This window comes from Arachis stenosperma, chromosome 9 (assembly GCF_014773155.1).
Source record: "Arachis stenosperma cultivar V10309 chromosome 9, arast.V10309.gnm1.PFL2, whole genome shotgun sequence".
NCBI classification, from domain to species: domain Eukaryota; kingdom Viridiplantae; phylum Streptophyta; class Magnoliopsida; order Fabales; family Fabaceae; genus Arachis; species Arachis stenosperma.
Window position 1 is genome coordinate 1,736,070 of NC_080385.1, and position 72,089 is coordinate 1,808,158.

Here is a 72,089-nt window from a genome sequence, read left to right on the forward strand (position 1 = left end):
ACGAAAGCATAGAAAACAATACTATCGGATTAAGATAAAATAAATAAATAAAGCTTACTATATGCATTCATAAAAAGAATTTGCTATTCCTCGCTAAAATCTAGCTCCAAAATCTTATAATTAGAATATAAATATTTTTTATTTTAATTAATCTCATATCGATTATTATTACTAGTATTCAATAAATAAAATGACAAATTAATAATCGTGTTAGTGTTTATTTATCTACAAGTATGATATAATATATGATAATGATATTTGCTAACAATTCCTTTATGTTATTATTATCTTTATTTAAAAATGATCGTCATTTTTAACTTTTTCAATATATTAAAAAATTAATATATTTATTATTATTATTTGGTTACCTACGGTATTTTTCAGTTCAACAGAATAAAAATTAATTTGTTGTGGATTTAATCTTTTGTTTAAGCAGGCGAGTGAACTAAATACTCGACTAACCAAGTTGGTAATTATTATTATTATTTATTATTATTATTATTATTAGGTGTGCCTAAAGCCTCAACAAAATAGCCACAAAGGAAACCAGTTTCTTTCGACCGTGGTACAATGCACTCTTTAGCCAACATTTGAGCCCAGTAAGTTACGAACATTGGTAGCTGTTGGTTTAGGTTTCGTCACCATCTTGGAAAAAGCTAATTATTTGTTCGAATCCCGCTCTGCAGCAGTTTTTTTAGCGACAAACTTGTTTAAAGAAAAAAAAAAAAAACTTTTTTATTGTGCTTACCTAAAAAAAATCAATTAAAGGGTCATTTTCTTTTCGTATATAAATCTATACTTGCAACCTTTTAGTGCTTTTATTGAATCTTTTTGGTGGCGGGTGGATGGGGGTGTTAATTGACTATTCATTGAGGGTAGTGATGACTGACGAGTTGATGAACCATGGTTAGTGCTTTTATTGAATCTTTTTGGTGGGGGGAGGGGGGTTAATTGACTATTGATTGAGGGTAATAATGACTGACGAGCTGATGAACCATGAAGTCTTGAACTTGAACCATGGTTTGGTCATTATCATGGAATTGCAACTTTGCCCTTATTGTTAATTTCAACACCTGTTGAGCATAACTGCTGCCTTTGGTTGATATAATCTATTGTGCTAACACAACTACAATTTTGGAACTAATGTGTGCAACATGGATTAATTTTGTCTTTTCTGTGCAATAATTCAAACTCAAAATATGAAGAAATTATTACATTTTTGGCTTAAGAAAACATTTCTGAAGATATGATGCAACTATGCACCATTGATAATTTAATATGCAAATGTAGAAGGGTAAATATGTCAAAGATCATAAGTTTTTGTTAGTGAAAAATCACAACTTCACAAGTATTCTTTTATCCAAAGTAATAGTTTGAGTTAGATAGGATCGATCGTACTTCAAAGTTCTAGATTTATAGAACCTAAATTTTAACATAGGACTTCTAGATTCTAAATTCTAAACTTCAAAATTCAAATTACAAACTATAGACATTAACAGGAAACACGCCATTATGCAACAGATCATATTCGGACGTTTTATGTTTCCCATCTACCACTTCCTTCAACTTATACGGCTTTCGGCTTATCTTCCCATACCCACCATTCGCCCAATCTGTCCCCCAAGAATTCTTCACGATATAATATTCTTCTAACCTGCCTCCATCTGTCTTGGTAACACGCCCGACTATCAAAACCGTATGTGTCATCCCTATATCATCAATATCAGATGGATCATCTGGACCAACATATATGTCATCCTGCATGGTAACAAAATAAAAATCAGCCATCTAAAATAATAGAAATGTTTTGTACAATGAAAAATAATACTCACAGAGCCTAAATCTGTGAATTCAGATGTTACGATCACATCAGCAACTATGGGCTGATTTTCCACCTCTTCCCACATATCTTTCGGAAAAACTGGTTTAAGAGTTTCAAACTTAAACATTGGCTGTATATATAAATATAAATAGTAAGTATAAGATTATATAATATCTGAAAAAAAAATAATGAAACAGGTCAAAAATATCAAATTAATACCTCTCTGCCAATTGAGTTAGGTTGTCTACTACCTACAAATGGGCACTTCTCTTCAATCATGCACCCCTTCTCAAGTACCCACTTTAAAACCATATAGCTTGAAGCTCCATAGCAGTCTTTATGATCCAATCCAGTAACTCCTAGGTGCTCCAGATATCTTGGATTATCTCTCAGGTGTTCGACTTCATCGTTAGTCAGATAGTTATTTACTAAATCTTGTGGTGAAATAATAATGTTTTCACCACCAGATTTATGTAGTGCATTATAACACATCTCTAAAACACCTGCAACTGCCATAGCCCAGCAACAACCTAGTTTTAAAAAAAAAAATATTTAGATTAATGTTACTTCACTGTCTTCGCAAATGATCTAATAAATATACACTTTTTATTTATATTAAAATAGGTAAAAAATCACAGAAGTTGAAAAATAATTTAATTATTTTGACTAGTTAATTAATTCTAATTAACAAATTTTTATATACTCTAATAATATTGACTAGTTAATTAATGCTAATTATTTTGACTGGTTAATTAATTTTTATTACTATTATATTGATCTCCCTTAACTTTGAATCTATATTTTATACTCAATTCTAAAAATGTAAAAAGATGTGTCTAATGAACTAATATGTTGCAGGTAATTTAGGGTGATTAACCACAATAACAAAAATATTAATTCTGTTTTTACCAAGAAGTTGAAAACTTCTAATTATAATTTTTATTCCTATTGTAAAACTAAAATTAAAGAAATAGTAGTTCTCTATCCGTTTTCACATCAGAATTAAGTATAAGATTTTACCACATTCACGCTGATGTCTGGGTTTTGTTCCAAAAATCTCCCAGCCAATGTCCTGTCACAAAGTAAAAGTGTTGAAAAAATAAAGTAAAAATTCTATAGAATAAATTTTTAAATTTTTTAATATAGGATAAAATTATAACTTCAAAAACATTAAATAATATTTATTAATTACTAACAATAAGATACATCATAAAATCATTACCTTAAGTATTTTTGATCGTTTTGGAGCCATAATCCTGAAATAGCAATGATAGAAACTAATAGTTTAGTAGGTCGATAGATGATATGTACAAGGAAAATTGAAAGCAAAGTTGCGAAACCAGAATCAGTCGAGTGACCGGTTCAACGATTCAATGGTCCAACCGGAGTCAAATTATGGTTAAATTGGTTTAATTAAATATACGATAAAACTATTAAAAATTCAATATATAATTTTAAATATTTAAATTCAAACATAAAAATTTATATTTTATAACTAAAAAAAATCAAGATACACATAAATGATAAAGACATAATATTCTACCACCAACATTTATTCTAGTTTCATAAAAATTATAAAACAAAAAATAACAACAGAAAAAAAAATCATTGACCAAAATCAGCAACTCAGAATGAAAAAAATGAAAAGTCAGCATAAACAACTCAGAATAAAAAAAATTCCAACCATAGTTATCAAAATCGAATCAGTAATCAATCCGGTCGTAGGATCACTAGTACAACCGGTGGGTCACTGGTTCACACGGCTGACTCGCTATAAATAAAAATATAAAATTATAAAAATAAAAGCAATGCAAAGCTTCTTGGTATAATATATGTATTTAAGTTTATGTACATTTTGCATAAATAAACAGTGAGCTTATCTCATACAACATTTTGAGTATATTTGTCATTTTAAAATGAAACGTTCAAATGTTTTTAAAGCAGCACAACCCATCAAATGTAGGCAAAATTGGCCTTGCTACGGATATCAACAGAGGACTTGAAACCATAGTTGTAAAAATCGAACTGGACCGGTCGATTCGACTGAAAAACCGATAAACCAAATCTTAAGTCGGTTTGATTTATTCTTTGGACCGTTTAAAGAAAAAAACTGATGTAAACTGATAAGAACCGAAAAAACCGATCAAAATCGGTGAAAACCGGTACAAACCGATCTAATCGAACCGGTCTGTTGTGAAAATTGTCAAAATGCTAAAGCTAAGGTTCGAACCTAGAACCCTAAGAATACAACCTCTTTCCCTTGCCATTGAGCCACCATACTTCTTACAACTGCATATGTCGAATAATAATTATATAATATACATTCAATTACATACTATTATAAATATCTAATTTAATTTAATTTTTTTATTTTTTATTTTTCGAATTAATTATATTTTAATTATGTGTCATTATTAATATAAATATAAAGTTCACTAAAAATTTATTAATTTGCTTGATCTATTTAAATGCTAGTATTGTGATTAAGATTATTTGTTTTGATGCTAGTGTTAAAATCTACTGATATTATAGTTAAATGACAGGCTTTATGAATGAATTGTTACTCTTATTGTGTCAAATTAAGATACTATTGTAATAGTATTGATAAATTCTATGTTTTTCTATTAGTTATTTTTAGAATTTGAGACTTGATTTTTAATAAAATGTTAGTGTAGATATGTATTTCAAATTTTAATTTTAAGTTTTTTATTATTTTATATTTTTTATTTACGTGAGACCAATTTTATCGGTTTAACCAATAATTTATCAGTTGAATCAATAAACCAATAAACCAGTAACTTGACCGATTCGATCACCGGTTCGATTCTGATAACTATGCTTGAAACAATTCATTTAAACATCCTTCTAATTTTAAGTTTGAGACTGCCTATTAGATCCAAGTGAGTTGCAAGCTCAAAATGCAATTTTCCCATGTTGCTTAATTCCAAATTTTACACTAGAACAATATTTAACAATGGAAGTGCAAGATGTAATCACAGAACTCCCACAGAATTCAGAGTTTTGTTTATATTCAGGGCTAAAAAAGCTTTCATCTGCAATAGAATCCACCAAGGATTCTGCATAGTATATTTCCTCATGCAGTGTGCATTGTAAAGAATTATTAACTAACAGAAAACCTCATCCAAAGCTTCTTAAGATCAAATAATTCATTTTAGAAATGATAATCAGTAACAAATTTCAGCAACAAATTCAAAGTGCAATGAATTACAGCAACAAAATTGAAACAGAAAGAACAGGAGAATTTGTTCGAACTCACCAAATCGAGTAACAGATTGCGCAAAGAAACCTGACAGCAAGGCTTGAAGCAAGAAGACAACAATGAAGACCAGCCCACCGGGACCTGCTGCCGGCGATGACGAGTGCAGGGAAGGCGGGAAGGCGCGTGTCTGAGTGCAAGACGGTGACGAGACAGAGAGCAACAATGACGACCAGGGCGAGACCGAGACCGAGACCGTGAGAGAGACCGGAGACCAGACAGCTTGAATGCGAGAGGCCGAAAGCCACAATGAGAGAGATGAGAGAGCTCGAAGCTTCAGTAGTTTAGGACTTCAGTCTCAGTGAGAGAGTGACGCGGGGAAGCATAGTTGTCAAAATCGAACGGGTCCTACATAAATAAAAAACATAAAATAATTAATAGAACCTACATGAACAGACAAACAATAACACCATGAACAATATATATGCATATTTCTAAAATAATAGCACCAATCAATAATCAACATTTTCACAAGGTCACAAAACAACAACTACATAACACAGATCAACCCTAAACAGCATCAATCAACCCTAAACAGTAACAATCATGAAAATCAGCACTGATCATGGAAAAAAACAGAATCAGAACGTAATAAGCTGAAACAGTTTGCAATTAGTAACAGCCTCATAACAAACAAGGGAACAAATTAAGCTTTCAAACCCTAAAATCATTTATTCTCCAATCCCAAATGGTTCTGATTATGATGATTCCATTCTAATATAGCAATCAGAAGCATGCCTCAAGCCCCACTAAAAAACATTTAAAAAAAACAGAAAAATTGAAAAATAAAAGATAATTAACATTTAACATAGTCAAAACCCTAAACTCAGTATTATAATCCAATGTCCCAATTTTCCAGTAAGAATTCAAACCCCAAAGCCTAAATCCAATTTCACAGCAACAAAATCTATCTCTAAATGCAATTTCACATTAATAGAATTCAAACCGTAACAATTTCATCAATTAAAAATCAAGACATATATTAAAATCAGTGAGCGACGGCAGACCAGAGGCAGACAAGAGGCGGAGGCGGCGGAGCTTTGAGCAGGAAGCAGTGAGCGACGCAGTGAGAGGAAGAAGGTGAACGGTAGCGGCTCTCCTCTGATGGAGATGAAGGACGGCTCTTCTCTGGACGGCAACGAAGGCGGCTCTCCTATGAACGGCGACGACGAAGACAACTCTCCTCTGGACGGCGACGACGAAGACAACTCTCCTCTGGACGGCGACGAAAACTGCGACGGTTCTCCTCAGGCGCGCGGCGTGAAGACAGCTCTCCTGTCCTCTGGACGGCGACGAAGTGGTGACGGTTCTCTTCTACTCAGGCGCGCGGCCTGAAGACGGCTCTCCTCTCCTCTGAACGCAGAGCCATGGCTGGTGATGACAGATGTGAAGAAGTGGTGATGGCAGAGGCATGGCTGGAGCAGATTCGTCTTCGCGGAGTAGAGGCGACAATGCGGGTGCAGGCGGCGCCAACGCTGAGAAGCAAGCACGGAGCGACACCAGCGACTCAGTGAGAGGAAGAAGGTGAGCGGCGGCAAGGGAGGAAGGAAGAGGAAGAAAGACGGAGAGGGTGACCGGAGACGCGATTTAGGTTTTCTGATGAGAGTGTGAGGGAGTGAGGCAGAGCCGCAGAGGCGTGAGAATTACGTTTTCTGTTTCCCTCCTTTTTTTTTTTTTTCAAATCAACAAAACCGGCCGGATTATTTAAACCGCAGGTTGACCGATTTTTGACAAAACCGGCCGGTCCAAACTGGTTCTCACCAGTCCTTTTTCTTATACAATTAGATACCCCAATTGGGCTGGCCATGTGATCGGTTTATTGATATTTTGATCGAACCGACTGATCTGGTCCAGTTCTGACAATTATAATGGGAAGGTGAGACTAGGCTAGGTTTTCAGTTTTTACCAAATTTTAAAAAGAGAACGACACTGTTTTTCAAATTTAAAAAGAAAAAAAATATTAAGCATGACCCGTCCGGATTATATAAATCGACCGGGTCACCAGAACAGGATGAGTTAAACTTTTGTCTGAATCTGATGCTTAACGGTCCAGAAAGTAACTCGGTTCAATAAAATAATTGGGTTTTCGATCAAACCGGATAGATCGAGTCAGGGTTGATAACTATGATTCCATCATAAACAACTAAAAATTAGAAATTCAAAATAATGGCATAAACAACTTAGAATAAAAAAAATCTAGCATAAACAATACAATAAAGCACTCGACCATAAGTCATAACACCATCAACAACTCACAATCAGAAAAATCAGCATAAACAATTTAAAATCAGAATCATAGCATAAAGAACTCAGAACAAACAAAAAATCCAGCATAAACAATGCAGTGAAGTACTGCATCATAGCACCATCAACAACTCATAATCAGAAAAATCAGTAACCTATAATTTAAAAATCAGAATAAATAAAATTAAGATCGAGCAAATTTTTGCGACAGCAATGCACCAAGTTCAACGCAGATCTTTGTGCGACGACGTTGAGAAGAGGAACAATGAGAATCGAAAAGAGGAGAAGAGATCGGTAGTACCTACAGTCTGTCTCCGCTGGTGGCGACAATACCTTCTACTGAAAGAGAAGAGTTCGGCAATAAAATAGTGGTTGGGTTTTTCCATGAAAGGAGTTAGAATTGGATGAGAAAAACTGAAGTTTTAGTAGGAAAGATAAAAGGGGCGGGGTCAGGAATTTTAGGCCTTTAGGTTTTTTTTTTTAAATGAAACCACGTCGGTTTTACCGAATTGAAATAAACTTAACACAAAAGATTTTCATGATATTTTTTGTCTTCTTACACGACATGTAATACTTTTTTTTTTCCCTCTTGTTTTAGCAGAAGTCTATTTTATACTCGTTAATTGTGAAACTCTCACATTCAATATGCTTATTAATATGTACAAAAACTAACTAAAATTAACATCAACCACAAAAAACTGAAGTAAACAAGAAGTATGAATGAAATCTAACATCCCGCAAATATAAAAAAAAAAAAATAAGAGTCTTGGTAAAGTAGCCGTAAAAAAAAATCAAAATTGAAAAGATGTAAAAAACAAAACATTAAATAAAAAAAATAGCAGGATAAAATCTATCTATCTATTTACTTATCTACTTATATCTACTTATCTACTTATTCTACTTATAATATACTAAAGCTGAATTTTCTCCTAACTAATAGAAGTGAGGTGTCGATTCCTCATAAATCCATTTTTTGCCAAAATGAATGCATCATTTTCTCTTTTAAGTTTATTTTATAAAAATATCTTTCTTATAATTATATTATAATTAGCATTTAAGTAATAATGCATAATTACACTAATTTAGGAAAATATATTTATTATAGTTATATAAAATCAATATTTAATGCATTATTAAACTACTTATCAATTATCAATCGAAAATATTTTTAATTATTTTAATTATATTGATAATAATAATAATAATAATAATAATAATAAATTTATTTAATTCATTCAAAAATATTGAAGGATTCCAATTCTATATGCTACGATTTTATTTTATTACTAATGTATATATACTCTTATATTATATATTCTATAATTCTTATATTCTCAAATAATATTCTCAAATTTTCTTTAGTTTAATTTATTATTTTTAGTCATAAGAATTTATTATTTTTAGTAATTATTTTTAGACATCAATTCAATTTTTTAATTTAATAATTTAATAATATATTTTAATTATATATAATTAGAATGTACTTTCTATCCCTTTTTCCTTTTTATTTGCTTCGAGTGTAATGTTTGTAATTTTTTTATTTTTATTTTTTCTATCTTAATCTTGCTAAATATTTTTATAATTTTGTTTTATATCAATTATTTTTTTATGTATTTTGATTAATAGAATTATTTTTTTAAAGACGTTTTAAATTTGTTATAATATTTTTATAAAAGTTGATTAATAGGTTCTTCTTCAAAAAAAATTTCTTGAAATTTGTTAAATGAGATCGTATTTTAATGTTTCTCCTTTATATGTTATATTCATTGATTATATTAATCTTCTATTACAATACATTTTTTATTTATTTCACACATTATTTGTTTTACCTTCGTTTACTTCTTTTAATTGTTCTCTTTATTTTATTTTATTTTTACTCCTCATATATAAATTTATTATAATTCATCACATGCATATTTTTTTTGAATTTAAGTAACTTTTTTAGGTTATATTTTATCATTGATGCTCTATGTTGTTTAGTGTGTTTGTTTTTAATTTTTTAGTTATCTGTAAATATATTTATAAAAATATGATTTCTTTTTGTCCCGTATTTACTACCGCATTTAGTAGATAAATAATAAAATTTTCGTTTATTATTACATTGATTGAGTTTGAAGATTTTATTTCTACTTTTATACATTTGTTTATATTATATGATTTGTATTTGTGTTAGTGACATCATGACAGTTCATATATTTTAATATTTGTGTAACAAATCTTATAAATTATTTTTACAAGTTATAATTTATTTTTGTTTTATCTAGATATTCAATTTTTAATAATATTTTTATTTAATTATAAATATATTATTTCTTATTTTTATTTAAAAAATTATAAAATAGTAAATATAATTTTTTTAATTTTATCCTTAATATTTGGTTTTAGTTTTATTCTTGATTTTCAATATGTTTCAGTTATACTATTAAATAAATAACATTAAGTATAAATAATTAATTATACTGATTATTTGATTTGACCAAAATAAATATTAGATTATTTAATAAATAATGAATAAAAAATGAAATAAATAAATTTAATTTAATTTTTTACCTATTATTATATATATATATATATATATATATATATATATATATATATAAAATTAGAATATAGTTTATACCTTTTTTTTCTATTTTTTTGCACTTCTGTTATAATCTTTGTAATTTTTTTATTTTACCAAAATTTTCTATGATTTTGTTTTATATTTTTTTATGTATTTTGATTAATAGTTTTTAAGGGTATTACTATTTTATGAAAATGATATAGCTTGAACTTTGGTTATCTAGGAATTTACTAAGTAACTAGAGTAGTTTTACGTCACGAGCCAACAAATACTAGCAATTAGAATGATAAAAAAGAGTAGCCAATCTGTGACTAAATGGGATTGCGTTAGTAAAATTTTTACAGGTGAAGATCTGTCCACGTGAAATAGACTGGAATAGGGACATAGGTACCCTCTTCAAGGGACCCAATTTAAACTTTTTTTTCTTTCTAGACTCATCCTTAGCCTTGATTTTGTATCTACTCTTCCTCTAACTCACTTTCTCTGCCTCTTAAGTTCGTCATTATGTCGCTCCGTCTCACTCTAAAATATTATATTGTGTTATTATGTTGGGAGTAAACTACCAACCCGGTCCCTGTCTATTTTCAAGAATGACAACGCGACCTCTCAAAATAAAATCGATCCACTTCGGTCCCTGTCCCCAAATTCCGTCACACAACGCGGTCCCTGTGTGTTATTCTCCGACGAGACTTGACGGAAAACGCTGAGCTGTCCCGTTTGAAGTGTGACATGTCACATGAGCTGGATTACGTGTCCATTCAGTGGCTAGGTGGACAATCTTAACTGGACAGGGGCTAAATTGTCCAACTCCTTCACCCTATAAACGACGTCGTTCGCGCATAAATTAACATTTCAATTGCTTCTAAAACGTTGTGTTTCCATCAAATCTCATCCTCCATCCTTCACATTTACAAGAAAACTCAACAGGAAGCATAAGCAGTAGTAAGGGACCAGCATCGAGTTCCATTGATGGGAGTGGAAGAGAAGTTCTTAAAGAGGAAGGCAGAAGTGCTCTTAGCGTATCTGCAGGAAGTGTTGGTACGCCGAAAAAAGAAGAAGAAGTTCATTGCTCCACGATGCCGTTGTGGGGCGCATGCAATACTGTTTCTCTCCTCAACAGAGCAAAATCTTAACAGGTTATTTTATGGATGTCCACATTTCAAGGTAATCTGAAATTTAATTTAAGTTTTTTTTTATTTTATTTTAACTCCATATGACATCTTCTTTGCTGTGGGTATATTCTACATAGTTCAACACCGCATTACAATTTTTTTGTATGGTTGGATGATTATGTTGCATTATTTGAAGAGTTACCCAAAAATTCTCCTTTTATGGAGGGTTGGAAGCTAGATCAAAGTTAAATACCCAATGCTGCTGTTGTTGATGCTGAAAAACTTAGGAAACTAAAGGGTAGAGTGACTGGGTTAGAGTTGGAAGCCAAAAATTGTAATACCAATAGTGGTACTAGCTGCGTTAATGTTAAAGCTATGATTATTGCTTTTGTATTTAGAATTATGATATCCAAATTTGTTTAAAGCATTTGGTTAGCAGGAAACCATATGTGATACTATGTTTAAAGTGTATGTTGTTTCAAAAAGTATATGTTGTTTAATTTTTAATTTGTGTTACTAACTTCAGAAGTATGTATGTTGTTTCAGATGAGATAACGATTTGATTCAATGAAAATGGTCTGTTACTAATTTGATGCATTCTAGCAGCATGTAGTTACACAAATTAATCAACGAAAAATATTAGATAAAGAAACCAAAAAGATACTTTATATAAAACATGTACACAAAATAACAAATCATGTCCTTGTTAAGCATAAGAAAGGGACAACATATAACGTTTTAACAACAAAAAGAAGGCCAACATGTAGCCTTAAACCCAAAACATCTTCTAATTCAGTCTAGTAGAGTTTCAAACTAACTTAAACATGCATACATACACGTTCAAATAAAGCAAAGTTTTTCTTAAATTTGTAAACACCAACATCAAAATAATAACAAAAAGAGTTCAATTTGATATCATCTATGTCAACAGCAACACAACAGACATCAAGTCTGCCTTGGAGGTCTAAACCCAGGTCTAAATTGAGACACATAAACCCTTCACAATTTTTAGATGTGACTCTTAAACCCCTAACAATTTATAAAGTGATCCAATTCGAACCCTAATTACCTGACCTTTGTTCTGGTTTGGGTCAAAGGGTACAATCTGTAACTCCTTTCTCTTAGCAGCTCTTCTCTCCTTCTTTATCAATGGTTGCTAGTTTGAATCTTTTGGGTCATTTTTACAAGTCTTGTAGTAATGGGTTCTTTACAGGTTCCTTACCGCTGGTCATGCTTTCTGCTGGGTTTTCTTGTAAATGTGAAGGCTGGAGGATGGGGTTTTATGGAAACACAACATTTCAGAAGCAACTGAAACGTTAATTCCCACGCGAACAACGTCGTTTATAGGGTGAAAGAGTTGGACAATTTAGCTCCTGTCCATTTGAGATTGTCCACTTAACCACTGAATAGACACGTCATCTAGCTCACGTGACAGGTCACACTTCAAACGGGACAGCTCAGCATTTTTCGTCAAGTCTCACCGGAGAATAACGCACAGGGATCGCGTTGTGTGACGGAATTTGGGGACAAGGACTGAAGTTGATCGATTTTATTTTGAGAGATCGCGTTGTCATTCTTGAAAATGGACAGGGGCCGGGTTGGTAGTTCACTCTTATGTTGGAAGATGTTTTTATATTTTTTTAAATGTTATTTTTTATAATGAATATATTATGAATTGTGTTGAATTATACTGAATTGATTATTTTATTATATTATATTATAGTTTTTTTGTTATTTTTAAAAAAAAATTCAAAGAGTATCCATAAATAATCGTGGGTGATGCATTCGCTAAGGGGATAATTAAATAGGGGGACTTGTGACGAAGATGGAGAGCGAACGGGAGATTTTTTTTAAACGGAAGCGAAGGATGAGAAAAGGGGTCCGCCGCCGTGCCCACTGCCCACAGAGTATCTATTATTATATATAACTAACAACGAAAATTCAATTTGAGCTAATTTGAGATAGGACACTTGAACTTTATCTGCATCGAGTTTTAAGACAATGAACCTAATTCGGATTTAGGATCCTAACAATAGACCTAAGTTGATCTTTCTCACTTGACTTAATATTTTGAGTCATTATTGTAATAAATACTATACTATTAAATATGATTATATTTAGTATATATAAAAATTAGGTATACTTACAATAGATTTTATAATCAAACTAAAAAAATTATAATTTTTTTAATTTTAAATATTATTTACTATCTTATTAAAAAAGTGAATAATAATAATCACTCACATAATTAAAATACATAATCTTAATATATACATGACACTACATATATAAAAAATTATTATATGTGATAAATTATTTCTTTATTTTTCTAAAGATAATTTATATGTAAATTAACTAATTTTTATAACATACGATCTATTGCGTAATTTTTCTCCTCTTAATATGGATAAATTGATGAGCTTAATATATAAAATATGATTTATATTATTTAACATTCGAAATAAATAACTTAAGCCATTATCTAAGACAATAAATATAATAGTACAAATACCTACATATTTATTAGTATTAAAAAATATACAAATAATATAAACATGATTTTTTTGGTAGAAAAACAATAGTAAAGGTTATTAATTAAGTTAATTACATAATAAAAAATTATGAATAATTTTTTAAATAATAATAAAAAAATAAGATCACTATTTTCATATACTACAAAGTTTATAAAAAAATTTAGACAATAAATCAATTCTCAATAAATTATACATTAGCTCTGTTAAAAAAAATGATATATTAGATATTATTATATGTGTATTAATATATATATATATATATATATATATTATCGATTATTAAGTTATAATTAATTTGTAACTCAATTTTTGGTAACTAAAATTTAAATGATTGAAATTATTAGATGTTGAATATTTTGTAGCTAACTAATTTTGTTTTTGTTATTAAAATTTTAAAAAAGTGAGTTGTTAATCAATTCTTAATTTAAATTTAAATTTAAAATTGTGTATAAAAATATTTTGAATTTTTTTTACTAACCAGAATTAATTTTGAAATAAAAAATTGTTTTGTATATCATATTATAAAATAGTGTAGTCATTTTTTTTAATAGAAATTATTGTCAAATAAAATGATATAAAAATGGAAAAGAAATATATTCTAATATAGGAATAATAATTCATTTTTCAGTAGAATAAATTATATATTGAATAACAAAAGTTATTATAGTTTTTTTTTACACAAATTAATATACTCAACTACGGTGTTTTGGTAATATTACCAAAAAATATTAATCAATCTAATAGCTTTTGTAATGACATAAGTTTATAAGTTTAGAAGTTTGAAAATTATGTCATAAAATATAAAATTTTAACCGGTAACAACGTTGATCATATTGTTTGACTTTCTGGATGAATATGATATCAATAAATAAAACTGTCGCCGTTAAATTTCAACAAAGGCAAATCACAATAAGTATTGCTATCATCAATGAGAATTGTTCTACTTTCAAGACAGATACTATTTTCTTTCACTGTATTTTCCAACTCGACAGGTCGAGAACTAATCCTCCATGGATTGAAGCTCCATTTATCAAGGGTCTGCCGCTAGCTAATGAGTTGTTACTTAACACAAGGCGGGATTCGAAACTCTAATACTTACTTAGGTAGACGAATGAGATGACCACTCAATCAATCCAAATTGGAAAAATATAGGGTACCAACATATTATCTGCCAACTTATTGCCAATAATAATTAATTATTATATTTTAAACACATATATAAAGAGACACATCCAGAAAATATATCTATAAAGACATTTCTATTAAACACAGCCATGAAAAATACATTTTTATTAGACACATCCACGAAGACACATCCATTAAACATAGTTATATATAAGAGTTGGCAGATGTTGGCAGAAATGCTGTTGGTAACGTAGCGAAACCGATCCAAATTAGTTAAGACAAATATTAATTATTTTTAATATTTTTAACATTAAAACTAATTAAACTTTGATTTTAATTATAATTTAATAAAATATTTATAATAATAATAATTATATATTTTTTGTTTAATCTCTTTTAATAAAAAATTTATATATTTTTATTAATTATCCCGTACAGTGTACGGGAACATATACTAGTACTAGTAATATACTAAAACTGAATTTTCTCCCAACTAATGGAAGTGAGGTGTCGATTCCTCATAAATCTATTTTTCCGCCAAAATGAATGCACCATTTTCTCTTCTAAGTTTATTTTATAAAAATATTTTTATTATAATTATACTATAATTAGCATTTAAGTAATAATGCATAATTATACTAATTTAGGAAAATATCTTTATTATAGTTATATAAAATCAATAATTTAATGTATTATTAAACTACTTATCAATTATCAATCGAAAATATTTTTAATTATTTTAATAATAATAATAATAGTAATAATAATAGTAATAATAATAATAATAATATAAATAATATAATATGATAATTATATGATAATAGCACCAGTTATTAATAATCAATTTATATTTATCTAAATAAATTTATTTTAAAAAAATATATTTATTATAATTATATAACAATTAATATTTAATGAATAATGCATAATTATACTAATTTACTTTTCTAAAAAAATAAAGAACTTTTATTTAATTTAAAACCTATTTGGATGCATCTTTTTAAAAAAGTACTTCTATTTAAAAAAAATAAATTATTTGCTTTTTCTAAAAGCTAACAATACTTTGTTTAAAAAAAAAAAACTGAAGTAAAAGACGTTTTTAATACTTGAAAACTTTTTTTAAAAAGTCTATCAAAATATAAACTAATTTTTGTCTATTAAAAAATATTTTTTTTAAAAGATAGTAAAATAAGTACTTTTTTCAAAAGTCAATCCAAACTGACCCTTAAACAACTATAACTAATTTTTTAATACAATGACACTCTTACCATAAAAAATGCAATTTTGATATTTCCAGCAACATGAGCAATATTGTTCAGTCGATGCAAACGATTTTTTTCAACCATGATCCATTAAATCTCCTCTCAATTAAAAATTTTCTCAAATCCGTTACTGGCTATGGCAATTTTATAACGCTGCGACATCAAATCTAATAATTTCAGCTTCAATATTTTTTCATAAATCGTGGTAGGGTTTAGTGATTTTTGTCTTGCTAATTTACTTCTAAACTTCGGTAGGTGTAACAGATTAGATTTGAGTGGATTTGCTCTTAACCTGCAGCTAGTGCAGCAGATTATACTTAAGTGAGTTTGTTTCTAATCTGCTACAGAATATAACAAATTACGTGCTAATCATAAAATGTAGTAGACTATCGTGATTTACATAGAATTAATTTATGACACGAATATAACTTATTTTAAAAAATTGTATTTATATAAATTTTTCCTCTAAATATTTTGTTTATGTAAATTGCCTTTAACATGAATATTGCATTTTAAATTTTACACAATATTTGATTCAATATACCGTTTTATTTTTTATTTATACATTATGAAAATGTAAAAACTCGACGTGAAGTTAATAACTGAAAGTTGTTAGATAAAAATTTAATCAAATTATTTAAATTATTTACTGTTCTCAGCGGTCAATTTAACCAGAATTTTTCCCAAACGAAAAATTGGCTTAGTCCCAAAACAAAATCGTAATTCTCGAATCCAAATGTCAAACAAACGTTTGGGTCGTTCTATGTGAAAAATAATTTATAAAAGAGCCCAACGTATAAGCCCAATAGACAAGACTTACCTCCGTCAATCTAAGGTGACACCACAATGTTGAAGGCACGCTAAAACAATAATAACCCTAATCCTAACCCCAATTCAACAGAATCAGAATCCGATCAAAACCAGCATCATCGACCTCTTTGTTCATCCGTTCCGGTGAGTCAGTAAGTACTCCGCTGTCTCTTCTCCGATCCACATAATTTGTGATTTTGTGCGTCGTTGAATTCAAATTCCGCGTGTTTCTCTTCTGTTTCTGTGTTATTTATCGATTGATTCTGAAATCAGATTGACCGTTAGAGAGAGAGATGGCTAGTGCTGGAGATAAAAGAGGTAGGGATGATGTGGATGATAAACTGAATAACACTACCTTATTTTTCTTTTGTTCTGTTTTATTCTTTTTATATAATATAATAATCTAACCTTTTAGGGTTTTGAATTTTTCTACCTTGTTTACAGGGATTTGATGTTCCCGAGTTTGGATGTGCATTAGCTGGCGGAATTAGACCCATTAAGTTGAATAAAAAATTTGACGAACTCGTGAGCAATTTTGCTAAGCAAGCCTTGCAAGTCTACAATAACCAAAATGTATTGTCTATGATGGTTTTTGCTTTATCGATATTAGTTTATGTCTATAATCTCATTCACTAATGATTATTTTAATTATTATTTTTGTTGTTACCATGTAGAATGCGAAGTTTGAGTTTGATCATCTTGTCAAGGCTAATTGCCAAGCTGTTGCCGGCATTATGTATTACATTACTTTTACTGCACGCTCTGGGGATAATGGGCTTCAAACCTTTTGCGGCAAAGTATGGCAAAAAGTAATGAAAAAGGGAACAGAAGTTAAGTTTTGTGTGATGGCAACTGTTAATCAGGTACCATCATGATTTATCTGATCTTTTATGGGGTATCTTGGCATATTGTTTGTTTTAGTTATGATTTTGTTGTTTGTATGGGGAGGAAATGGATCCTCTCCATTTTTTTGAACACTTGAGAGAATAAAGTGTGATCTTTCACCTTTAATTCTACGAGTGAGACCAAAATTAAATAGGAGAGAGAGAGATGAATGATGAGATTTAACACTGGACACTATCTAGTTTTTTTCCCACTGGAGAGGATCCACTCCCGTATGGGATGCATTTGTACTTCTATAATGTTTTGCTTTGTGATTACTTTATCATAAGATTTGCATACATTGTGACATAGATAATTATTTGTGATTGTTAAATTCCTTGCATGAGTAATCATAGTTACTGCCTATTATAAAATTATCAATACTTAAGTGATATTGCTTCTATTTTTTACCTTGTCAAGATATCTCATTTGATTTTAGCATGATCTTCTTGTATATATTGATAATTGTTGACAAATAAAAATTAAATCATGTCATGGCTTCCAGTATTTCATAGTTTTGATTAAATATTTAAACATTTTCCCCTACTTTTCATGTGATTAGTCTATTTTTCATTTTTTCTGCATTGATTATTTGCATTGGAGTTAATGTTAGCATGCTGAGATTCTATTTTAATTTATTTATACAGGAAGCTGGTACAGATCAGGTGTCAGTCGCGGAGACGAGTCTAGGACCCTGTTCTAGTTGTGTTTGATGGGTCCTTCCTTCAGGAAGGAAAACTCTCTAATACTTATGAAAGAGTCTAACTCCCTGTTCTAGTTGTGTTTATGGTTTGCTCCTTCAAGAAGGAAAAAACTCTGATGCTATTATATAATTTTCATACTCATGAAATAGAGTCTAGGTCATGTTCTAGTTGTGTTTTATGGTTTGCTCTTTCAAGAATGAAAACAATCTAAAGATGCCATTATATAATGTTAATACTTATGAAACAGATTATAGGTCCCTTATCTTGTGTTTAAACTTTGGCTATGTTGATCTTTACTATATTGTCCCATTAAAAAAACCAGGTTGGACCCTTTATAAACCTGTTTAGAGCTCTAATTGTACATAGGTTTTCAAATCCACGACAGTTTTAGCTGATAAATTTTATTGTGATCGGCAGAACTGCTTAGCAGCCTCCACACTCGTTTGCATTCAACTATACATTATTCCTTTGCATATGAAGTTTTCTTCACTTTGAATTCTGCTCCATCTATTTCCATAGGTGCTTGGGCTTATGGATTCCTTTTCTGGTTCAAGCTCTTTGGTTTCTCCTTCTCATTCTAAGCCTTGTATTCGTTCTTCATATCCCTGTTGGTGATTGTCTTGCATTGGTTTATTTTTTTTTCTATTTAAATCCATTATTAGTGAGATTTTTTTTTAAAAACACTATTCATGTTGTGATTTCATCAACGGCATAGAATGAAGAAGAGTAAATAAACTTGATGGTGAACTAGTGATGTTCTTTGTAATTGATGAAGGAATATATACAAGTGAAGTGAGTGAGATAATGCTATAGAATATAAATTTTAACTACACTATGTGTATACCAAGATTAGCTATCAATATAAAATACACATTAAAAATAAATTAAATAGCATATATATTTATACATAAATACATAGTAGTTAATTTTAGTGTAACAAATAATGTTTTTGTTTTAACTAACTAATTGACTAACCAGGTGATTAAATAATTTTCTCAGAACTAAAATACAAAATAAATTATTTTATTGATGAGAAATAACGATTTTGTTATTTCTAAATCTTAAATTTTAAATTAATATGGTATAGACGAAGATAGACAAATCCATCACTATTATTATCCTCTTTCGTCTTAAACCAATTATTTATTTTCGAAAAAATGAGATTTATACGTGCTAATATATCCAGTGCCATGTGATGTTTCATATATTCCGAATGAAAAAAAGTTAAAATAAAAAAAATTAGTAAACTAATAAAATAATATTTTAATCACTAATAAATTTATAATTTTTATTATGTGTGAGTTCTATTATCCTGATTCAAATATTATCAAAGTATTATTTTATTATATTATCAAGTTTTTATTTTAAAAAGTTTAATCCAAAATAAATTTTGAACTCACATGAGATAAACAACCTTCTAAAGGTTAAATTATATTATCAATTTGACATAATTAATATTTATCAGCAGCTTACCCTATGGATTAGATGTATCTCAATTTACTTTTAGTAAATAAACTATGAATAAGAATAATTAGTATCAATCCTGCTTTAATTTACAAAATATTGCTTTAACCATGTGAGTCTCATTGTAAATAAAGCTATGTTTTTACTTTCTTCACCTAAAAGCTAAAAAGGGGAAACTACTACAGAGAAAATTGTAGTGTACTAGTTTTAGATCTACGTTGACTTAAACACATTTACCATCTTAGCTTATCATGGACCACCTTGGTGAATGATTCTATTGGTCTACATTTAAATTTAAATAAATTGGATTTAAATAGTAATTCATACATATTTAGCTATTCTAAAACTTAGGACTAAAAAATTAACAATAAGTGTAGCTAGAACTAATGAGAATATTCAAAGGGGTTTGGTTATATATCTTCTATCATAAAGTTGCTAAGTCACGTGCTAATGATATCGAATTATTGTTCCCGTGTTCCTTAATCTTCCTCATCTTATACATGTTCCAAAAAAATTCAAATTTTTTTGAAATGTTTCAATTCAATTGCTTTGTCTTTTACTATTTTAACACACTTCCATGCACCTAGCTACCATAACTAACTCTCTCTTGTGCCTTTGGTGCTATAGTGTGTGTATTAACTATTAAGACATTTGAATATTTGGGATGTTTCAACTTTCAAGTTATTAGTTATCTCACCCCTTCACCTAACATTTCACATTGTGAATTGACAATACAAGAAGCTAAGGGGAAATATCTTGAAAAAAAAAAAAAAAAACTAATATCAATAGTTGAACTAAAAATATATATATTTGGAAGTTCACCATATTCACCAAATTGCAAATTCTATCACCAAGAACTATATATAGTATATTAATTCTAACTCAATTTGCATATATGGAAGGTTTTGCAGTTTTAGAAGAAGTGTCAATAAAATACTAAAATAATAACAAAAAATTTGTATTGCTAATAAAATTAATTCAAAAAAACAAACAATGAATAAATCTAAAAAAATATCATATAAAATAATAAAAAAATATATTTTTATAAGTGATGAATGCTTTTTATATTTGACAAACAATTTATGTGTTTATCCAAATTTTTATGAAAATATTAGTATAACTATTTTGAAGGTATATATTAAAAATCGAAATGAAATTCGATATCTAAATTTTTTATTTTTTAAAAATTTTTTGTTGCTGTTTACAAAAATATTCAAAAAAAATCACTTGACATAAAATCAACAAATTTTTAAAATAAAAATATCTTAAAACAAGTATCGATATAAATTGGGTTTAGGGTGTATTCTACTCTATCCGCATTCCATATATAATATATATTTTATAAAAATTAGGTACATAGTAAAAGAGGTGAGAGTTGAACTTCTCTCATATAATGATTTATAATAAGTGAGCAACTACTAAATTAGTTAGTTAATATAGTAATTTAAAGTATTAGTTTTTTTAATTTTTATTTTATTAATATGTATGAAATTTGGAATGATTAAACTTTGTATTTGCTTTGAAAAAAATTAATATTTCTGTGGGTAGGGTAGGGTTTAGAATTTTAGGGTATAAGTAAACTCGCGGATAAAATATGATAGAGTTTTAAGGTCAAATTCTACCTTACTTTACGTCTTTACCAATTGCCAACCCTAATCATGACTTTAGTTTTGTAAAATAAATTGATTCGTAATAAATAATATAAGAGACTAATAAAATAAAAATTCATTTATAATTTTGAGAATCAATAAATTCAGTTTTTTCAATTGAACCTTTATTTTATAAAACATACATAGGAATCACTTTGAAAATTACTTGAAACATAAAATAAAAAGCTGCATGCATATATATTCAAAACAACTAGTATGTAGTACTAGATCTTACCCTAATCTTACTGCAAATCCAACCATAGATTAAATTACTTGTCTGTTACATTCTGAATGAACTGTCTTAGTCAAACAAATGGTCAACAACTGCCACTGTGTCCCCTTTTTATTATATTATTATTTCAATAAAAAATTATTTTTCTTTTTCTTTTTCTATTAAGTTCTCTTTCATTCTCCACCATTGTTTTGGACAAGATTTTTAAACATCCACATCCCGCTCAGTCTCTTCCCATTCCAAAAGCTGCTTCTTTCAAAGAAAAAAGAGAAGAAAGAAAAGAACTTTGGAGCTTTCTCTCTCTGAGCTCCTACCTCTATCTCTCTTCAATGGAGGTGGTGGTAATGGAGCTTTCAAGATATAGATAGACCCAGGTCCTTATACTTCATCATTTGCATTATCTCTCAACTCAAGCTGAAAAAAATGATTAAAAAAAGTTTTTTTTTTTTTCTGGGTTATTAATTTTGTAAGGGTAAAGCCTTTGGATTTGAAGTAAAATGAAGAATCTTGAAGTGAGTTTGTGGTTAATGTTGGCTAATTTTGATTTTTGCTACATAGGTTTGTTAGAAAATGGTCAAAATGCTACAAAAGTCAAGAAATGAATAGAAAGTTGGGTTTTTTTTAGATAATTTTTTCACTATCTGAAGATGTAAGAACAATGTGGCTTAAGTAAGAGTGTGTAAGAGTATGCATTTGAATATGGTTGAGATGAAATATTTAAAGATAACATTTTAGCATTTTATTTCTTACTGCTTCTTAATGTTTAACCTTTTTTATTTTTGTCTTTTATTTTATTTTATTTTATTTTTTTCATGTAGCTGTTACATTGCACAAGAGCTTGAATTTTTCATTGGATGAGAATTGTTTTATTTCTTTGTTCTTTAACTTCTTTTACATGTATAATTTTTTAATTAGGCATCTTTTTTATTTTTCTTTCAAAGAAATTTATGTGATTGATAAGACATTCTCAATGGAACTTACCCTACAAAAACATTTTATTATTTTTTGTTTGTTTAAAAGAATTTTCATTGTCCATAAAATCTTAATCATTCTTTTCCAAGTATATGAATATTTTGCTGCAATTAGGCCTTATCTTGATCTGCTTTCTATTGTAATAAAAGAGTCTCACTGTGTCTTTGTCTCTTTCTATAATTTATGCTTAATGTTTGTTGTTTAGGGATAAATTGAATTATGTTGTGATTCAAACAGTTATGATATGCTTGGTTTTGATCTAACTTTCTGAATTTCAAAACATAGAGAAAGAAAAGCTTAAGTTGGTGCAGATGCTTGATAGTTCTTAGTGAATTTGTGTTGCTTTGAACTTGTTTTGTTGATCCACTTCAAACCTCCTACCACTTCAAAATTATATTGTTTTCTTACTTAGAATTTCATGCATTCTAGTTGCAGGATTATTCTTACATCAAGATTTAGTGTCTGCACTGTTTTCTGTTGTGGAACAGAATCTTTGCAGACATGAAAGAAAATAGTGTCACTTTGAAAGCTGGAGAGCTCCCTTGTCGATTGACTCGTGCTCGAGCTGCTGCATTTCGTGCATCAGGACAGCTTCCACCACTGAAGGAACCAGCAAAGCAGCAGAATCAGAAGCAGCCGCAGCTGCGAGCCAATCCAAAAAGAGCAGTTTCTGATAATGCTTGTCTTCAGCGCAAGAAGAGAGCTGTTCTTCAGGATGTTACTAATGTTTTCTGTGAGAATACTTACAGGAGCTGTTTCAATTCAACTAAAATTCAGGTTCTTAACAAAAGTATTTTCTTGTTGGTTGATTGATACTGCATTCATGGAAGGTTTCTCACTATCATTGTCCTTGCTGAAGAGTGATGTTTGTGACTACTGCCAGGGTAAGAAGTGCAAGCTGGCAAAGGCTAGTCGAATCAATGTTTCCAAAGTGGCGCCTTCTGCTGCTGCGCAGCAACATGTTCGAGTTCACTGCAAAACAAAGAGTTTTCCGGAGCCAGGTCTTAAATCAGAAGATGCATCTTGTTCAATTAATTCAGAAAATAATGCACTCATTAGGCTAAGTGTGAAAGAGAGTGGCAAGGATGATAAAACTCATGTATCAGGAATCTCTCCTCTGCCTTTGATTTTGCAGAAGAAAGGTCTTTGCTGTCTTTTTTTTATCACATCCCAAGTCTGCAATGTTTATATGTTACCCTGCATATTAAGTAGGGTGTATGCAATTCTTAAAATTTAAATACTCTAACTTTTGTGATTTTAGTTACCATATTGAATATTGTCTTTTTCAAAAATAGATCATGATGTATATAAAGTGATATTTGTTTTATTAACAATAAAGTGATAGAAAGTGGGTTGGCAAATGTGATTTGAAAATCATATACATAAAACATCTTTGTTGATGTTGTTATGATATATCTCTTCACAAGTACTAAGTTCTATGTAGTGCAAATTCTCATTGGTGTTAACATAGCTGACATATATTTGAAACAATTGAACTTTTATTTCTATCCTGGTTAATGATTTTTGTGTGCCTTAACAAAGTGAATAACTTTCACTATTGACATTTTTTCATGTCTTTTTCTCTGCTGTATACTTTTACTGACATGCAGTACTTTGAATTTTGCAGCCAAGAAGTGTAGCCCTTTTCCAATTGCATTAAGGGATCCAGAGATTGCTAACATAGATGATGATAATGAAGATCCTCAGTTGTGCAGCCTCTATGCTGCTGATATCTATAACACCTTGCGAGTTTATGAGGTTTGTGTTATAAATTTCATGCCACCATATACAGCACTCTTCTGCTTTGTGAAAATTACTAAATTACCTTGGTGTTCTCATTTGTCTGTACATTGCATACCAAATTTTCTGAAGAAATACTTGTAATGTAATCACAAAAAGGTAGTGAATTGTGTATCGAAACGAACCTTGTACCATCTTTGTACCAGCTTACTAGGAAACTATGCATCTTATTGCCTCTATCACCCTAAGAAACCTTGCTCTTAATAAGCAGAAGATAGTTATAAACTTTATAATTGACATGATGAGTCTTATAACATTGTGAGGTTCCTGAATTCTAATAGTTTCATACAACTGGAATAATTAGCATAACTATTCTGTCATATCATATGCTTTTCTTATATATTTTGTTGTCTTGAATTTGTTTGTGTAATATATTTTTCTTTTCCAGCTCGCAAGAAGGCCGAATCCTAACTTTATGGACACAAAGCAGCACGACATTACTCAAAGCATGCGCGGGATACTGGTCGATTGGCTTGTAGAGGTTTGCATAATTTAATTTTTCTCAAATAATACAATGATGGAATGTAAAGTGTAGCTAAAATACTAGTGTTACAGATATCATAATGCCCCAAAAAGAATGTGAAAATATCATAGAGATTCCATGAGTACAATGGAGATTTTAATTTACTTTGGAGACATTACTTAACAAATTTATGAGAAAAAGAAAAAGAAATGGAAATTTTTTCTTTGTATTACATATGCCAAATTGTGTTCTTACTCCTTCCAATGTTACTTTTTCAGGTTTCTGAGGAATACAGATTGGGACTAGACACTCTTTATCTCACAGTGTATCTCATAGATTGGTTTCTCTCCAGAAATTACATAGAAAGACAGAGACTTCAGCTACTTGGGATCACATGCATGTTAATCGCCTCGTGAGTTCTCGAATTCAATGAAGACTTTTCATGAATTTGCATTAATATTCTTCAAATGAGCCCTTTTATCAGGATATTGAAATTGAGATTTTCATTTAAGTTGATGCTGCTGTGATTCCAAATTTAGCCATTGGTGAAACATGCTTCTTATACTAATTGACATCAATTATAACAAGTATTCTTAGTACTCTTGATTTTTTCTATGTATGATTACTAATCTTGAAGAACTTTTATCAGTCATTTTAATGTATTTGATGTCAATTTATCTTCTGTTTTCTGTGATTGAAGGAAGTATGAAGAAATTAATGCCCCACGAATCGAAGATTTTTGCTACATCACAGACAACACATACACGAAAGCAGAGGTATGTTCAATGCAAAACTCTTTTACACTGATAGTGCAAAATAATTAAACTAATTAGAAATCAATGACTGCAGTTTCTTTTACATATGTATACACATGATTATGCATAGGCTTTGGAACCATTTGCAATGTATAGTTATTGTAAACTGCAGGTACTGAAAATGGAGAGCCAAGTGTTGAAATCTTCTGGATATCAGCTTTTTGCTCCCACTACAATAAGTTTCCTCAGGTAATAATTTTCATATCCCTATGATAAAGGGAATTTCAAAATGTGATTTTGAAGATCCTTAATGCAATTTTCTTGCTACATTCTTGGTTTTTTTAGGAGGTTTCTTCAAGCTGCTCAAGCATCATCCAAGGTGAAAAGAATCTTAATTACTGTATCAGTATCTTGATCTTTTATAAACTTGTTTATGTTTTCATATCATATAGTATCATATTTGATTCTCAATCCATACTGTGAAAAGTAGGCTTTAACTCATCTTCCGAAAATTTTCGCAGAGTCCGAGCCTTGAATTGGAGTACTTGGCCAACTATCTAGCTGAACTAACATTGATGGAATATAGTTTCTTGAATTTCCTTCCATCTACCATTGCTGCATCAGCTGTGTTCCTTGCCAAATGGACATTGGATCAGTCAAAACATCCATGGGTTAGTACTGTCTCTAATTCATGTCTTCTTTACTTGCATGTGAAGCAAATTAAAAAAGCAAAAAACCATTGTTTATGAAACAGAATCCAACTCTTCAGCACTATGCTTGTTACAAAGCATCAGATTTGAAAACCACAGTTCTTGCATTACAAGATCTGCAGTTGAATATCAATGGATGCCCTCTAACTGCGATTCGCTCGAAGTACAGTCAAGACAAGGTACAACTTTTGTGCATTATTTGGTTCATATTTTTAGTTTCAGTGTTTTCTATTTTCATAACTTCGCGAAGAAGCAACTAAAAACGACATTTGATTTTCTGTTTTCAGTTTAAATGTGTAGGGTCCTTGTCTCCACCAAAACTACCTGAAACTATGTTCTGAAGAATGAAGATTTATCAATGATTGACAATGACAATTAAATGCAAAAAGGGACTCCTAAGTTATATGTACACTACTCATCACAGAAAATCTTGTTTCTAATCTAATCTTTCCATTCATTTTTTTTATCCTATTCTTTTCTGAATATCTTTGTAAATACATTATTTCATCATTTTGGCTAGGGTTCATGCTGAGTTGTTTGAGATAGAACCACAAAGCCAAGATTAGGCACCTTCTTGCCTTGGATAATTTCTTAACAAAATGCAACATCTTATGTGACATTTCTCAAACTCAAATGTGATGAATATTATTATTGTTCAGTGGGGATGTAACAAAATGACAAGATCTTAGGCCTTTGGAACATCTTTTGAACTCAAAAGTTGCATGGTTTTAATTATTTAGTGGGGTGTAACAAAATGACATTATCTTTATGCCTTGGATATTTTTGAATTCTAGTATTGTGTATCAAAATGACACTATCTTATGCTTTGGACAATTGGGTTCTTATAGCATGTTCTGCTTTTATAGTTTTACTTTGCTATCAATTATTTTAGATTTTATATGTAGCATAGCTCTCTTAATGTATGTTTATTTTAAAATAATAATAATAATAATAATAATAATAATAATAAAACATTTGTTTATTCTGCTTGACTGTGATGTTGTGTTTAGTTTCTTGGTATGAGATTATTTGGAAAATTTATCTAAAGATTTTTTCTTTTCTTAGTTGATCATTTTTAAACCATCATTTTTGAAAAGTAAAATTATTTTACATTTAATTATAATTATAATACTAAAATATTTTATTTCACCTCCAAACACTTTCCTTATGAAAAAATAGAAAATCGTAACATCTCAATTTTTTTATATAAATTTCCTAAAAACAATTTCTTAATCATACTAAAATTCTTAAAAACTATTTTTTATCACAAAAAATCCACCTTCCACTTTTAGACAAGATAATTGCTAAAGTCCAATATTATTAGTATTAAAAATAAAAAAATATTACTATCATTAACTCAAATTACAAGACTAATATTAAAAAACTAATTGTCACATAATATTTTTTATTCTATTTATTGTTATTATTATTATTATTATTTAATCGAAATCACGAAATTTACCTTTCATAGCAATAACTAATTTGCTTCTCAACTCTGAACTCTTTCCGAAGAAGTAAACAATTGAAAAAGATTCCATTTTCATGGGTGAAAATCGAACCTTCAATCACACCGTCACAGAACAAGGTGAGCATTTTCACTGCCATAATAAAATTTCTCATGAATTTTGTCTAAATCAACTTAAAAGATTTCTTTTTTCTCTTTTTTGGGGTTTGAATTTTTATGGTTCTCCTGACCCAATCATCATCATCGTGATCATGATCATGTGCTTATGAATGAACAAGAGTTCCTCATTGGGTCAACGACAAAACCTGATTTTCAACTCTGCGGCTAACACTCCTTCATTTCTCTCTCTTAGAGAGAAGAAGAAGAAGAAGAGTCACAGAGAAACATGGCTTCTTCTCTGAATGTGTTATCTCAACCATGCCACCCAACAATTTTGCCATCTTTCACTTGTTGTTCTTCTTCTTCTAACACTAACAACATCAACATTCCTTCTTCTAACAATTTCAAATTGCATTTCTCTTCTTCTAAGCTCTCTCACTTCCTAACCCACTCTTCAAAGTCAGGTACTTTTTCCTTTTTCCCCTATCCACTTCCTTCAATTTTCACTCATTTCTACTTGTTTAACTATCTTATCATATTGATTAAAAAAAGTTCTCTTTATTTTGTTTAATTGAAACAGTGGTGTTGGTGTATCTTTACTCTGTTACTTTGAGATTTTTTCTTATAAATTTGGAGATTGAAGACTGTGACTCTAACTAATAGCTTAAACTTTTAGGATAAGTGTTTATATGATAAGGTATCGGAGTTTCTATAATCTAAAGGTCTATGCAAAATTCATAGCCTGTTAGAAAAAATTGGGATTGCATGTTGGATTATTAGGTCTTGTGTTATGCTAGAGTTTCAACCATAATCTAAATTCTTTCATTCAGAAATAGGATAAGAAATTATGAAAAGAACAGTGGCTATTTGTGTTGTGTTTATGATGACTGTGACTGTTTGATACAATCACTTGCAACATTAAAGACAGCTAGAAGTATTTGATTTTTGTAATAGAGACCTCAATGTATGATTGGTTGACAACTTGACATTACACTATAACTCTGTCGAAATTCATATCCTCTTTGGCATAAGTGTTAAATCTTTTGTTGCGAAAAATTAGCTACCATTTATGATTCCAATTGCTTCCTGTAGGCAGTGGAAATTCATGGCTGCAACATGGTTTTAATTCAACAAATACTGCTGGCATCAATGAATACAGGCAAGGTCCTTTATATTCCGTATTCCCTACAAAACCGGCTCAAGTTTCCTCTGTGCAGGACCTTTTTGAGTTTATATGCTCAGGGCCTTTGCTAGAAAAAATAGGTGTGACTGCAGAGATGGTTGCAGAGTCCATAGATAAGTGGTTGTTATACGGTCGGCTGCTATCTCAATTGTTTCAGTTGAACGAGTTGTACTTAACGGTGCCTCAAAAAGCTAGGATCTATCACTATTATATACCGGTCTTCCTCTGGTGCGAAGATCAGATTAAGCAACATCGGTCGACATTCAAAAATGAAGAAGATATACCTCCTTTAGTGGTGTGTATTGCACACTTCTCTCTTTCCTTATAATGTTTCATTTTCTTTTATGCAGCTTACTATTAATTTCCTTCATCTATACCGAATATTAGTGATGATCAATTAATCATAAATATTTCTGCACTATTGCTCAGATTGGATTTAGTGCTCCCCAAGGTTGTGGAAAGACGACCCTTGTCTTTGCTCTTGATTATCTTTTTCAGAAGACTGGCAGGTTTGCTTTAAATTTCGAAGCAACCTTGTATATTTATTATCCTTTGTTGTACTAATTACTGTCTGAAAGTGAAGTGTGCTAACATATGACTGATACATCATATGGTGAAATTCTCAGGAAGTCGGCAACAATATCTATAGATGACTTTTATTTGACGGCTGAAGGTCAGGTATAAGAAAGCCGTAATCACCTCTTGCCTTTTCCATTAGTGCCACCATCTTGATCTTTTTTTGTTTTGTTTTGCTGACAAATTATGTATTTTGGTTGCAGGGTAAACTAAGAGAAGCTAATCCAGGAAATGCCCTTCTTGAGGTAGTTATCCACATGATTTGTCGAAGAGTAGCGAGTGATTAGTATTGTGTGAAGATATTTTTTGATTGCTTAGAAGTTTTGTTTGCCTTGTTGCTTCCCAGTTCCGGGGAAATGCAGGAAGCCACGATCTTCCTTTGTCTGTTGAAACCTTAACTGCTCTGTCCAAATTGACAAGAGAAGGTTTGGACAAAATTTAGTTGTTTATTTTTTTTTTATTTTTTCTTCAAGTATTTTATTCATAATTCATTGTCATTTGAAGTTTTCAGGTATGAAGATAAAGCCACCTCGATATGACAAAGTAAGGGCTTAGCTTAGACATATTTTCATTATTTTGATACATTTTCGCTTCATTGTTGCTGATGTTTATTTCTCTGCCTCTGCAGTCTGCATTCAATGGAAGAGGCGACCGTGCTGATCCTTCAACTTGGCCAGAGGTCGAAGGACCCCTTACGGTAACATATTATCTATTGTAATTCTTAATCCCTTTCTTTTTTTTTTCCTTTTTTCCTGACAGATTAATTTCACGTTGTAACCGATGAAGTAAAAAGGCAAACAGACCAAATCTTACTGATGTCAATTAACATGAATTCTTTATAAGGCTCTAAGGTTGGTGATATCCAGCTTTGGAAAAAAAGAAAAATGGTTTTCTGGCTGAACTAAACTTAAGAGTATAATGAAATTTTTGGGGTTAGCCTTGCCATGAAACAAATACAGATGTCGAGTTTTTAATACTTCAATTATTGTGCATGAATGACTGTCTAGGTTGTGTTATTTGAGGGTTGGATGCTCGGCTTCAAGCCTCTTCCTACGGAAGTTGTGAAGGCTGTTGATCCTCAGGTCAGAACTAGAAATTCATATTTAGTTTGCTTATAGAGCTGTTGATATTGAATATCCGAAGATGCGATTTATGTAGGTTATGTTCTAAATAAAATCATTCGTGCTTGTTTTTTCAGCTAGAAACTGTGAATAAAAACCTTGAAGGTTATTATGATGCATGGGACAAATTCATAAAATCATGGATAGTCATCAAGATTAAGGATCCAAGTTGTGTCTACCAATGGCGTTTGCAGGTAGCTCTGTTTTTTGACACCCCTTTACTAAATTGTACAATGTTTATATTCGGAACCTAGTCGTAACACATACGTCTCTGTCGCATGTTTTCCAAATTCGCAGGCTGAGATTGCGATGAGAGAGGCTGGAAAACCTGGAATGTCTGATGATGAGGTCCGTTTATTATTACTCCCTCCATCAATTTATTGACAAATTGATGCTTAAATATAATATCAGAGGAATAAACTACTATCTGATTTAAAATTTGAGGAAACAAATCTATGTTTGAAACCTTTAGAATACTAACTCCACATCCTTATTTATGTTTGGATGATTAATTCAATTTTTTTACTTGCTTGACTAATGAACAATGATGTCTTTTCATGACCTTAACACAAGATTGTTTTCTTCATGGTTTGCACTGTGCAGGTGAGAGATTTCGTTTCTCGCTACCTGCCGGCGTACAACGCTTACCTTCCGACACTTTACTTGGAGGGTCCAAACGGGTCGGATCCGAAGCATCTACTAACTATTGAGATAGATGAAGGAAGAAACCCCATCTTGGCTACTTAGGTTCACTTATATGAGAATATATTGCTGGCTTTTAAGATTTTGGAGAGAACTCAGAGTGGAAATAAGCCAACCTAGATGCATCATTTTTCCTTGAAATGTACAGTTTTTTTTTTCCTCCTTTTTTTATTGTTTTTTCTCCCCTTCTATAAATACATCACAGCTATTACATTCTAGTGTTCTTGTGTGAAGAATGAATAAAGGAAGGAATTGTGTCCACAATGTGGCCATTTGCTTTTGGCAATGAGCCTTCAAGATAATTAGTCATTTATTTTACTAGTTTGATATTTACATTTTTTTTTTGGTCAAGAGAGTTGAGTTTTTTACTTGTCTATAATATCCTTTTTTTAAAGGATCAATATATATTCCTGGTTCTCCTTTAGTTCTTAGGAACCATACACACCTATTTGTGCTTTTTTCTTAAGGAATCCTACTTCCTATTCACTACTTGGCATTCGTTAAAATTGGAACTTGGATACAGCATATTAAAAGACACATGATTTACCACTAGAGTTAAACTCTCAGTAGCCTAGCAGGTAGGGTGTTATCGATTCGGTTTGGTTTGGTTTTGGACCAAAAATCAACCGAACCGATATGTTCGGTTTCTATAAATACACAACAGTTTGGTTTGTTGCTTTTACAACAACTGAACCGAACCGAACTGAACCAACAGCGGTTTGATTCGGTCGGTTTTTTCAGTTTTTAATTTTTAATGAGCAAAATATGAATCACAATAATTAGAGGTTTAAAATAGTCAATAAACTAAAATAATAAGAATAAAACATTGAAATGGTTAGGGGTTGGAGATTTTTGTTGTTAGGTTAAAGATTAAAATGGTTAAAACATTGAAATGGATGCATATGTTCGGTTCGGTTTGGTTCGGTTTCTGTCGAGCCAACCGAACCGATCAGTTTTATAAATAAATAAAAACTAATTTTTTCGGTTTTCAAATTGGTTGTTGTAATTTTCAATTCGGTTTGCGGTAATTTTTTGTCCAGTTCGGTAACTTACACCCTTACTAGCAGGCTAAGGAGTAATTCATCACGGATCGGAGCTCTATTTAAAGGTATGTCATTGGCCAATCGGTTATTGTATGCATAAAACAAGATTCAAATTTTCGATATTTGTTTAATCAAACTATTGAATTAACCATTAGGCCGATCCAACTTGGTTAAAAGCCTCGGCATCTATTTGTGCTTTACTTTGTAGAATTACAAAATCATAACGGATCTTCTTTGTTGGGCCTTTCCTCCTAAAAGTTTCATATCTGATAAGTGTTATATTATGACCCAGCCCAAAAAATAGTTTTCTATTATGATAACGAGGAAAAACAAACTCTGCTATGACAAAAAAAATTCTGCACTATAAGACATTCGTTTTGACCCAAAAAAAAATGAAATAGTTCAAAACAAGAAAAGAATTTGCAGCCGAGGCTTGGGCTAGTGGCACGATCTGTTGCCTCGCAAGTAGCTGCACGGATGTAATACATGAGTAATCCATCTGACCAAAAAAAAAAAAAAAAAAAAAAAAGAAAAGAATTTGAAATAGTTAGTTCGGGATTTTAGTTATCTATTTTCTTTTTCATGAATTATGAATAGTTTTACCATTCAAAGATGAGTAAAGAGAATTATTAATTCATCTGACATATATTATGTTATGATATTTTTCCTCTTTTAATTTGAGGACATTTCATATAACATTTATAGTTTATCCTTTTTCTTAATAAATTATTATATTAACATATCATAGTGTATACCAAATTACCAACTACGTATATTTCCTGCAAACCACATATTTATTAACAGTAACGTCATATGTATGTGTAAGGGTGGTAAGTGGAGAAGTCAATCCCGCCTTGTTAGAAGTCTGTTTTTTAGCAGATTGGTCCATTCTGTCTTATCTAGTGAGACAGTCCTATAATCTTTTCTTCTTTTCTTTAATTACGGATTGGCAGACTAAGTCCGCCAAAATTCCTCTTTTTTTATTTTAGGGTTAACTACTAAATTATATATATAATTTCACAATCATATTAATAAATTTATATTTTTTAAAAGCATAAAAAAATTATATTATATTCACAAACATTAAAATCTTTGTAATTATAAATATTGTCTTCAAAGCAAAATAAACATAATCTAAAACATAATTATAAATATTGTCTTCAAAATAACATAAACATAATCCAAAACACTCATTTTTCATCTTCATACTTTTGTAAGTTGGGTTGGAGGAAGTTAAATTTTGACAAAAAAATTGTAAAAATACCTCCCTTACCAAAAAAAATTAATCTCGACGAAAAAACCCGCCCCGTCTTATCAAAACTCGCAGTTTAAGCAATCGAGTTAGACAGACTTTTGCTCTTTGGCGATCCTAATTTTTTAATTTAGTCCTTTTTTTGTGAGTTACACGGGCCAATACGATGGATTTAGGCCCATTTACACCCGTATGTATGTGCATCTAAGAAGTTATTTCAAAAATTGTGATATAAATTTCTAATCTAATGAAGTAATTAGATTATTAGTTAGTTTCTTACTATTATATTATATATGTTTTATAAAACTTTTAATTTCTTTTCCCAATAAACACACTCATATCATATAATAAAAAAAAATTGCTTCAATCATTAGAATACTCTTATCTCTAAATTTCCTGCTTGGCAAGATTCAATTTTTCTTACTCTTACAATCATTTTCTTACTAGCTCCCAAATACCAAAAAGTATTGCCAACTATATTAATTCATATATGAATTCTATGGATTACATAATATAATTTGAACTTTTAGCAATGAATTGATTGATAGAAACAAGTTTAACAACCAAAACAAAATGGAAGGTGCATTGTCAAGGAAATCCAAATCCTTAACAAAAACTCAAAAGCAAAAAGGAAGAATAACAAGATAACAAATGAATGATGCCACCACCATCACACTCACTCTTGGACAAAACATAAGGTTATCGTCATCTCTTCTTATTTCCTAAAGTAGTGGCAAACCATGGCAACATGGACCCCTATTTCTCATATATATTAATTAATTTAAAAAGATAATAATAATTTCACTAAATGACACACATACATAACCGAGCACCTTTAACTTTTTTCGTGGGCCAAACTTTTATTTATAGAAATTGTCAAGTAACATGTGTATATTTAGGAGGAAATATAAGATTTATATCTAAAAAAATTGATAAATATCTTGTATATTAATCTATAAATTAAAACTTTATGTAATATTTGATTACAAAAAATTTTAAAAATTAAAAAAACAAATTGAAACATTTTTAATTTTTAAAATGATATAAATTTACTGTAATATCGTAGGATCTTTTTCTTTGAATAGGAGAAGAAGAAACTTAATATACTATAGAAACTTAAGAGTAAAATTTCTTTAATTTTTGGTTCCTAGCCTTTTTTAATTTAGATAATTTATATATTAACGATAGAAAAATGATAATCTATTTTTTATCTTTTTTTAGATGCATGAGTCTTTCTATGAGAATTTCGATAAAAAATAATAGAAAATATTTATATATGATGTTAATTTGTATGATATAGTCTTTGTCTTTTCTGTATTGATGATAATTATTTGATTGTGACCGTTTATTCTATACAGTCATCAAAATAATACGATAAAAAACATTGTTTTGATGATTATATAAAAATTAAACCGTCTCAATCGAATGATTATCATTCGCGTAAGACTGATGAAGATTAAATCACATAAATTATAGTACATGTAATATTTTTCGTTATTCTTCACCAAAACTTCTTACAAAAAAATTCCTGCGTCTAATAAAAAAGAAGGATATAAGAACTCATGCATCTAATGAAAAAGAAAAATAAGAAGCGAATTGTCATTTTCCAATCTTAAAGTACATGATTTCTAAATTAAAAAATGATAAGAGCCAGAAAGAGATTTTACTCTAAAACTAAAATAGTGGTTCAATTGATGGGCATGCTAAATTTCATTATCACATATACATGGGTGGTCTTGACAAAAACGAGATAGGCTTTATGGTAGTGTCCTATGTTGACATGATTTATGGTGAGAAGAGAAGTTCGATTTTATCATGACTTGGCTATATTTAGCTTTAAATATATAAATAACATTTTTGGTAATTTATCATCATCATATATCTTTTATTTGAAGCCTATAGCCATATATATATATAGCTATGGCCCCGCCCTATGTATTGAATAATTGTATTTTCTTTTCATTTCTTCCCTTTCTTCATTTGAGAGAACACAACTTTTTCATCAATTTCAAATCTTTTCTTCTTTTTGTCACCTTAGAGAAGAGATTGATTTTCCTTCTTTCAACAAGGTTGGGGAAGTTTCCACAATGACATTATATATATTGAATCAAATATCATAACTTGTGATATGATATGATTGTTGGTGCATTGTAATGGGAACATTGCAAAAGCAAACCGAGTACTTGTTTCGTCTGAATATAGAAATAGAATAGTTTCAATAGAATAGTTTTAGATATACCGAAAATACCGGTGTTTCACTTGTTTTAACTGTTGATCTGAATTATAAAAAATATATATAATATATATTAATTAAAATCAACGGTTAAAATAATTGAAATACTGATATTATCGGTATACCTAATAATTTTTCTATAAAATATCTCAATTCAACTCAATTTCATATTATTATTATTAGGTGAATTTTAGTATTTTACCAAACTCTTTTTTAAATAAAGGATAAGTTATCTTCTATGACATATTTAATAACTATTGGATAAAATAAATTATGTCATATCATAGTTAATATTAATTCTTAATTTAACTTGAGTTTTGACAACTAAATTAAACTAATTAAATATAATAAAAAAATTTTGTACATTATAAAAGTTACAAAAGAGATTTTATTTTATAATTTTTTATTTTTTTTAAACCATAGATCTAACAATACAAAAAAAAACTAAAAATACTGAAAATAACAAATGAAAAAAAAAATCAAAAGGCCAAATCACAAATTTAAAATAGTAAAAAAATAAATAAAGTGTTAATTGAGTAAGAGTAAATTTTATAGTTGTTAATGGAGTTGATATAAGAATCTTATAATTTTGTAGGTATGAACTTCAAGTGATTTTACATAATAATTAGTTTGGTTATCAAAATTTAAGTTAAATTAAGAATCAATATTAATCATCTTGATGATATAATTTATTTCATCTAATAACTACTAAATTTATCACAGAGAATAATTTACTCTTTATTTAAGAGAAAGTTAAATAAAATTTATTTTTTTATTATTATTATTGTTGTTGTAAAAAGATACAGGCTATGGTGAGTCATGAGTGATTATTATTATGGTGGTTATAATAATTATATAACTTTGACAACGCTTAAAAATATATATTACTAAAATTAAAATAATAATTTTAATATTTGAAAATATTTTTTATTTAAAAATAAGAATAATTATTACAAAAATATAAAAAGTATAACCTTAATTTTAACATTTTAAATGTTACTAAACTTGCATATATAACTACCGTAATAATATTCATCATCATAGTCTTCATTTTATAAAGTCAATTTATTACTTGTATATAAAGAAAAAGGTTAGATAAACACGTTATTTTTATAATTAAATCTAATAATTAAGTCTAATCAAATATTTTTTTATTCTTTTTATGTGTATTTTTATTAATTGGCTTTTGTTATACTAATAAACTATTGAATCAATTAAATTTAATTTAATTTTTAAAATAACTTGTTCATATAATATTATTGATATATAAAAAGGAATTGGTGACTTTGGATTCAGTAACCATTTTGGTCTCACAAAAATTTTCTATAAATAATTCAAGAATAGTTATTATAAAATGTTGAATACAATCCCTTTAAATTATACTCCTTATTATTATTATTTAACCACTAAATTATAATTATTTTTATGTTTAATATATTATGTGGAAATTAAAAAAACCACCATTACCTGTGGGGACGGTGGTTATTATTACATGAGAAATAAAAGATTGTTGGTTTAATTTATTAAACCTACCATTCTCAGAATGTGACCCAATAATAATAATCATGTCCATACATACAGTTCAATATTTTTCTATACTAACAATAATTTAAGTGGACCTTACCTCATATAATGAATTGAACCATTGAATGTATATGATTAATGTGAATACATTAAGTTGCTTTCGTAATGAACCAATTTGGGTTGGTCGAGTGGTCAGCTCACTCGTCTGTTTAAATAAGTATTGGGAGTTCAAATTCTGCCTTATGCATGCGATAGATCCTTAAATAAAATTCAGATCTATGACGAATTAGTCTTTGATTTTTCAAATTAAAAGATACCGTGAGAACAAAAAAAATTACTTTTGTAATGTTTTATTTTAATCCACATTTAGCTCAATGAACATGTGTTTTTGAATATGTAATATCATCATTTTTAAATATGTATAATTAAAGGAGTAGTGTTAATAATACATGTTAAACAAATTTGAATTAGTGTGTCACACAAACAAGCAATTAGTAGTTTACACTTATTTTCAATTTAATTAAGTAGGAATTGAATAACACTATGGGTTAATTAGTTAGTAATTATTAGAAGTATGGGTAATTAAGTATTAATGGGAACATAGACAAGATTCTGTATCTAGAATTAAGAATTTAGGATAGAGCTTGGTTTGTGTGCTCTTATCATGTGCACCTCAGTTGTCAGAAACAAAAAATACAGAGTTCATGAATCAGAATTATTCTTTCATAATGTATTACATGTTATGATGTCTATTGTTACTGTGGTTATGGAAGTTATGCATCTTTAGTCACATCTAAAAAGTGTTGTTATTAAGGTAATAATTATTTATTATTTAAAAATATTTTTTTAGCTTAAAAAATTTATTAAATAATAAAAAATTATCAAAATTATTACATAGTCAATGTAATCATTGTAATGATGAAAAACAATTTTATTTTATGTTATGTGTACCAAAAGTTAATTACCATATTAAACACATATATTTATAAATAAATAGATAATATTTAATTTATGATTAATTTTTAGTATGTATATAATATTTTTGTTCGTAAAAATGATGATAATTTTCACTAACTTTAAAGGAATGTGGCTCTAGTAGTTTGTCATACACTATTAAATCACTACAGATGTTTGATTAATTATAATGTAAATTTGTCTTTAATTATAATTATTGTAAATCTAATTTATTAAAATGTATTATTCATTTTTGTGTTTGTTCTTTTTCACCTTGTATGTTTTTCGTTTTATAATGATCAAAGCAGTTTCATAATCATAATCAACGCGAATTTAAATTTATAATAAAATATTTATAATTGTTGATAATAATCAATTTTGAGGCATACATGTAGTACTATAAATCTTAAAGTGTTAAGTTAATAAATTTCTCATCTTATAAATTCCTCACTCTTCAAGTGAGAGAACATAAAATGAGAAGATACCACATCAAACTCAAAACCTTAAAGTGTCAAGTTAATGGGTCTTTCATCTTATAAACTCCTCACTCTTTCTTGTTTTTTTTAATGTGGGACTAACTTCATACTTGCAACACTAGCATACTGTATATATATATTTTTTTATTTTAAAAAATTTTTTTTTAGCACTTTCTTTTTTACTTTTTAAATGATGATATGTACCCTCTTAATAATAATTACACATATGCATATATAGATATGGAGAAAATAAACCACTTAATTCTGCTCTACATCATATGGTCTAGACTTTTTGAATTTTCTTATAATTAATTGATGAGTTTGGAAAACTCCAAATTAATTATTGTGATGAACAAATATTGTTAAAATATATAATTACAAAATTATTAATAATGTTAGTTGATTATATGCTAATTGATAATTTTGTATTGCAGGAATTAAATTGGGCCGAAATAAAAAGGAAAATGGTGCCAGCCCAATTTACATTCAGCCTTGGTTTTGATAATAAATTGAAAACGGCTGTTTTAATGTTGCTTGGGCCCAAATGATTTTGATTGCTCTAAGCCCAAGTGGATCACATGCTTTCCATTTGTTTTATGCATGCTCCAAATCTTATCAGGAAAGCAAATGTTATTAATGGGCCAAGATCAAATATTGTTGCAATCAAGCCCATATTTTACAAGAGTTCTTCATGCATGATCCGAAACCAAAGAAGGAAGAAAGCAAAATTGCCTTCAACGGATCCAAAGATTCAAACATTAGATGGATTCCAAAATTCATTTAATTACAATATATTGCATGGGAACTATGAGAGAGAATATGAGTGACTTTGATTTGATGGACATCATTGAGCTACACGTTACTCAGTAAAGGGAAGTGAACACTTATTTTGCTTCATCAATCTTGCTTTAGTCAATGTTCAATTTCTCTCTCTTCTCTCTCATCTCTTTCTTCTTCTCTCTTCGGTTAATACACAGAAAGTATTGGTAGCCATGGAAGCAAATGTAAGCTACCGAAAGGAAGGGAGAACAAGCTACAAGACCATCATGATGATGGCACGAAAAAGAAAATCAAAAGTATGTTGTGGCTGAGATTGTCACCAAATATGGTAAGATTTGGTGAGGTAATCTCGGATCCTCCATACCCAAAAAAGGAAGATGAAGATTCGGCCAGCAGAAAGATCTTGGAGGCGTGACTTGTCTTCGTTTCTGATCAACCACCACAGGGAGTAGCTAGAGTGGCGAAGTGATGGTTGAAGGCAGAAGTTGAAGCAGAAGAAGTCATCATCATCATGAAGCATCAAGGGCCAGAAATCCATCTTGGAGAGGAAGCCAAGGATGGAGCGCTCGGATTGATGAAGAGTGGTGACCAAGGAAGGACTAGAGGTATTTCCATGTTGGTTTTTGCATGTGTCACCTCTTCTCTCTGTATGGCCGAACCGGTTTTTGTTGAAGGAAAAGAAGCTGAGCTTGGGTCTGGTTTTCAAACTGTGAAGGCGTCACTTCTCTATAAAAGAGGTGAACAGTCATGGTTTGAATCAAGGAAAAGAGTAAGATTTGAGAGTGCAAGGCACAGAGTTCTCAGAGCTTCCTAAGCTAGTAGTTCTCTTCTCCTTCAATGTTTTCTGTTTAGTATTTTTCTGTTTAATTTTGTCATGTCTTGAGTCTCATGGAAAAAGGCAAACAGTGAGGTTTGTAAGAAAAAGCCATAGAGCGGAAAAAGGCAGAGAGTGCAAAATTAAAAGAAAAAGCCCTAGATGTCTTAGAGTTCCTTTGTACATCTGTGTTGTGTTTCATGATTCTGTGGGAATCCCCTTGTAAGTTGGGTTAGCACTTTACAAGTTGTAATCTGGATGATTATAGTGAAATTCCATCATTGTTGTGATGGAGACTGGATGTAGGCTGCACTGCACTTAGCAGCTGAACCAGGATATATCTGGGCGTCATCTTCTCTCTCTCTCCTACTTCAATTCTGTTTTTATTATTCAAGATGCAGCATCAAAAATATCTCATGCCAAGTGACGAGACAAAATGAAAATGTCTCGTGACTAGGGACGAGATAAAACAGAAAAGTCTCATCTAAAGTCCAGCAAGTATCAGCAAGCGAAAAAGGGGGCTAAGATTCAACCCCCCTTCTCTTAGCCACTGAAACCATCAATTGGTATCAGAGCTTGGTCTCAAAGAGATCAAGCTTTGCAGCTTGGAGTAAAGATCCTAATGGCGGAAAACAGTGGCACAAATGTGGTGTCTTATAATCTGACAGAAGGCCAATCAAGCAACAGACCTCCTCTTTTCAATGGGAAAAATTATACCTATTGGAAGGAGAGGATGAAGATATTTGTACAAGCTGTAGATTACAGACTTTGGAAGATCATCTTGGAGGGTCCGAAATTTCCGACTACCACAAATGCTCAAGGGGTTACCTCCCTTAAACCGGAAGCAAGCTGGACCGAGGAAGATAGGAAGAAGGTGGAGTTAAATGCCAAAGCAACCAATCTGCTCAATTGTGCTATCAGCTTTGAGGAGTACCGACGAGTATCACGATGCACAACGGCAAAGGAAATCTGGGACAAGTTGCAAATCACCCATGAAGGAACCACCATTGTAAAAAAGACTCGGACAGACATGTTAAACAGGGAATATGAAATGTTTACAATGAAGGAAGGAGAGTCCATCAATGAACTGTTCGAACGGTTCAATGCCATCACTATTGGCTTAGATGCTCTTGGAATCACACATTCAGAATCTGTGCTAGTGAGAAGAGTGCTGAGGTGTCTCACAAAAGAATGGGAAACAAAAGCCCTAATTATTTCTGATAGTAGCAACCTAGATTCCATGACACTTGATGATTTGAGAGGAAATTTACTTGCTTTTGAAAATTCCTATTTGAAAAAAGATTCAAAAAAGAAAGGAATTGCATTTTCTTCTGTGACTAACCCTCTGGATGATGAGTCCAGTGATAACTCTTCTGAAAATGAGTTTGTGTTGTTTGCAAAAAAATTCTGGAAAATGGCAAAGCTTAAAAGCAAAGGCGGCAGCTCCAGGAGGACGAAGAAAGATCTTAGCAAAGTAACCTGTTTCAACTGCAAGGAATTAGGACACTTCAAATCTGACTGTCCCAAGTTAAAGAAGGAAGAAAAGCCAAGAAAAGGAAAGAAGAAAGGACTAATGGCTTCATGGGAAGAGTTGAAAAATGACTCAGATGATGATGATGAGAAATCAGAAACCAAGTCCCAACAGTGTCTTATGGCAGATCATGTAGATCAGGTAGTCTTTCATAACCCTAACACTGAAGATCTTCATCTTATGATAGACCACCTTTCTGAAAAAATAAGATGCTTTCTATTGGAAAATCAAGAACTTGAACAACAAGTCACCATTCTTCAAGCTGAAAACAGTTTTCTAAAAGAAAAAGTAAGAGAGGCCGAAACTGTTTGTGATCTCGTTGAAGAGAATAAGCAGTTAAGAGCCCAAATTAAAAGTTGTGAAAGTGATCATTCAGTTCTTGCATATGTGAATTGTTTTAAACAAAATGAAGAGTTGCTTAAAGAGGTTAACAGACTTAAAGAAGACTTAGCCAAGTTCACCCAAAGTTCTGAAAATTTAAATCAAATCTTGGCTAGTCAGAAACCTCTTTATGATAAAGCTGGTTTGGGTTCTTATAAATCTGAAAAATCACATTTTGAAAACATTGCTTCATCTTCAAATAATGCAAAGTATCAAGACCCAACCTGTTTTAACAAAACAGCAACTCCAAGATTTTGTAGACTATGCAATCGAAATGGACACTTTCCCATTCAATGTTTCTTTGGTGAAAGAATGATTGGTGACAAGGTTTATAAAGTTGTTTTTTATTACAATGGCTTAGGACATAGAAGATGGAATCTCAACCAAAAGGCCATTAGAAATGTTGCATATTGATCTCTTTGGTCCTACTAGAACCCAAAGTTTAGGAGGTAAACACTATGGTCTTGTGGTGGTAGATGATTACTCTAGATTTGGTTGGGTACTTTTTCTTGCTCATAAGAATGATGCATTCTATGCCTTCTCCACCCTTTGTAAGAAAATTCAAAATGAAAAAGATTTGAAAATTGCCCATTTGAGAAGTGATCACGGAAGAGAATTTGAAAATCAAGATTTTGAAAAATTCTGTGATGACTTAGGGATTTCTCATAACTTTTCATGCCCTCGAACCCCCCAACAAAATGGGGTGGTTGAAAGAAGGAATCGAAGCCTTCAAGAAATGACTAGGGCCATGCTATGTGAGAATGAAATTCCCAAATTTTTATGGGCTGAAGCTGTGAACACAGCATGTTATATTTTGAATAGAACAATCATTAGAAAAGGGTTAAAGAAAACTCCTTATGAGCTATGGAAAGGAACCCCTCCAAATCTTAAGTATTTTCATGTTTTTGGATGCAAATGCTTTGTACTTAACAATAAAGAAAACCTTGGAAAATTTGATCCAAAATCATATGAAGGAATGTTTGTTGGATATTCCACCACAAGCAAGGCTTATAGAGTTTATCTCAAAGAGCATAGGACCATAGAGGAATCCATACATGTTACCTTTTGTGATTCTAACTTAATTCCCAGTATTGTAAAGGGTAGTGATTCAGATTGTGAAGAGGATGGAACAAGTAAAGAAAATCCCAAAACTGTGGAGAATGAAGAATCTGTCAGCCCTGTTTTATCTCGTCAGATTGAAGGAGAAACTTCCATTTTGTCTCCTGAGCAGACACGAGAAACTGGAACAGTGAGACCATCAGACGTTCATCAAAGTTCAACTTCTGTCCGAAAGCCCAGAGAATGGAAGTCCATGAGGGGCTATCCTCATGATTTCATCATTGGTGATCCCTCTCAAGGTGTAACCACAAGATCCTCCACCAAAAGGCAAACCGAATCAAGCAACTTTGCTCTCTTGTCACAATTGGAGCCCAACAATGTCAAACAAGCTCTTGAAGATCCATCATGGGTCAAAGCCATGGAAGAGGAGCTTGCTCAATTTGACAAGAATAAGGTTTGGACTTTAGTACCTCATCCGGATGGTAAGAAGGTAACGGGTACTAAGTGGGTTTTCAAAAATAAACTTGGTGAGGATGGACAAGTTGTTCGTAACAAGGCTAGATTAGTGGCCCAAGGTTACGATCAAGAAGAGGGAATAGATTTTGATGAGTCTTTTGCTCCGGTAGCTAGAATGGAAGCAATTAGGTTGCTTCTTGCCTATGCTGCCCATAAAGGTTTTAAAATGTTTCAAATGGATGTTAAATGTGCTTTCCTTAATGGCTTTATTGATAGAGAAGTGTATGTGGCTCAACCCCCCGGTTTTGAACATAAAGATTTTCCTAATCATGTTTTTAAACTTTCAAAGGCTCTTTATGGCCTTAGACAAGCTCCTAGAGCTTGGTATGAAAGGCTTAGTGCCTTCTTATTAGAAAATCATTTTCAAAGGGGAACCACCGACACTACTTTGTTCATTAAAGTTTCTAATGATGACATTCTTCTTGTTCAAGTTTATGTGGATGATATTGTGTTTGGATCAGCCAATGAGACCTTGTGTGAAGAGTTTGGAAAACTCATGACTAGTGAGTTTGAAATGAGTTTAATGGGAGAGCTAACCTTCTTTCTTGGCCTCCAAATTAAACAAACTCCTAGTGGTACATTCATTCACCAAGGCAAGTATGCTAAAGAATTGATAAAGAAATTTGGCTTAGAAAATTCCAAATCAATGGGAACACCAATGCATCCTAATACTAAACTTGATAAAGATGATGATGGCCTAGATGTGGATGAAACACGGTATAGAGGAATGATTGGTTCACTAATGTATCTTACATCCTCTAGACCGGATATTGTTCAAAGTGTGGGTGTATGTTCAAGATTTCAATCTCACCCAAAAGAATCCCATTTAACGGCTGTTAAACGCATCATTAGATACATTAAGGGAACATGTGATTATGGTTTATGGTATCCAAAATCTGATGATTTTTGTGCAGTAGGGTTTTGTGATGCAGATTATGCGGGAGATCGAGTGGATAGAAGGAGCACTTCGGGCATGTGTTGCTTCCTTGGAAGCTCACTCAACATGTGGTCAAGCAAGAAACAAGCCACAGTGGCTCTATCCACAGCTGAAGCTGAATATATATCCGCATCTGCTTGTTGTTCTCAATTAATTTGGTTAAAAACTCAATTGGAAGATTACAAATTAAAGATCAATAGCATACCCTTATTTTGTGATAACATGAGTGCAATAAATATTTCAAAAAATCCTGTTTTGCACTCAAGAACAAAGCACATTGAAATTAAATATCATTTCATTAGGGAACATGTGCAAAAGGGTACTATTGATATTCAATTTGTAAAATCTGAAGAACAACTTGCTGATATTTTTACAAAACCCCTCTGTGAAGATAGATTCTGCACCTTAAGAAACAGTTTGGGAATGATAGAATTAAGTTCTGTTGAAAATTTGTGAACTTTTTGATTCTGTGCGGTTTTGTCTCGTAGGAAAGCAGGAGACAAATTTCAGGTTGTGTTGAATGGGCCATGATTCAGGGGGAGACTGCGCAGACTTTAATGGGCCCACATAATCAAGTTTGACCTCTCATTGAATTTTTAATGACTCCTCACTTTATGATGATCAAATCTTTTGAGTGTCATTTCAAATCTCATTGGAAGTAGTTAATGTCAAATCAAATCTTTCTCTCTCCAACTAATCCCTTGATTCAAGGAACCTTCTTTTCAAATTCTTGGGAAACCGCCTTGGGTAATAACCGCACATAATGATCATTAACCACTCCCATCATTCTCTCTCCAATCAACATTTAATGCTCTCTTAACCTCCCTTCACTTCTCACCTTCGGCCAACCTTTCTTCTTCCACCACCATTATCTCTCTCCATAATGAAAAAGAAAACCGCTTCAAGAAAAAGTGGAAGAATCAATCTCTCTCAAAAACCGTTCACCCCACAAACACACACTCATATTCACATTCACTCTACATCCTCTTCCTCTCCCTCTCAATCGGCCAAACCAACATCCACCATGAGAAAGAAGATTGCTCACAAGAGTTCTGGCCGTGGCAAAAATAAAGAGCCCAGCGTTGATGAAGAATCGTCACAGACATCTCCCGTTCCATCTCCACCACCGCGGTCACCCAAGAAGGCAACCCCAACACCATCAAGAAAAAGCTCTCAGAAGCCCAAAGGTTTCGTGTTCCATGACACCAGGGAACCAGCCAATCTCGAGTCACTGGAGTTCAAGAACAAGTTCAACAAGCCTCATTCTCACTTTGATCCATCCAGATTCCTGAATTGTGCATGTTATGAATTTCATCAAGAAATTCTGGAGAAGAGGCATATCTGTCTCTCCTATCTGGTAAATCTTGATTATCTGTCAACAAAAGGAATTATCTTGCAACCACTGTTTGATAACATCAAGTGGACTCCTCTGCTACACATTCACAAAATGGTGTACCCGAAACTGGTTCGGCAATTTTATGCAAACCTCAGAATGATTGACGGTGCTCTTCACTCTTATGTGAAACATGTGCATATGGTTCTGAACTCAGAAACTCTCAGTGCTGCCCTTGGATACACGGACGAGGGACCAAGAGTGTACATGAATGACAAATGGGATGATCATATTGGGATGACTTACAAGCAGATTCTCTTCCATATTTGCGCAAACATGTCTGGATTAGATGGCACGGTCCCTACTCATAAAGCCCTTGGACCAACCAATTCTTTGCTGCATCGCATCATTACCCTCATTCTAACTCCACAGAGTGGTTCACACAATAGGGTAACTGTATCTGATTCCTTGATAATCTTTGCTCTTGTTACTTCTACTCCTATTTCATTTGCATACCTTATGATCAGACATATGTGGGACTCTGTAAGAAGTACAAAAAAGGCTAATTTACCTTATGGAATGTTTCTCACGTGTATTTTTGAGTACTATAAGGTAGATTTAACCAATGAGGATGTGGAGAACAAAACTTCCATGATCAAAGGTGGTGGTGCGGTAAAAGGGACAAAGAGCAAGAAACCGATGCCTATGGATAGTGATCTAGAAAGTCAGCTTGAATCTTCTAAGGGAACTGAGTCATCAAGGGAAATCCTCACTGAATTCTCTAACATGTCCACTCTCATGATTCAATTCCATAGAGCTGCTCGAAAGCTAGCCTATGAAAATGAACGTGCATGAGGCAGATGCAAAGAGCGAGTGGGTATGATGCTGGAAAATCTGGAAAAAGATCTGGGCGCTGCCAGTGAGGAAGATGCTGCAGATTCTGATTACAATCTGTCTGATGATTAGTATTTATTTTATTTGATATTGGCTTAAGTAGGCTCAATCCTTCTTTTTGTTTTTTGTATGAGCGTAACTTCAAACTCCCTGCTCTGTGATACTGTCAAACACTCATGTCCATGTTGTGCTATCCATCATGTTTTGTGCAGGTGTCCCCCCATGATGACAAAAGGGGGAGGAAAATATGTTTCCAAAATTGAAATTGGAAACAAAGAAAAACAGGGGATGAGAAGAATAAGAACAGAGATGAAATTTTCAACTTTGAAAATTCATGATCTCTCTTGTTCAAAAGATGCATGTTATTTGATGATAATATTTGCATTGTTCCAACTGAATTTGGCTTATCATGTTTTGATTACTTTGATTTGGCATCTGGTTTATAGCTATGCTTGATTTTTATGCCCTGCTGATTGATCAATTATTGATAGCCTTATTGTCTTGAAAATGTATTTTTGGCAGTTCCTCTAAAAATTGTATAAAGCGTCAAAAACTGCCTTATTCTGCTTTACAAATATTTTCCTTATGTTATTTTGCTCTGATATATTGAAAAGGAAAATGTTTGGATTTTTTGTTAATGTTTTGAGCAGAAAATCAATTATGATAACAAATAAGTTTTTGATTATCACCAAACTCTGCTCATAGATCAAGCATTCAACATTTTCAAACAAATATGTTGAATAACATTGTTATTTTGAAGCTTGATTGTTACAGGTTTTATGCTTCCCTTGGTATAGTAGCACATATTGAGGGGGAGCCATGTAACATTTGGAAAGGGAAGAAATTCAATTCTCAAAGGGAGTACTTGTACTCTAATATTTAATTTCTTTCCATTTCAATTTTAATAATGTTTGTCATCAAGGGGGAGATTGATGAGTTTGGAAAACTCCAAATTAATTTTTGTGATGAACAAACATTGTTAAAATATATAATTACAAAATTATTAATAATGTTAGTTGATTATATGCTAATTGATAATTTTGTATTGCAGGAATTAAATTGGGCCGAAATAAAAAGGAAAATGGTGCCAGCCCAATTTACATTCAGCCTTGGTTTTGATAATAAATTGAAAATGGCTGTTTTAATGTTGCTTGGGCCCAAATGATTTTGATTGCTCTAAGCCCAAGTGGATCACATGCTTTCCATTTGTTTTATGCATGCTCCAAATCTTATCAGGAAAGCAAATGTTATTAATGGGCCAAGATCAAATATTGTTGCAATCAAGCCCATATTTTACAAGAGTTCTTCATGCATGATCCGAAACCAAAGAAGGAAGAAAGCAAAATTGCCTTCAACGGATCCAAAGATTCAAACATTAGATGGATTCCAAAATTCATTTAATTACAATATATTGCATGGGAACTATGAGAGAGAATATGAGTGACTTTGATTTGATGGACATCATTGAGCTACACGTTACTCAGTAAAGGGAAGTGAACACTTATTTTGCTTCATCAATCTTGCTTTAGTCAATGTTCAATTTCTCTCTCTTCTCTCTCATCTCTTTCTTCTTCTCTCTTCGGTTAATACACAGAAAGTATTGGTAGCCATGGAAGCAAATGTAAGCTACCGAAAGGAAGGGAGAACAAGCTACAAGACCATCATGATGATGGCACGAAAAAGAAAATCAAAAGTATGTTGTGGCTGAGATTGTCACCAAATATGGTAAGATTTGGTGAGGTAATCTCGGATCCTCCATACCCAAAAAAGGAAGATGAAGATTCGGCCAGCAGAAAGATCTTGGAGGCGTGACTTGTCTTCGTTTCTGATCAACCACCACAGGGAGTAGCTAGAGTGGCGAAGTGATGGTTGAAGGCAGAAGTTGAAGCAGAAGAAGTCATCATCATCATGAAGCATCAAGGGCCAGAAATCCATCTTGGAGAGGAAGCCAAGGATGGAGCGCTCGGATTGATGAAGAGTGGTGACCAAGGAAGGACTAGAGGTATTTCCATGTTGGTTTTTGCATGTGTCACCTCTTCTCTCTGTATGGCCGAACCGGTTTTTGTTGAAGGAAAAGAAGCTGAGCTTGGGTCTGGTTTTCAAACTGTGAAGGCGTCACTTCTTTATAAAAGAGGTGAACAGTCATGGTTTGAATCAAGAAAAAGAGTAAGATTTGAGAGTGCAAGGCACAGAGTTCTCAGAGCTTCCTAAGCTAGTAGTTCTCTTCTCCTTCAATGTTTTCTGTTTAGTATTTTTCTGTTTAATTTTGTCATGTCTTGAGTCTCATGGAAAAAGGCAAACAGTGAGGTTTGTAAGAAAAAGCCATAGAGCGGAAAAAGGCAGAGAGTGCAAAATTAAAAGAAAAAGCCCTAGATGTCTTAGAGTTCCTTTGTACATCTGTGTTGTGTTTCATGATTCTGTGGGAATCCCCTTGTAAGTTGGGTTAGCACTTTACAAGTTGTAATCTGGATGATTATAGTGAAATTCCATCATTGTTGTGATGGAGACTGGATGTAGGCTGCACTGCACTTAGCAGCTGAACCAGGATATATCTGGGCGTCATCTTCTCTCTCTCTCCTACTTCAATTCTGTTTTTATTATTCAAGATGCAGCATCAAAAATATCTCATGCCAAGTGACGAGACAAAATGAAAATGTCTCGTGACTAGGGACGAGATAAAACAGAAAAGTCTCATCTAAAGTCCAGCAAGTATCAGCAAGCGAAAAAGGGGGCTAAGATTCAACCCCCCCTTCTCTTAGCCACTGAAAACATCATTAATTATAGTTCTATCACGTTTTTTTTTATTTAAGATTTTTTTATGGATTTGTATAAATTTTTTTATTCATCTTATGTTAATTTTTTTAAAAAAAGTCAATGACGGTTGAATTTTAAATATTTTAATTATGAAATCTTTGATACTATATTATTATATTATTTTCTTAAAACTTTAAACTAATAAAAAAAATACACAAATAATTACATCTCTAACAACTCTAATAAAAATTGTTCGTTTGGTAATAAAAATATGTTTACAATTACAAAGACAACAGAATCTTAGTTATAATGAATATCATAATAAGCAAAGGATATATAATCAAGTGAAAAAGATGATCATAACCCTTAATGAAGATTATCGAACAAAAAAACATGGCACAACAATAACATTAATTAATAATCTAGCTAAAACGACGAGTTTCCTATTTAAGTACATATCATTAAGTCTTAATACATAAACAGAAGTTTGATTCATAGTTGTACATCAATTCAAGGCTTCAAGCTATATATATAAAAATAAAGGCATGCTTAATTTCCTCAATATAATATAAAAGAAACGAAAACACAAATATAAAATAATAATAAAATAATAATAATCATGATCATCAAAACGTGCACAACAACATTAATAATTAATTAGAAGACTAAACATTTTTTTCTTTAATTTCATCTATCTCTATATATGTCTTTTCAATTTGCCACGCATCTGATCTCTTCATAATCCTAAGCCTCTTGCATGATTCCATAAACATTCTGCAAAATTAAATTACCTCCATGATTAATATAATCACATTATTTTTTCAATACTATATATTTTCATATATAATAATTTTAACATATGAAAAAGGAATAATATTATTATTTCAACTTCAAACAAAAATGAACATAGTAAATAATTATAATAAAGTGGAAATTTAGGTACTGTCGACTTCACGTGAAGTTAACAATGAAGAGTTGTTAGATAATTTGACTGATTTAACTAAATTTAAATTTAACGATTCTCAACTATCAATTTTACGAGAAGTCTATTGTACATGAATTTTCACACTATAATAATCATAATGATTATTTAGGAATACTTATTTATGTTTAATTTGTTGGTGTTTGAAAAGTCCATATAATTATTGATGGAGACAATTATTATTCTTGGAAATGTGGCCAACTAAGAAGCTTTATTTAAATATTCTGTTTATTACTTTGGTGCATCCAATCTAAAAATAATGGCTATGGCTTTTTCAGAGTACCCCATTATGAATGATTGTTTCTCCATTCTCAATTTGATGTATTCAACATTATAACGAGGGATTATTCACGCATGTCGGTTATATGGGGTCCAAGATATATTGTCGGTTAAAATAAATAAATAAATATTCATAAAAATTTTCTACTACTCTCAAGCTCAAGCTTAAAAAATGGGGAAGGGGAAGGGGGAAATTTAATTTGAAAGTTTAAAAAGTTGTTTAATTTTCAGGTTTTAAAAAAGTTGTTGAATTTTTCAGTTCAAAAAGGTTGTTTTTATTTTGGTTCGTTTAATTTTCTGTTTTATCTTTTTCGGAATAATATTTTTTTGTAATTTTAATTTCATTCTTTCATTCTAAATCTGAAAAAATATTAATATAAATGTATAAAATTTTGAATTTAAAATTATTTGAAATTATTTGGAGTTTTTCTAACTATTATTAGTTATTAAAATTTTAAGAGAGCATTTGTTTTCAGGGTTAAAAAATATATTCCGAGAAATTATAATTTCAAGAATATTATTTTTGACTATTATAAAAAAGATTTATTTGTTTAATAGTACAAATTATTGGAAATTATTTTTAGTATTTCCAATAATAAATTACAATTTTGTTTGTTTTATTATACATATTTTTAGGAATAGATCTTTAATTATCAAAATACCCCCATATCAATAAATAGAAGAATTCTTTTTCCAGAAATATAACAGTTAAGAAATATATTAGTAATTTTATATGCTAACATGAAACTCTCAAATATTCATTTTTTTGGATGACATAACAATTTCGAGTTTTGACAATAAATTTTTCTTATAGATAAATTATTTCTAAAAATTAAAACAAACATAGAAATAATATATATTCATGGACAATTTTCAAAAATAAATTAAAATTTCTTATAACAAATGCCAACTAAAATTTTATTCACTGTTTTCATGACATGGAAATAGAAAACATAAGAACTACAAAATCCTATGAATTTTGCTACAAAATGATTTTGGCAAACTCATCTTCTGAGTTAAATACAATAATATTAAAGAGAAAAAAAAATTAAAATTTATTTTATTTAACATTCATTAATTGTTACTTTTAATTAATAATTTTGGGACAAATAGTTTAGTTGATAATTGATTAGGTTGTAATCAGGCATGCATCTTTAATTAGTAGTTGAGTAATTAAACCTAATTAAGCACCACCAATAACACAATAATGGCAATTGACCAAATTAAAAAAAAAAAAGAAGAAGAAGAAGCTAGACATCAGAATTAAGTAACCGAAATTTATATTCTAATTTCTAAATAGCAAATAGAATTATTGAATTCAAGAAATGGAACATAGTTGTTGGTATTAGTGGATGATTGAAGCTGACTCTATAACAGTAGACAAAAGATTTTGGTGGTTTACTTGGCTTGTATCTTTCAAGATTATCACTTGTCTCAGACATACTTAGATCCCTCCACCCAAAATTCAGGAAATTGTTCCATTTTTTGTGTGCTTTTTAGGATAATTTGAACCCTCTCTATAATATATTTTTAATCAATGTATTTAAATTCAATATAATATCTAAGCATATTAATTTATAACCTATAACAAGTACTGTTCTTAAAAATTAAAATATTAATTAGTCAAATCCCTCTATTATTATCCCATAAGAAAAAAATACAATATATATAATACTATTTTTTTTTAAAAAATAAATATTAAATAAATAAAAATGTAAATGAAGTAATATATGCATGTTTTGAAATCTTGAAAATAATTTTCCTTTTGTTTAGCAAGTGGAAGAATGCTTATAAAAAATTTGATTAAGAGAATAATTTTTTTTTATTTTTATGTTTAGTCTTTAATTTATTTCATATTGTATATCAAAAGTATATTCACATTATTTCATAAAATAAAAATAAAAATATTTGACAACAAAAAAAAAATAACTAAAAATAATTAAAATTTATTTTATTTAATATTTATTAATTTTAATAATAATTAAAAAATATTAAATAAAATAAATTTTGACGGTTTTTTTTAATATTATTGTAATAAAAAATATATTTATATTTGTTTGATATTGCAATATAATAAATAAAAATAACAGATCTAACAATATAGATATAACAAAATAAAATTAGAAGGAAGCTAATTAAATTAAGGGTCATAATAATAATTAGGGACTTACTCCCAAGGAACATCTCCAACAAGCATCCAATCACCCTCTTTGTCCTCATAAATGGGAACGTGTTCACAGTTCTCTGGATCCTTCAATGCTTCCCCTGCCGACATATATAATCATTTAATTTATTTTTTTTTTCATAAACCAAAATGTTTAATTGTGTCATTATTCTATATATATGCTTTTTGATGTGTTTATAATTTATATGTTTGGTTCCCTTATTACCTTTAATCACATTCTAATTGAGTGCTTATGAATAGTTAATTAGTATTAGTATCATTATTATATACAACATAATCCAGTGTGCATAAATTCTTTTGTATATGAGATGATTACTTGCCACTTCAGCTTTATATATATATATGCACGCCATCACCTAATTATAAGGAGAATGTCTAATTATTATTAAACATACTAATTATAATTGTTGTCCCACTTTTGTCCTTCTTTAATTATAATATTATTTATACATTAAAATCAACTATTAAAATTAATTACTATATAATTTTATATAAATATATATAATTTAATATATATTTAATATATATTTTATACTGATAATTAATTTTATTGTATATCTAACTGATTATTGATCTATGTATAATTTTTTAAATTATTTTGCTATTACTAATTAATTATATTTTTGTTATTTTTTTAAATTAAAAATGAAATTGTTATCGAACTATAACTCAAATAACATAGTCTTTTCATATTTACTCAAAAATTACAAGTTCAAGCATAGAAAAATTATGACATTTGAACTATAACTCGACAATTATATTTTTTCTATGCTTATTATTAACATTACACAAAATATTCTTCAAGATCCTTATGTTTATATTCCATAATATATGCCGGTCAATATAGATTTGACTTATATAATTAGCATATTAATCTACCGTGAAGTTATATATGTTGACTTACATATATAGAATACACGTAACGCTTTAAGAATAACTAAAAAAGCCTTTTATTCTATTATGTATATTACATAGTACTAAAGGATTAATGGAAAGTGTTACTTATAGTCCTTCTCGTGTTGCTAATTACCCTTATTAATACAGTAATTAGTATAAGGTCCACGATCTATGCCTATGTGGTCCTCATCATCATGATCAACATAAAGAAACTAAGATATATAATATATATATATATATATATATATATATATATATATATATATATTAGAAAAATATTATAAGTAATTTACACTAGTTTCTTTCTAGTTAAGGCAAGATCACGGGATATGTTAAATTGTTAACTTATTTAAATCTCATGTATTTAAGTCAAGGCAAGCATATACAAAAAATTACCATTATATAGTTCAAGCGTGCACTACTCCATATAATATTACAGTCAGTGTTTTTATTATCTGTTCCTTTTTTTTTTTTATCTGTTTTATTTTTAAAATTTTATGAAATAAATAATAAAAAAACCCAGAATATTATTCTCTCTTTTGTTTTTTAAAAGAAATCTTTTTAATTTTTTTATATATGAATTCTGAAAAAAAAAATCAATAAAGGAAAACTAGAAATTAAGGTAGAAACTGAAAAGAAAACCCAGTTTTTTCATAAAATCAAATATATATACTACCTAATCCTCCTCTATATATATTTTTGCATGTCTTGATTATTACTTAAGCATGTTTACCCTATTTTTATATCATGAAAATTGAAAACATCATGTAATGTAACAAACAATAAGAAAGCTATATATATAATAGTTCAAGAAAAATAATGTAATGATAATGCAAATTAAAATAAAAACTCACCCATTCCATAGCAACCAAAGAGCTTCTCCAAGGCCAAGGCTAACTCAGAGTATCCCTTATGCATTCCCAAATCAATTTTCCTCAAGAAAGGAGCACCATCCATGCTAACCTTCACATACATCTTTGTAGTCTCATTCATGCTGTTCTTCTTCCGGTACGAGCACACTGGAGGCCACCCTACGACCTGAGCCTTCGACTCAGTAGTCTTCAGGTTGCCTCCAGTGTTACTCTTCTTCTCGTTATCACCATTACCATCAATCTCCGAAAACATTCTCTTCTTCTCATTCTTATTAATACTCACCAAACTTTTAGGCTCTCCGGGTAAACCTAACCTTAGCTCCGTGATTTCAAGTCCGAGACCTTCTCTGGCCATACTCGATCAGTATATCAAAATTAAACTCTTTTGTATTTTGAGAATAATTTTTTTTCTCCTCCCCTCTTGTTTTGATAAGAAAATATATATAGTGAAGAAACAATGCTTTTTGCCTAAGAATGAAGAAAGAACTTAGTGTTATATATATATGATATAAATTAACATAAGCTTAGTGATTGTATATATAAAATGAGAAAGGAAAGGACATAGTGGGAGCAAAGACAGGTCAAGGAATGGGAAATTGTCGGTCACATGAGAAACAATTGTGGGGACAGATTGTTCCCTAAACAAAACCAAACCCAATACAGGCCAGCACTAATTAAATTGGATACATAGGACACATCTAACGGCTGTTGATGATTTGTGATTAATTTCGATTCGATCGTGGCCGTTCGATTAGATGACTAGGAACATGCCATGTGATTTGCTTCATTGAGGGGGTTCTGTGCAATAAATTATTACCTTTAGCGAGGGTTACATGAAGAAGGTGCATCATGTATATAGAATCCCTTATATATGTATGTTTATGTGTAATATCAATATCTAGATTTTTTTTTTTTAATAAATTATTTTCATTTAGTCATAAAACTATATATATTATTTTCCATAATTTTTCTTTTCTTTTTTCTTTAATGAAATTTGTTGATGTTATATTATTATATGGACGGACTTTAGCTCCTATATTTTGTAAAAGTTATAAATCATTTATTAGAATGTTCAAATCATCAACCATTATTTAAATAAAAATAGCTCATACTTAAGATAATTTAGGAAATTAAATTATCAATTAAAATGGGGTATATCGTGGTTATTCAAATTAATTAGTATAGAGTTCAATTATAAGAACTTGATTTTTTCAAGTAACATCAATTAATTTTTAGAATTAGTTTTTTTATCATACATTCTAAATTCTAGATTTTATTCTAAATCTCAGCTAGTATTATCTTCTTAAATGCACGTAGATGTCAATTTTTACTATTTTTTAAAGGGAGTCACTTAGATAAAGATGTCAAAAACGTCTTCTTTTTAAAGATACTTTTTAATAATTAAAATTTAACATATATAATCGATTAAATTGTGCTATTTTTATTAAAATTAGACCGGACAAATTAGTTTAACCGAAAAATCAATAAATTAAATTTTGAACCGGTCTAAATTAATATTTTTTTTATAAAAACGAACTACAATATCCCTATTATAAAAAATAACTAAAATACTCTTATTATATATTTATTAATGTTAAAAAAATCTAAACCCTAACCTTATAACGACAGAGAAATAAAGGGCTAGAATTTAAGATTCTCAAAATTAATATATATAATAGAAATATTTTAGTCATTTTTTATAATAAATATATTGTAGTTATTATTTTCTATAAAAAATAATATCAATTTAGACTAATTCAAGATTTGATTCACTATTTTTTCAGTCAAATTAATTTATCTGGTCTAATTTTGACTAACATAACACGATTTAATCGATTATATATGTTAATTTTTAATTATTAAAAAATATTTAAAAAAAAGATGTTTTAGACGTCTTTATCTGAGTGACTCCTTTTTAAAATGTAACATCAAAGTGCACATGATAACACTTAATTAATAAACGTTTAACATGTTATGTAATCACTTTTTTAAAAAATTTAAACTAATAAAAAAAATTATGAATTGTTATATCTGTAACAATATATATATATTATATACATATTAATTATATACAGATACATGTATGTTACACATACATACATATACAATTGCATGGCAACATTACATACATATTAATGCATGTGGGATGTGATATATATGTATGACATATAGCAGCTAGCATGCATGTAGATATAAAGTAGTTGATGAAGGTGTGAGGGAGCAAGGAAATGAAATGACCAAAGAAGTAGGGTATCTCTCATCAGTATTATGAACTGTTGTGAAGAATCATCACTCAAAAACACAGCGAATTTCAACATATATGAGTCAAACTATACAAAATTAATTACTTGGGTCCAGGGGAAAACCGTACCATGGGGACACTTTATTCTAAATACTAACTCCCACGGATATGCCATTTCCAAGGTTAGCTATTTATCACAAATTCAAATTTTAGAATTACTTCAAAACTTGCACCTTCATGCATCATTTATTTTCTGTTACTTCGAAAATAATAGAGGTGTATAATTATAGCGGGTAAATTATATATTTAAATAAAATAATATTTAAAATTATCCAACAAATACAATAAATAAGAATTGATTATATTTGGGTGCTGTATTAATTTTATATAAATAGCTACAACTTATAAAGAGGTTTAACCATTTTTATGTAAACCTTTCTAACTCATCGTGAATTACGTTAAAGCATGAAAAACTTATAAATCACTACGTACGTTAGCACGATTTATGAAGAAGAAAAAGTGAAGAATAAAATTTTGCAACTCATATCGGTTTCTGTAGGAATTTTTTTATTTTCAATCCAAATTATATCTAAAAGAAAAAAAATAGTTTATAAAAAATAATAACATTACTTTTATTTTGATAATGTCGCTCATTTTTTATTATTTTTTACAAAATATAATAAAAAATCATATAAAATATAACATTATCAAAATAAAAATTTTATTGTTAATTTTTTTGATATGTAATTTTAAATAAATAGTAGATATATGACGAGCATGCTAAATTTTGATAGGAGCAAGGCTATTCTAATTTTTGAATATGATTAATTTACCTAATTAAACATAGAGTTATCGCAGATGGCACAATTTTATTTTGCTTATAGAAAATAGAGACGCTTGTGAATTATAAGAGATTTTTGCATTATTTTGACTTGATGTCTGATCATTAACTTTGATAAGTCAAGCTTGATCTCGGTCAACTGTGAGAAGGAATGGATGGCGAATATATGTGATTTGCTGGGATGTTTATTTGTCAGGTATCTAGGAATTTCTCTAGGTGCGAATCTTCGGTTAGTGAAGACCTAAAAACCGATCATTGACAAAATGAAAGATAAGCTGAACTTATGAAAAGCTAAATCCCTCAATAAAGGTGGCAAGTTAGTTCTCATAAAATCGGTTCTTAATAACCTGCTGATTTACTAGTTAAACTTATATAATTATAAGATGCTAAAGGCTGTTGTAGAAAAAATAATTGGGTTACAAAAAAGGTTTGTGGAGTAAAGAAGATGGGAATAACGGTATTCCACTTATGAAATGGGAGGTGGTTCAAGCTCCGAAAAAGTTAGGTGGTTTGGGGGTGGGGGATGCATTAATAAAAAGTGGGTCGCTTTTGTTCAAGTGGTGGTGGCGCTTCTCAAAGGAGGACTGCCTGTTGTGGAAAAATGTTGTATGTTCTTGTAATAATTTGAACCCAACTGTAATGTTGTCAAAACAACCTTTACGTCAAGATGTGTCCTGTAAAAAAATATTTTCCAACTTAATATTAAGGAGCAACAGGTAAGAGATATGATAATTAGTGGTTTGTCTATACGAAGGTGAAAAATGGCAGACGTATTCGTTTTTGGGAGGATGATTAGTTACAAAGTAGCTCTTTGAAAGATAATTTTTCGAGACTCTTCTCTTTTTCAAATCAACAAGGATCTGTAATAGGAGACTGTGGATTCTGGGATGGGTTAGAGTGGGTTTGAAACTTTCAGTGGAGGAAAGAATTATTCCAATGGAAGTTAGAGTTGCTCAATCAACTTCATGACCAATTATGGATTGTAAGATTATCGGTTGGTAGAGAGGATACAGTTGTATGAAAATTTGACAAAACATGTGTTTTTTTCACTAATTCATTATTTGTGCAGATGTTGCAGAAAGAGTCTCTCTCGGAGGATATCACAAGTTACAGCTTCACTAGCACTATATGGAGAAGCTTGGTTCCTCCAATAGTTAAACTATTTGCATGGTTTGTCTTAGTAAGCAGGGTCAACACGAAAGAGAGACTGAATAGGCTCGGAATTATTAATCATAATAATAATATTTGTATTTTGTGTAAAAAGAATATATATATAGAATTTGTGCATCATTTATTTTTTGGCTGAGTTTACGTGGAAGGTGTGGTACGCTTAGTTGACGTGTGCTGATAAAGCTTTGGCTATTTCGAAAAATATTAAAGATATTTTTGAGAGTTGGATTGGAGTACCTGGATGTAAGTCTGAGCAAAAGAAGTGGCTGATAGAGTTCTTTGCGATTACTTGAAACATTTGGTTAAAATGGAATAGCAGAGTGTTCCAGAATTTAGAGAAAGATATTAAAGGAATCAAGAATAAATCGTTTTTGAGTTACAGAGATTGGTATGGTGTTTATCCGTTTGATTGTTAATAGCAATATCAAAAATTACAACGAATTATATCCTATTTTACTGTGTTTGTTGTGTTTTTATTGTGTTTTTTGCTCCTACATGCTTTACTTTAATGTGTTGAATTCTTTTTATTTTGAAAAAAATATATATAAAAGTCTTCAATTTTAAACTTTAAATATTAATTTACAAATTTTAAATTTTAATAATACAAAAATAAAATATTAATTTAAAATATTAGCTAATATCAAAACAACTAACATCAACCATGGCAGAAGAGATTGTTGTGTTGGACACATGGGCAAGCATGTTTGGTATGAGGGTGAGGGTTGCATTGTTGCATTTAAAATTACAATTAGTATGTCTACTATTTATCTACTATATTCATTCCAAATTTATTACGTGGGACATCTAGCTACTTTCATAACAAATTTTTTTTAAGGTGTAGAGGCATCGACTTGATTTGAATTTAAAGTAAAATAAAAATCAAAATAATTACATTTTAATTGGTTTGAATTAGTTTAATTCTAAAATTTTTTGTAAGTGAACCTAAATCATCCTAAACTGATTAAATTCGAGTTAAATTAGTCCGAGTAATTGGTACCCAATTAAAAATGAAATTCATAAAAAAATTTAAAAAATTCTCTGAATACTATAACTATAATATAATAATAATAATAATAATAATAATAATAATAATAATAATAATAATAAAATGTTTAATTACTCTGTTACTATTTATAGTTTTGCAAAATTTTTAATTAAGTTTTTATATTTTTTTTCTTTTTAATTGAGTTCTTGTACTAAATTATTTTTATAATTAAATCCCTACATTTTTTTTAATTTGAGTTTCTGCACTATTTTCTTTTTAATTTGGTCCCTATACAATTAAGTCAATTACTACTAAGAGGGACTTAATTGAAAAAAAAATTAGTGCAAAGACCCAATTAAAAAAAATATAGAAACCTAATTGAATATTTTGTGAAACTATAAGGATCAATAGATTAATTAAACCTAAAAAAAATACGACATATATCATTAATTTAAATTTAAATAGCTATTATAATTTAAAAGACTTTTAGATTAGGAGATAAAGATGTATATATATTATTAGATTTTATTTATTTTTAATTAATATTAAATTAATTGGGATTGATTCAGATTCCGCCATCTCAAAATCAATATCCAAATTAATTAAGACCGAATTTAATCGGGTATAATTTAATTATACTCGATTATTTATCAAATCTATAATCAATATAATCAAATTAGATGAGAGATAATTGTACCATAAACCTCTCTGATTCTTTCTTTATTCAAAATTCTTCTCTTTATATTAGTATTTTTATTGAACATCATATCAAATTATCAAGGTGATTCTCCATATTCTTTCTGGAATCAGATTCAACCATGATGATTCTTCTCCATATTTAAACGCTTAAAACGCTTGGATTAAATTGAATGAAGTAAATATATAGTAATATTATTAGTTATTACGTATTGCAGAAGAAAAAAAATTACATTAATCGTGATTATATATACCAAATTCTCTTGTTAGTAAGATAGCCAGATAGGGACGGTGGAGATTAAATTTCTTATCCACTCGTGCATGGCCTTAATATGCGTATAGCCATTAATGCAAAAGATTCTATCACATTTGACCAGACAAAATAATTAACCAAGTTGAACCAACGCTTTCTTAATTCAGGTCACAAATTTTGCAAATCATGTGATTATTCTTTAATTTCGATGTTAACCACTTACTCCCTCCTTCTTTCTAAAATATATTTTTTTAAAGATTATTACAAATTTAATATATTTGAATAATCTCATATTTAAATATGTCAGTTTTTTTAATAAACCTATAAATACATAAAGAAAATTTATTTTATAAAATGACGATATATGTATTCAAATTGTGTAAAATAATACAATATAAAAGAATATTTATAGGTGGTAAGAGAATCGAAATAATAAAAACATAATATCCTATATATAATAAATATTTAGATATGTTAAATAATTTTAATAAAAATTAATTAATCTTAATATATTTTAACAATATATATTATATGTCTACGTATATATACATAATTATATTAATGTGTAATTAGTCAAAGTGATAAGTATTTTCATTATATATATATCAAGTTTTTAAAATGAAAAAGGTTTTCAGCACTAAATTTAAACCATTTTAAAAAATTTTACAAATTAAAGGAAAAATAAATTCGAACTTTTTTATAATAAGTAATAATTGAAATTCTAGAATTACGTGACATTCAAAAGAGTGACCTTGAGTTATTGCCACGTAGAAATAAATACTATATGTTGAATCATATATGGAATATTTGGGAACTTTACATAATAGTAGAAAACTATTTTATAAGACTGGAAAATTCATTTTTTGGTGAAAGTTTATATACAATAATTACATAGTAGGTAAGAATGGATTTTCAAACTCATTAAGACATCACACGTGTCTATTTTAATATATATATATATATATATATATATATATATATAGTACATTGTTTCTATTTTGAGTAATAAAATAAGTAGACTTTTGATTTTGTAGTAGATTTAGGGATTTCTAAGAAAAAAAAATACTACTTAATAAGTATTTGAAAAATTATAAGATCAAATTTATAGATCTTTGTATGTGTCTAACAATATAATTTTTCAGGAACCTATAAACTCAGACTCAATTTTTTATGGACTTATTTGGTATTTTTTTTAGAAATTTATAATTTTATTTAATTATGTTATATATAGATAAAAATCAGTAATTCTTATAAAATATATATTAAAATATAAAATATATATTAAAAATAAATTAAATAATATATATATTTATTTTTTAATTTCTAAATATATGTATTTATACATAAATATATAATAATTAATTTAGTGATTAATTTTTTGTGTACACATAATATTTTTAAAATTTATTACAAAATTCTTCAACAATTATTTGATACTTTATTTTACTTATAAATCTATAAATTTATTGCAAAATTTTTTGAAACCTACTTATCTTGTTATTCTTCTAGTGGTTATTTTTTTTTACCAAAATTTTAGAACATACCTAACATGTTTGTAAATGTTAAAATTATTATTGGACCTACAATCTAATTAAAAAATTATACTATAAATAAAAATATAATATAATAATATAGTACAACGATGCATAATGTAATTAGAAACTGATGGAAAGATAGAGAAAATGGGCGGCTAACATAACAATTCAACTAGCAAAACGAAAGCAACAAACTCTCTTTAAATAACAATAAATATATAGGCAAAAAAGACATTAAGGAGATGGCATGGAAGTTGTAAGTTCTGACCCTCTCTTCATCTGAAATTACTCTTCTCTTGTTAATTCTTACCCTTGGCTATTTTGACTAATTTTCCTTTTTTCTCTGCTGTAGGATGCTCTCCATTTCTCTACTTTACTTTCCCTTCTTTTATCTGTTGTGTAAGGTTTCACATTGGTTGGGGAGGGGAATGAAGCATGTCTTATAAGAGTGTGAATACCTTTTCCTAACATGACGCGTTTTGACTATTGTAAGGTCTCACATCGATTGGGGAGGGGGGACGAAGCATGCCTTATAAGGGTGTGGATACCTCTCCCTAGCATGACGCGTTTTGACTAGTAAGTGTATGGGATTTCGGCTATCATTTCTATCGTCAAAGGCACAACCGTGAGGCATTGTGTGTCAAAGCGGATAATATCGTGCTAGCGGGTGGTCTGGGTTGTTACATGTTGTGAATTGGTTCATTTCACTGGTTGTTGAACTTTTATACTACACCTCATACTTCCTTTATTCAATTTAATTGCTGAATTATCTTCATTGATATATCAACTGGTGCTTTTATTGTGATTTCCATGGCTGACAATACTCGGCTGCAAACAATGCAAGCCGCTATCAACAAACTCTCCAAACGCTCCGAGGTCCACCACAAACAACTTGCTGCCATCAATCAATCCCTGGCTTCACTCCAGGCCCATGCCGCTTAACGCGCTGAGGGGTCGGTGTCGGCAAATCTGCCGTAGTCGATCTTCGCGCCCCCATGACACGTGAAGCTTGAGTTTCCCCGTTTTTCCGGTCCTCCAATGGATCTATCGAGCGGACCGTTTCTTCAAGATCCACGAAGTCCCGGAAGGCTAGAAGGTTGACCTCGCTGCCGTGAACCTAGAAGGCAAGGCTCTATCCTGGTTTCAATTACTCGAAAGAACAAGCCCGATCCAAGATTGGTTCACCTTATCCACCGCGATGCAAATCCAATTCGGTCCTTCACAGTTTGACAACCCCCGTGAGAATTTGCTGAAATTGAAACAATCCTCCACCTTCACCCCATACTTCGACGCCTTCACCGATCTTGTCGCAAGGGCATACGGTATGGATGATGCCCTTCTTCTTGACTGCTTTGTCGGTGGGTTACACCTGGATTTGAAACGTGAAGTCAAATCACGTTTGCCGAATTCATTGCTACAGGCGGTCGCGTTGGCCAAGTTATTCAACGAGAAGTTCTTTCCAACCTCATCCCGATCTCGAACCCCAGCCATGCCTTTCCTCACCCACCCCCAGAAACCCCCATTTTCTTCGGCAAGCGAACCCCACGAGGACTCCCCAACTCCACGCATGCCTTCAGCACCCCCGCTCCTCCCAACCCCGCCCAAATCGAATCCCCTCCGTCAGCTCTCCCCCGCTGAGATTCAATTTCACCGTGACAAGGGTTTGTGCTTTACTTGCGACGAAAAATTCTCCCCTCCCACAAATGCTCTTCCAAACACTACTTCATCATCCAGTCAGTAGAGGAACTCCCACCGGACCAAGACTCACCAGAGGATCCCCTTAGCCCACCCGTTTTCACTCCTGACCAAGATTCCACCACTAAGGAACCTCACCACTTATCCTTTAATGCTTTGTCAGGAGTACCCTCTAGGAAGTCGATTCGGTTCACTGGCGCTATTGCAGGGAAACAACTTCGGATTCTCATGGATGGCGGCAGTTCTGACAACTTCATCCACCCTGACCTCTCAACTATGCTTGCTCTCCCCATCTTTGCGGCCCCAAAATTTGCAGTGGAGGTCAACAACAGTGCCTTACTACACTGTGAGGGTGAAGTCCGCAATGTTTCAGTCACCATCCAGGGTCACACTCTCTATATCTCAGCTTTTGTGCTGTCAATTGCTTCAAAAGAGTTGGTTTTGGGTGACAGTTGGTTAGAGACACTAGATACTCACTTGGTTAGCTACAAGGACAAATTCATCACATTCTTGGCTAGGGATCAATTGGTCACCCTATAGGACAAGAAGTGGCAGGGTCCAACCCAGGCTCACTTTAGCCAATTTCGGCGTCTCCTCTCTGTGTCTGCTATTGCTGAATTATACACTCTTCAATTCCAGCTGCCTGAGACCCCTGTTCCTTCTCCATTGGATTTTCCCTCCACCATGCCGCCTGAACTGGCCTCACTTCTAACCGACTTCACAGCAGTGTTTCAGATCCCTCAGGCCTTCTGCCACCGCGTACCCATGACCATATTATCACCCTATTTCCTAACTCTTCCCCAATCAAGGTGCGCCCATACCGATATCTACAAAGCCAGAAAGCCGAGATGGAACGTATTGTGGCTGAGTTGATGTCATTGCTTAAGAAGTGTACCAGCAGACAGGAACCCATCATCCTTTCACTGTTGTTGCTGGATGGCCAGGGCCTCGAATTGCAGCCTCAAGTGGTCTTAGGACACTGTATGGTCAAGAAGAATAACCACTGGCACGATGAAGTATTGATCAAGTGGCAAGCTTTGCCTATGGAGGATGCCACTTAGGAAGTTTATGAAGACATTAAGCAGATGCATCCAACTTCGACCTTGAGGGTAAGGTCAATTTGAACGGGGGGACTGTTGATAGAAGGATGGAGAAAAGGGACAGCTGACATAATAACTTAACTAGCAAAATGAAAACAACAAACTCCCCTTGAATAACAACAAATATATAGGCAAGAAAGACACCAAGGAGATGGCATGGAAGTTGTAAGCTCTGACCTTCTCTCCCTCTGAAATTACTCTTCTCTTGTTAATTCTTACCCTTGCCTATTCTGATCAATTTTTTCTTCTTCTCTACTGCAGGAAGGTTTCCCTTCCTCTACTTTACTTCCCATTCTTTTATCTGTTGTGAATTGGTTCATTTCACTGGTTGTTGAACCTTTATACTACACCTCATACTTTCTTTATTCAATTTAATTGCTTAATTGTCTGTGTTGATATATCAAAAATCCTATTTGTTCTATTTGGCCTTAATTCTAAGAATTTCTATCCTATTCTCCCTTATTTCTACCTAAATTATTGAACACCATGCCAACTTCCCATGGTAATTCATCGGATTCGATTCAACCTAGCTTACATCGCTTGAATTCAAACTATAAAAAATAAAACAAGATACATAAAGAAATTAAAAAAATTTGTGCCAGAATTTATGCAACCGTGAACAAGATGATTCAAGAAGAGGTAGATTGTGCAACATCAGCATGTCCATAACCAAATTTATCAAGAGACAATCCAAATTCAAACATTCAGGCCATTTTAAAAGCAAATTTTCAACTATTCAACAACGATTCATCAAATTTAAAAACAGAAAAATTATTAATCGCATATCTACAATTACAAAATTCGGATTCTAAATATAAAAATGCAGCATTATTTGAGAATGCAAAATAAAAAATTTCAGAGTTTCAAAATAATGCAGAACACACAAAAATAGAAGAATCATCATCAGATTTTAAGTTTGAATTTTAAACACAACAAGCAAAATCAAAAAATCCTTATACAAAAAATTTAGAAGCAGAAAATTCAACCAAATTCCAAAAACAAAAAATTCAAAAACAGAAAATTCCAACAATTTTTTGATATAGAATTCAAGCATGCAGCAACAACAATTTCAGACTTAGCAATGGCTTTTGCACACACAAAATAGAAAGCAATAAATTTTAATTTTCAATTTCAACCTCACTAATAACAAGTAGAATCAACGGAAGGTGCAGATCAAATAGAAATTTAAATCTCAGACCTAGAAATTCAATCAAACTTTTTAAGATCCAATTCTAAAAAATTTAAATCAAACAACAAAACAGCAATCATCGATGTCAATTAGTTTTTTTTTGAATCAAAGGGAGCTCAACACAGTAGGGTGGAGCAAGAACAAAGTCACAAGGTTCTGAAAACATAAATTACAAACAACTCCTTATCCACTTGACATTGTGTCAACAGTCAAAGGGTTCACTGCCAATCCAATCCTCTGCATGCGCAAATGACTTGTTTATAATTTCCCGCAGACTGGAACTGTTATTTCGAAACAGCCTGCTATTCCTTTCTAACCAGATAGTCCAGACAACAGCAAAGAATCCAAGGAACCACCGCTTTCTCTCCACCTTCCATCTTGCCATGTTTATCCAGCTTTCGAAGTGGTCCTTAAGATTACCGGGAGGGCACCAACTTCTACCAAACGCATGCAGCCAAGCACACCACACCTGCCAGGTGATATCACAACCAAGAAACAAATAGAACATTGTTTTCTCGGACTTAGAGCACAGCACACACTGCGTATCATTCTGATCAATAACACGTAATCTACCCAACCGGTCCTTAGTGTTCATCCTAAGAAATATTATAATAGTTAATATGGCAGCAATACAATGGCAGCAACAATTAAAAAGTTCTATTAAGATAGAGGCATAACGTGGAACTTCCGTTAATTTGATTTAGAAAATGTTATATAAAAACAAAAATAAGATTTTTAAGGGAAAAAAATTTTCATATGATTTATTGGGTGGTAAAATTTTAAAAAATGAGAATTTTTAGTGATTTTCAAAAATACGACAACAAATAGAAATTTCCCTTTAGAGAATTATAAATTTTAATTTAAAATTTTAAAAAGTGAATTTGTCGATAGCAGATTGTCAATTCGCCATCGGTGAATTGTCTTTTTTATCTTTAATATTTAAAAAGATCCATCACTTTCATTTTGTTTTGATTTTTTGTTTTTAAAATATTGATGAGTTTTCGTTTTATTTAATCAAATAAACTTTATAAACCAACAATAATAGATATTACATATATGAGTCCTGCTAGGAAGTCAATGGACTATTTGTACAATGTGTACAATAGACTATTGAGTTATAAAATAAACATCACCCATACTATCTAAAATAACCATCCGAGTACTAGAGATAATAAACATCTCAAGTCATGAAACCACTCATCCTAAAAATTTAAACTGATTTTGGAGATGAAAAAAGTAACACTAATAGTTATATCTTTAATATTTTCTAAACCTCTATTATACATATTATACAAATATTCTATTGGCTCCTCGTATATACACCACGTAAAATACCATATTGCATTGCATTGATTATTTCCATAACAGTTTCTAAAGATTAACCCTCAAATTGATCTCTAACCATTTTTGTATTGGATAATTTAGTCTTTAACAAAATAAATAGACAAATTTATCCCTTATTTTTTTAAAATTTTATACATTTTAATTCCTCAATCATATTATATTTATAAACATTAAAGATTAAATTTGGTCATTTTTTTAAAAAAAATACTAAGACTAATTTGTCTTTTTATTTTATTGTATATGAACTAATTTGTCTAATATTCTAAAAATTTGGCACCAATGTAAAAAAAAAAAGTGGAACTAATTTATCTAATGATACCAAAATCGCTAGGAATAACTAATTAATTTTGGGGTATTATTATTTTTTCTAAGTTTAGATTGTTCAATATTTCAATATAGCTTGTAAATATTGATGTCAACCATTAGGGAGCCCACAAAATGTGAATTGAGATACCTTGTAGTAGAAGGAGTAGACATACAAAACAGTATAAAACAAGATATCTAAGTATTAATTTTGAATCTTTAATCACTGAAATATCATTTTCATGCTTTCATCAATGGCTTAAAGTCCTATATATATATATATATATCCATGCACAAACCCTAATAATGGTTGCAATAAGAAAGAAACAATGTATCTTTAGTGATTGGCACTTATTTAATATATAAACTTACTATCAAGCTTGATTGAGGAATATATGATAATTTTGGCTTCCACTTAATTAACTAAAATTAATTAAACAATACGAATACAAATATGTTTCCACATAAATAGAGTGATTGATGTACTAGTTATTTTGAACACATAGATCCATATAATACATTGCTAACGACTCCATAATTATGAATTGAAATTCTATTGAAGACAAATCTAACTTGTTCTTTGGATTGCAACAATCGATATATTCCTTGAATTATGCAAAGGACAATAATTAATTTTAGTTAATAACCTTAATTTATTTAATTTAAAGTCTAATTAATAATTCATGGTGTTGTTACATGATTGATGTTTCACCAAGTACAAGCAATAAATCAAGCGTATACAAATTTCAATACGCCCACATGACATAATACCTACACATGAATGTAAGTGGATATGAATCTTTATTGATATATTACAGTGTAATATAATAATAGTAATAATAACAATAATAATATAAAGCTTAATTATTTTATTTTACATAACTGAACAATATATATATATATATATATATATATATATATATATATATAATATATATGTCAGAGAGGAAGTGGTCTTAAAGAAACCAAGTTGGTTGGTAGAAGATATATATTGTCTTATGGGATTATTTAATTAATTGGTTTCCTAATCTTATTATCAAAAGGAGACAATGTCTAATGGTTAGGGATATAATTAACAAGAGTGTTTTTTTTATACCTTAGCATGCACATGTTTTCACTTTATTTTTATTTATTTAGTTTTTTTGAGGTCAACAACACTAATAATTCTGTTGTTTATTTTTAAGAATAACTTAATTGTTATACATTGAACTTATATTGTTAACTTAAAGGATACTTGTATTTACAAATTTTTTTAATATAATGACTAATTGCGTAAAATACCTTATTAGCATAAAAGAAATGTTTGATAATAAAAAAAATTAATAAAAAATAATCATAATTTATTTTATTTAATATTTAATAATTATTGTGATAATTAATAAATACTAAGAAAACAAATTTTGACGATTTTATTTGTCTCTCTAATATTATCGTTAATATAAATATATTTAAATAAACATCAATGGGAAATCGATTAACAGTATAAAAATTTAGGAGTATTAATATTTTGTCTTAACTATTTACTTATCCATCATGTTAGATTAGTCGAATTCCTAGTAATAAGACTAAGACTTGTTTAGGTGTACTAATTCACCAAAAAAATACTTATAAAAAATTATCTTACATTATTGATAATAGATATAATTTAGGAAATTATTATTATGATACCTTATATAATTACAAGGTACCAATCCTATTATAGAATAAAATATTGTTAGATATTTAAGTATTTTTGTTAACTAAATTCAATTAATTTAGTATAAATCTAACAAAAATTACTCACATGAGATGTGCGTGAATTATGCATTTATTCGCATTTCTCCATTTTTTTGGTGTGTGTTTTATATAACACATTTTGGTGTCATTTCTATTTTCTTTTTATGTTTTACATAAAAAATTTTGATATTATTCTTCTTCTTCATCATTATCATTGTCATTTTTTGTGATATGTTTTTTTTCTTTTTTTTTTGTTCATAAACTTTTAAAAATACCAAAAAACAAACAAATAACAAAATAAATAAGAAAAAAAAACATATAAAAAGAAGAAGAAAACGATATCACCGATAATGACATCGACAATGACGACGACGATGAAAATGATGAAAAAAAAATAAGGAGAAAAATCAAATGAAAATAAAAGGGAAAAAAAGGACTAAGAAAAAAAAGAAGAGGAAAAAAACAAAGGAAAGAGAAAAAAGTAAATATATATCATAATTTGATTGAATTTAATTATACAAAATACTTGGTTGTTTAAAATTATTGTATAGAATATGCAACTAAAAAGTAAAACTTGTTATGTAACTTGGTAAAAGAAGTTATTTTTTTAATTATTTTTAAAATTAAAAATAAAATTTAAAACTATTGATTTAAATTAAAGATATATACAAGTACCCTGTATATATAAAGAAGAATACCACAACAAATCCCTATAAACTAACCCCCCAATAGCACATGTTTCCATCAGTGTTATATAGTTTTCAGTTGTATGTGGTGGTTGGTAATCTCAAGAATAGATCTCAAAGAAAAAACCATAATCGGTTTAATATATAGTCGCTAAAAATTAATAGTCATAGCACACCATAAGTAATTAGCGAGTGATAATCAAGTAAATTAATTAATTAATGATTCGTATCATCCAACAAATTGGAGAATAATAATGGCTTCCTCTTTTGTCAAGTTCACATGCTATCCAATTCGAGTCTTGTTCATCAATTTGTGGACCGAATTACTGGTTTTAGCATTAAAATTATAATTTAAGTACATCAATTGCTGAAAGAACGCAATGTAATCTATTATAGTGTGTATGTTTTAATTATCTTAATTATTATTAAAGGTATAAAAATAAGATTAGGTGTGGTTGAATTATATTATACGTTAGGAGAAGAAAGAGTCAATTCTATTATATTTTTCAGTTGTACAAACGAAATAAAAAAAATGTAACAAGTCTTTTTTTGTTTTTCACGGAATTTTTCAATCTGGTAGACCAAAGATTAACTCATTGTGAATCGAAATTTTATGTAAAAATTTGTCGTTGGCCAATGAATTACTGTATGCATAAGGTGGACTTCAAATCCTAACACTTATTTAAATAAACTAATAAACTAACTACTAAATTAATTTAAATTGATTAACAAAATTGATGGTTTCAGTGGCTAAGAGAAGGGGGGGTTGAATCTTAGCCCCTTTTTGCTTGCTGATACTTGCTGGACTTAGATAAAGCTTTTCTGTTTTTAGCTCGTCCCTAGGCACGAGACATTTTCATTTTGTCTCGTCATTTGACACGAGACATTTTTTATTCTTCATCTTGAACAGTAAAAACAGAATTGAAGTAGGAAGAGAGAGAAGATAACACCCAGATATATCCTGGTTCAGCTGCTAAGTGCAGTGCAGCCTACATCCAGTCTCCATCACAACAATGATGGAATTTCACTATAATCATACAGATTACAACTTGTAAAGTGCTAACCCAACTTACAAGGGGATTCCCACAGAATCATGAAACACAACATAGATG

At 30.3% G+C, this 72,089-nt stretch overlaps 4 protein-coding genes and 1 long non-coding RNA gene across 11 annotated transcripts; 3 read left to right on the forward strand and 2 right to left on the reverse strand.

The window, feature by feature from the left end:
- Positions 1 to 1,476: 1,476 nt before the first annotated feature.
- On the reverse strand, positions 1,477 to 2,338 carry LOC130948320 (KDEL-tailed cysteine endopeptidase CEP1-like). Its single transcript, XM_057877043.1, has 3 exons — positions 2,042 to 2,338; positions 1,833 to 1,952; positions 1,477 to 1,758 (listed from the first exon to the last, which is right to left on the reverse strand). Exons 1-3 carry the CDS (start codon positions 2,336 to 2,338, stop codon positions 1,477 to 1,479), a joined length of 699 nt encoding a protein of 232 aa, XP_057733026.1.
- A 14,767-nt stretch (positions 2,339 to 17,105) lies between these two features.
- LOC130950548 (uncharacterized) lies at positions 17,106 to 18,595 on the forward strand. The gene is made up of 3 exons (XR_009073627.1): positions 17,106 to 17,322; positions 17,424 to 17,612; positions 18,279 to 18,595. It is a non-coding gene; the product is annotated as an uncharacterized LOC130950548 (long non-coding RNA).
- Positions 18,596 to 21,879: 3,284 nt separating this feature from the next.
- Positions 21,880 to 27,081, forward strand: LOC130949075 (cyclin-A2-4). 6 transcript variants are annotated; one of them, XR_009073323.1, is made up of 13 exons: positions 21,905 to 22,054; positions 23,088 to 23,429; positions 23,536 to 23,794; positions 24,280 to 24,410; positions 24,841 to 24,933; positions 25,194 to 25,327; positions 25,616 to 25,691; positions 25,843 to 25,919; positions 26,016 to 26,049; positions 26,192 to 26,341; positions 26,425 to 26,559; positions 26,668 to 26,786; positions 26,901 to 27,081. XR_009073323.1 is itself a non-coding variant. In XM_057877900.1 (12 exons), the coding sequence occupies exons 2-12, from the start codon at positions 23,154 to 23,156 to the stop codon at positions 26,719 to 26,721; spliced, it is 1,419 nt and encodes a 472-aa protein (XP_057733883.1). In that variant the 5' UTR covers positions 21,880 to 22,054; positions 23,082 to 23,153; the 3' UTR covers positions 26,722 to 27,081. The 6 variants fall into 6 exon arrangements, 5 of the variants coding, with proteins under 5 accessions (XP_057733883.1, XP_057733882.1, XP_057733886.1 ...); XM_057877900.1 differs by having other exon boundaries at positions 21,880 to 22,054; positions 23,082 to 23,429; positions 26,668 to 27,081; XM_057877899.1 differs by having other exon boundaries at positions 26,668 to 27,081.
- An 805-nt stretch (positions 27,082 to 27,886) lies between these two features.
- LOC130949077 (D-glycerate 3-kinase, chloroplastic) lies at positions 27,887 to 31,812 on the forward strand. Of its 2 annotated transcripts, none has more exons than XM_057877905.1 (12): positions 27,887 to 27,965; positions 29,037 to 29,422; positions 29,557 to 29,636; positions 29,754 to 29,805; positions 29,907 to 29,948; positions 30,050 to 30,128; positions 30,215 to 30,246; positions 30,332 to 30,400; positions 30,711 to 30,785; positions 30,902 to 31,018; positions 31,122 to 31,172; positions 31,428 to 31,812. In XM_057877905.1, the coding sequence occupies exons 1-12, from the start codon at positions 27,923 to 27,925 to the stop codon at positions 31,569 to 31,571; spliced, it is 1,170 nt and encodes a 389-aa protein (XP_057733888.1). In that variant the 5' UTR covers positions 27,887 to 27,922; the 3' UTR covers positions 31,572 to 31,812. The 2 variants fall into 2 exon arrangements, with proteins under 2 accessions (XP_057733888.1, XP_057733887.1); XM_057877904.1 differs by lacking the exon at positions 27,887 to 27,965 and adding an exon at positions 28,067 to 28,408.
- Positions 31,813 to 50,434: 18,622 nt separating this feature from the next.
- On the reverse strand, positions 50,435 to 55,709 carry LOC130950990 (auxin-induced protein IAA6-like). The gene is made up of 3 exons (XM_057879594.1): positions 55,205 to 55,709; positions 53,440 to 53,533; positions 50,435 to 50,781 (listed from the first exon to the last, which is right to left on the reverse strand). The coding sequence occupies exons 1-3, from the start codon at positions 55,575 to 55,577 to the stop codon at positions 50,673 to 50,675; spliced, it is 576 nt and encodes a 191-aa protein (XP_057735577.1). The 5' UTR covers positions 55,578 to 55,709; the 3' UTR covers positions 50,435 to 50,672.
- Positions 55,710 to 72,089: the final 16,380 nt, after the last annotated feature.

Bases quoted from the DNA above. Each gene is read 5' to 3' on its own strand.
- LOC130948320 (XM_057877043.1), bottom strand. From the start codon at position 2,338: ATGGCAGTTGCAGGTGTTTTAGAGATGTGTTATAATGCACTACATAAA. The intron at 1,953-2,041 runs GTATTAATTTGA...TTATATATACAG, and splicing joins CTAACTCAATTGGCAGAGAG to CCAATGTTTAAGTTTGAAAC. The intron at 1,759-1,832 runs GTGAGTATTATT...GTTACCATGCAG, and splicing joins AATTCACAGATTTAGGCTCT to GATGACATATATGTTGGTCC.
- LOC130949075 (XM_057877900.1), top strand. From the start codon at position 23,154: ATGAAAGAAAATAGTGTCACTTTGAAAGCTGGAGAGCTCCCTTGTCGA. The intron at 23,795-24,279 runs GTCTTTGCTGTC...TGAATTTTGCAG, and splicing joins TTTGATTTTGCAGAAGAAAG to CCAAGAAGTGTAGCCCTTTT. The intron at 24,411-24,840 runs GTTTGTGTTATA...TTTCTTTTCCAG, and splicing joins ACACCTTGCGAGTTTATGAG to CTCGCAAGAAGGCCGAATCC.
- LOC130949077 (XM_057877904.1), top strand. From the start codon at position 28,231: ATGGCTTCTTCTCTGAATGTGTTATCTCAACCATGCCACCCAACAATT. The intron at 29,637-29,753 runs GTTTGCTTTAAA...TGAAATTCTCAG, and splicing joins CTTTTTCAGAAGACTGGCAG to GAAGTCGGCAACAATATCTA. The intron at 29,949-30,049 runs GTAGTTATCCAC...GTTGCTTCCCAG, and splicing joins CAGGAAATGCCCTTCTTGAG to TTCCGGGGAAATGCAGGAAG.
- LOC130950990 (XM_057879594.1), bottom strand. From the start codon at position 55,577: ATGGCCAGAGAAGGTCTCGGACTTGAAATCACGGAGCTAAGGTTAGGT. The intron at 53,534-55,204 runs GTGAGTTTTTAT...ATATGTCGGCAG, and splicing joins CTTTGGTTGCTATGGAATGG to GGGAAGCATTGAAGGATCCA. The intron at 50,782-53,439 runs GTAAGTCCCTAA...TTAATTTTGCAG, and splicing joins GTTGGAGATGTTCCTTGGGA to AATGTTTATGGAATCATGCA.